Below are 69793 nucleotides of genomic sequence, written 5' to 3'. Positions count from 1 at the left end.
TAATAAAATTTTCTTTCAAATTAAATGCATACTGAACTTCAAGCCTTTTATTGCAGATAAGTTGAAAACACAAGCCATGCATGCCGCTTGATGTTGCTTGTTAAATTTGGAGCCAATATCCTTCAATGGCATTCTTAAGGTTGTACTATTCAGTAGGATTATCAGTTATGATTACAAAATGATGCAATTGGGAAGTGATGGCTCGAATGTGACGGGACAAATGGAAAGTGTTGACAGACAAGAGCATAACATAAAGTTCGCCATGTCTCCCGCCCTTTCATGCATCCTAGGATTTCCAAAAATTCTGTCACCTTTTCGTCACCATCACTAGAGCCATCATCCCATCCTCATCCCACCGCCGAATGCCATCCTTGTCATAGGGGACGAAAGGGCGTATCCACAATTGAGTATTTTAACTATTTACTTTTGAAAAGTTTTAAACATTTTTCTCTTTCTCTTGATCTCCCTCTCTGTGTCTGTCTCCCTCTCTCTCTCAGACTCCCTCTCTATGTATGTCTCCCTCTCTCTCTTGGACTACCTCTCTCTGTTTTCCTCTCTCTTATTCTCCCTCACTCTTCTTGGATTATGGCGCCTTGGTTGAATGATAGAAACCTGTTTTTATGCAACAGAAGCATTGATCGTTTCAAAAAGAATCCCTAAAATCAATACATCGTATGTACCTTGTGGGGAACTTGTTCCACCCTTGACTTTCTCACTTTGAGATTGCTCTAAAGTCGTTCATGTGCATTGCCCCTAGAAGTATCCACACACTCAAGTTGTTCTTTGATATCCACTTCTTCTTCTCCAACTCTTCTTGAAAGCCTTGTAGAGCTTCTCACCATGAAGACTTTATTCTTAGATGAGTGGAGAAAAAATTAAATGGAATAAGGGAGCCCAGCTCTGGCTAGCCAAGGTGCGTAAAATGCTTGCACCTTCCCTTATTTATATTTTCACTTCATATTTTTCTCAAAAAACCCATTAAGTAAAATATAGTCACCAATACCACTATGAACTTATGCGTGTTACCCTCTAGGCCCATGCATCATTCTAGTTAATAACTTAAGTGGCCAAATGATAATTATTAGCCAACCTTATTAATTAGCTTTATCAACTTAAATAATTTTTATGATCGATCTAATCTAATTTATAGGTTAAGTTTTCAAGTCATGAGGTGTCATGCTACACATTGTGCTCAAGAAGATATTGAGTATTGTTCAAACTCTCTCATAAAACCTTTATCATCATCAATTACCGTATATTTTGAAAAAAAAAATCATCAATTACCGTATATCTGTAATACTTCATCTGCATAAGACTCCCAAACGACCAAGGGTATGGTTGATTGTTAAACCCAAATCAGTCATTTGATTAGTATTGATTCATGATGGGCATAATTGTGGAACACATTCTCCAATATTTTCACTACCCTGGCTAGGGATTTAGCTGCATCGTCTTTCTTATGTAATTCTTCTCTTATACCAAGGGCGGATGATCTCGTCCTGACCACTCAATCATCTATGTGGGCTTGTTCCTATATCTGAGCTATGACTCTTATTTGATCCTACTTGTGGTTGTTAGTGTGGCGACACAAAGGACAGATAATGGATGCTCTTTGGAGAAAGATTTCACTAAATAGATCTGAAAAATCCCTAAATGGTATTATACCTAAATGTCAATCAGGTTGACTCATGTATTGGTTGTACAAGTGATTCGTTGAGTTGACACACCTCGTGGACAATTAGATGTTCATCTCAAATATCCATCCAATATGAATATTTAGAATGCATTTTTCAAGACTACCGATCATTGTATTATGATCTCATCATAATTCACTTGGTCATTGAAAATATTAATGGACTTCATTATAAACATTAGACATAAATAATAATCAAATATTCCTATTTGATTAAATAATCATTGTGGTGTGACTGGCTTGATGGCCACATAATATCCATCATCTCTCATACTCCCTCTCTCTACTTGTCCCCGTCTCTCTCAAACTCCTCTCTATCTTTCTCCTCTCCCTCTCTTGTACTCCCGCTCTCTCTCTTTATTGGTCTGCCCACACACACACACCCTCTCTCTCCCCATTCTCTTGTTCAAGACACACTATCCAGGCATGGTTTTTTACTGAAAAATGATTCAAACTCAAATATTAGTTGCGTCAAAATGAAGGCTTTGAACTTAGAGCCTATCTGAGTCAACTCAAAGAGGAAATTCAACCAATAGGAATCCGCTTAATGGGAAACAAACTAAGGACATGAACACCATTTCAAGAATACAAAAACTAGATATGAAAATGAATAGACCATTCATGATCCACTGAATAGATCATCAAATAGGAAACTAGCACATACCCCACTTTAAAAAAGCTACAAGCATAAATAAAGCGAATTCAAACATACAAATAGACGTCATAATGGCCAACTTCTTGTTACCGTCTCAACGGCCTCCGATTGGCCACCTTCTTGTTATGGCCTCAATGGCCTCTGAATCACAGAATGATCACTGTCCTGTTACGCCATCCGCAGGGTCTATAAATAATTCAAACTGTACACGTCTTAGATCTCTGAATAACTTTATTTTCTGTTCTATGCTCTTGCCTATCAATCCTATCTATCTTCTTGTTCTTTTTTCACCTCTCTCTATCCCTCTCCCTCCCTCAGATTCTCTCTCTATGTCCTCTCTCTCTCTCTCAGATTCTCTCTCTCTCTTTCAGTATCTCCCCCCCTCAAACTCCCTCTCCCCTTCCGCTTTTGGTCTCACTCTCTCTCTCTCTCAGATTCTCTCTCTCTCTTTCAGTCTCTCCCCCCCTCAAACTCCCTCTCCCCTTCCCTCTTTTGGTCTCACTCTCTCTCTCTCTCCCTCTCTCAAACTTCCTATCTCTCTCTATCTCCTCTCTCTCCCCTCTCCCAATCTCAAACTTCCTATCTACTCTCTCTCCTCTCCCATTCTCAAACTTCCTATCTCTCTCCTCCCTCTCTCTCTCCCTAATTCTCTCTCTCTCAGATTCCCTCTCTCTCTCACTTCTCTCTCTCTCTCAGTCTCCTCCCCTCTCTTTGAATCTGCCTCCCTCTTTTTGTTTCCTTCTCTCTCGCTCTCTCTTTTAAATTCTCTCTCTATCTCTTTCTCAAATTCCCTCTCTCTCACTTCTTCTCACTATCTTGGTCTCTCCCTCTCTCAGAATCCCTCTCCCTCTTTCTGTCACCTTCTCTCTCCCTCTTTCTGTCACCTTCTCTCTCCCTCTCTCTCTCTTGGTCTCCAACCCCCTCCCACTCCCTCTCTCTCTCTCTCTCTCTTTCTAGGACTCCCTCTTCCTCTTTCGGTCTCTCTCTCCCCCTCTATCTCACCCTCTCCCTTTCACTCTCTCTTGGCCTCCCTCCTCTTGCTCAGACATGCTCTTCCTTTTTCAATGTCCCTCTCTCTCTCTCTCTTGGCCAATTCCTCTCCGATAAACCATAATTTGGGTTTAAAAAGTCATTTTAAGGCTCTGATTTATGCAACAATATTTATAATTTTTTATTATTTAGAATAAGGTAAGTAAGGGTTGAATCTACAAGGAGCAGTTAATGAGAGAGAAATTGTATTTGATATATACTTTTCAAATAATTATTTTAGGTGATTTATTTTTATGTGTTTTTAAGAAGCTTCTAAATAGGAAAATCAATGAAATAAATGAGAACTAGTCAAAATTATTTTAAATAAGTTAAATACATATTTATTTTATTTTAGATAATTTCTAATAGTAAATTTTGATTTTTAGAGAATTTTTTGGGCAATACTTAAGATTTAAAGTTGAAGAAAACCTTCGGCCATAATTTGTGGGACGCAAGCACTCCGTTGGGCAGGTAGACTGAAAACTTTGTAATTTTTGCTAAAAGAGGCAATTTTGAAAGCTGTTTGATGCGTTGGAAATCTTGAAGTCTATTATATCTACTGAAATGTATACCTAGACAAAAGGTGATAAAATTAAAATAAACAATTTAGGAGATCACTAGAAACCTTGTTGTCAATTCTCTCAATGGCCAAGTGGTGCTATTTCTCCAAGAATCGTGATCTCCCTTGAAATCTCTCTCCTACACTCTTATAGAACAAGAAATGGTCAAAGAAATATGATGCACTAGGCCTCCAACAACAAACTGGAAGCATAAATCCAAAATGAGATACAAAGAGAGGGGAGAAGATAATAAATACAAGTGTCCTAACTTTCCAGTCATTATATTTAATTCCAAGGACTTGGATGGCTAGGATTTCTTGATTTCCTGACTGGACCTCTCAAATTCGAATTATGGGTTAGTTCCACAATTCTTGACTTTAGTAGACTCGGTTCTTAAGGAGGTTTGATTGGGCTTCAAGAGTGGGCTTCTTGTGTATTGGGCCTCTTCTCATTATCTTTGAGATGAATTGGGTTTCTCATTTACTCCCATTTATTACCCAAATTCACCATTGTATTTACTTAAGTCATGCCTTGTCAAATAAAACTCCAAGAAGATGTGACAAATCCACTTAACTCTAAGTAATCAAGCGGGCTTAGTCTAAAAAATCAATAAAAAATATATAAATAGATTTAGAAAAAATCAATCATAAAATTCTCATTTTATCCTTAAATGGTGAATAATGCAAGTGCAAATCTAAAATATGTGGTAAAAAAGAAGTACAAAAGCACACTTTACTGATCTTATTTGATGTTATTAATAAACATATAGGTTAATTAATCAAATATCTATTTTCCCATATTGATGGGTTAAGTTTCCAGATTGTGGCACCTCATGTTATAGAAGATATAGAGTACTCATTGAACTCTCTTATGGAAGAATGTATATCATTGATTATCGTACATGTATAATTCTTCGTCCATGCTAGATTCTTGTACAACCTAAGGTATGGTTAATCACCAAACCCTAATGCACCATTCAGTTTGTACTGATGTGTATCAAGGATAATTGGAGAAGGCATTATCCAATATCCTCACTACTATGGCCAAGGATTTACCTACATCATCTTCCTTGAGTCAATCTTATCCTATACTGAGGGCAGATGATCCCATCTTGACCACTCAATTGACTTCATGTACTTACTACATATGGCCTAAGACTTATATAAATCCTATGATTAGAAAGTTATAAATCATACTCAAAACATAACTTTCCATCCACGATATTTCCTTGGTGTCCCATGTTAATGGATAATTTATATAACCCTCACACAAATCAACGTGATTGATGTTCAAGGATTCATAGTTATCAATTTAGTTAACTCTTTCTCCAAAGAGGACCTACCATTTGTCATACATATCCTTAGTATCTCCACACTAATGACCACACGATCAATCATACTTAATATGTAACTAGGATCAGATAGTGTTTTTCTATCCAGATAGTTTGATGTCGATCTTAGTTATCTATCAAATAAGAATATTTAGCATGCGTTTAAAAACTAGTGATTTTTATGATCTCATGATAATTCACTAAGTCATTGCATGTATTCACAAACTTCGTTATAAAAATCATACGAGAATAATAATAAATCTAAAAATTTTCAATGGACTTAAGTAAACATGGTGTGATTGGCTTGATGGCCACATAATATCCAAATCTAGAATATGAAGTAGTGCGCTAGAAAAGAGGGTCCATAATTGAGAGAAAGTACCTGATTTTCTCTACTATAGCTTCCCAAAAGATTCACTAGCTTGCTCTAAGTCAAACATAATCAAAATATCATAATTCTTGGGGCTCAAAGGATGACTATGAATGGGAATCCAAAGATGATCTTTAGTACTTAAATAGCAAGTGTAATGGACATACCTAGGAAACATGCTTCAAGTTGCACAGTTACCCACCATGGAGAGGAAACCAACAGTAGAAGGGGGACCAGAATAAATTTGATGTTTTAGGCATCGATGACTTGGGTTTATCTGTTGGAGGCTAAATCTGAGTTACAATGATAGTGAAATTTTTTTCGTGATATGAAAAAAAAATAGTTTTAGAACTTTGTGAAGAGACTTTGGTCTGAAAAGCTAATTTAATTATAAAGCAACTCAAGCTACTTTGAACAAAAGGGAATCCTCCTTAAATTGTCAAGTGCGATCACACCTCGATAGAATGGGTTTTTAGACCAATGAATTAAGTACGTGATGGTGACGCCTAGAAACTTAGTTTCAGTTTCATCTTCTAAATCATATGAGATTTCTAGGAATTTGGGATTTGAGATTTCTCTACATAAACTCTCCAAACATTTTTCTCACATAAAGTTGAGGATTTATCTCATCCCCAAGAATTTTAGATGTGTCAGAAATGAAAGGTCGATAAAACACATTTTTGCGGGCTACTCATCTAGTCAAAAGTGATGCAAATGTTACCCTCCTGCATTGGGACGATTCTATATCTCTGCTAGCATTGTGTTTGATGAGGCAAAAGCATTTCACAAAGGTAGAAATTCCCATAAACCAGGCAAGCCACATGCCAGTTTGAAGATTCCATGTGATAATTATTGTGTCTTACAGTACCCTGTCAATGAGCAGTCAAAAATTGCAAAGAGATCCCCAAAATCAGACTTCCCTAACTTCGACTAGATTGAGAGGTGCCTAGAGGAAGTGGTGCTAGCTCCACTTCTCAAACCAGTCACCCAGGTGAAGTGGCCCAAAATGTGATTATTGATGATTATGTAGAACCAGAACTAGAAAGCAAGAAGATATGGATTCATAGTCATATTGGCCCATTGCATTATCCAAATGTGTCTAAAATTTCATATCTTATGAAAGACTAAGGTTCCTATCATTTTTTATTGGCTAATGTGTGGAAAGTTGAAATTCCACAATATGTAGAACAAGCTTTGGCCAATAAACCCATGGAATCAAGCAATTATGAGGAATTGAAGACCCTTGAGAAGAACAAGACATGGAAGTTAGCATCACTCCCTCTAGGTGAAAATGTGTTAGGGTGTAAATGAGTATACACTCCTAGGTATATAGCTCATGGAAGTTTGGAAAGACTCAAAGTCAGATTGGTAGCCAAGGTTTTCAACCTTTCTCGTAGCATAAACTACTCTGAGACTTTTGAACACAATGTCCAAATTGGTAGTTAGGTATTTGATGTCGAACGTCGTCAACAACTTTGTCCTATGGATAATTCACTAAAGAAACGTAACTACGTGATGCGATGAAACCCTAGATGAGTGTACCTGCAGATCCAACTTGCGGAGGATAGCTGACTTCCGAGCTATGGGGTGGGTAACCAAATGACAATGACGGTGACCTTCTGACCCTCGTCGGAATGACGACGGCGACTACGACACCGAATGGAACAATTTTGTTGGGGCTCGCACGTAATGGGCGGGCTCAACCCGTACCTAGGAATTTGCTCAAATCGTAGTTTTCTCAATAATTTTTCTCTCACCTTTCTAACCTGAGCACGGTGGAGTGCAGCTGAAGATATACTGACCAGTATGGACTGTACCGATTCATTGGCGTGAACCAGTACGGGCTGGTCTACAGAGGCGTGCCAGAGGCAGGCACAGTGTAGCTCGACAGGCAACGATGGCGAGGTGCAGGAGCGTAATACCGGAGATTTGGAGGTGAGGAGTAATGAAGAACAGTAGAAGGATCCTGGATGCCGTGGTTTCACAGGCACAATTGATGCGCGGGCCTGCCGTCAATTGGCAACAGGGCGCAAGGTCGCCGGGTTGCAACAATGGAAATGAGCGTCTCACGTCGATGTCGACTCGTGACACGGGCTTATTGAAATACCGTGAGAGCACAAACGTCGCGCTTGTTGACGGCAACGGAAAGCTCGACGGGCACAACAGACGACCCAACAACTCTAGCACGATCGCCTAGCGGTACGAGCGGTGTGGAGGATCGATAGTGACTGACTGATCCTTGTACAGGGGCAGCCAAGAAAATGACAACGGCACAACGCGATAAGCCCATTGAAAGACTATTGTAGGTGCAGAAGGAAAAGTGTAGACAGATTTGTGTTGCGTTCAACGGCGATCCCACGCGTTTGGTATGGGATGGCAGGTGGGTGCAATGCTTGTAAACGCGCACCCAAGGTGATCAAAGTGATCCGTAGGGTTCCAGTTGGCGAGGGCACAACCGTCGCGGTCAGCAACCCTTGGTGCGACCAACAACCTTGGGGAAGGTCGTCGGATTGTAGCCTATGCTGCCTCTGAACCCGCACGGTAGCGGTGGAGCACAACATATTTATGATACACGCTGTCAGTCAACACGTTGAGGGAAACATGAACACTCCATGATGTCGTGGAACAGAGTGCCTTGGCAGTTTGCAAACGAGGGATCTGTTGGACGCGGAGTGCGAGGACGGCCCCCGACAGACTATTCGTTGGGTGATGATGACGCGAAGTGAATCAGATCATACAGCAGTGCCTAGCAGTGTATTCCGATTTGGCAGCGGGGCGGAGAAACAACTCGCCCGTGTGGGCGACTTTGATGATAGCGCCGCGGTTGCATTCGAAGTGAAAATGCCGCAACGGCACAAGGAGTCATGTATGATGGTTTGTGTGTCTCCTCTTCCTTTCCTCTTTCTTTCTCCTCTTCTCGTTCTTCTTCCTTCTCCTTCCTTCCTCTTCTTCTCTCAAGCTGAGACCTAGATGAGTGGTAACTGCCAACAATACAAATCCAGATCTAACTTGAACGTGGTCCCATCATGGCCTTACATAGGGCCATGATAGGCCCCTTGCAATGAGTCCAACCTGAGGAGCCCAATAAGAGACCCCCCCCCCCATTTACAACATAAATAAGGAAATTAAGAGATTAAACTATGTGAAAATAAAATGATACGGACGGATACAAAAACACAATGATACGGATGCGTCACGACAAGTAAGGTGCACTCATCGTGACGATCACAAAACAGAAATTAAACAAACAAAAATAGATGACTAAAATGCGAATACATGCTCTACCTAGGGTACTTAAACACAAGCATCTTCACGGATGCTTTGGCGTGCCAATCGGACTGGACATGGACCGGCGGTGATGCTGATGACGATGATGCTAGCTCCAATGATGATTCATTGGTGTCGTCTGGACGTGCTCCATCAGTATTGACTGCTTTTTAACCACATATGAATAGGGGGTACTCAAATAATATGATTTAAAAAGAAATTTCTCCATAGAACATGATGAAAAGGTTTACATATCTATACCTCTCAGATACAAGTAATAAAGGTTTTGTATGCAAACGAAAAAATTCGCTTGACATTTTGAAGGAATCCTCTCAGATGTGGTTTGGCTGATTTAACAAGACAATGAAGCAATAGGATTATACATAATGTTATACAAACTCACCCTCTTCATCAAGCACCAAAACTCCAAATTGACTTCCCTGACTATATATGTTGATGATATCATTATCACTGGTGATGATGATAAGGAATTGAAGTGTCTTATTCTAGAGGAAGGATATTTATATCTCAAATTTAATATACCCTTGAGTTACTTCAAGAAACTGATCAGTTTGCATGTAAACCTACAAGCACTCTTATGGATCCTAACGAGAATTGGGTTTAGGAGAAACCAAACCCATTATAAGTCAAGACCTTTACTAGAGATTAATTGGCAAGTTGATTTACCTGTTACTGGATTTGTAATAAGTGGGTTAAGACAATATATGCATGTTACTTGGTAGATACTGTTGGGTTTGTGCCTTGGTTCAACCATGGAAAACATGATTCCATGATGTGAAAGAATGAACTCAATTATTAATCAATATATAAAACAATGCATCAAATGTACCTTTTCAAGAACTTGTTCCACCCTTGACCAACTCTTGTTGAGATTGTTCTGAAGTTGTTCACATGTCCGACCTCTAAAAGTATCATGCAATCACTTGGCGCTTGGATCTCCACCTCTCCTTGAAAATCTTGAATATCTTCTCACCATGAAGACACTCTCCTTGGTTGAGTGGAGAAGAGATCAGCGTGAAGAAAGGGGGGCTCTTAATTGTGGCCTGGATGCTTGAAATGAGTGCCCCTTCCCTCGTTATGTTTTAATTAAATTTTTCTCAAAAGCCCATAAAGTAAAATATATTATCCAATGCCCTATGATGTTATTCGTCTGACCCTCTAGGCCCATGTATTATTTTATTTAAAAACTTTAGTGGCTCAATAACAATTATTGGCCAACCTTATTCATTAACTATATCAACTTATAAATTAATTAACTAAGGACCAATTAACCCAATTGATAGGCAAAGTTGCCAGCCCTTGAGGTGCCAAGCTACACCTCATGCTCTAGAAGATACTGAGTATTTTTTGAAATCTCTCATGGAACCTTTAGCGTCATCAGTTATCATTTATGTATAATCCATCATTCGCGCGAGACTCTCGAATGACTTTGGGTATGGTTGATCTGCAAACCCTAATATGTCATTTAATTAGTACTGATGTGTAATGGTGATCATTGGAGAACTCCTCCAGTATCCTCACTACCATGGCCAGGGATTTACTACATCGTCTTCCTTGAATCAATCTTCTCTTATACAAAACGGGATCAAAATGATCACATTTTATCCACTCAATCATCTCTATGAGCTTCTTACTACATCTGAGCTATGACTTGTTTCAATCCCATGATTAGAGGTTTGTAAGTCATAGTCAAAATGTATTTCTTCATCCATGAGATGTCCTTGGTGTCTCAAGTCAATGGATCACTTATACAACTGTGACATGAATCAACCTGATTGACATATAGGTATAATACCATTCAGAGATTCATACAGATCAATTCAGTGAACTCTTTCTCCAAATATCACCCACTACATGTCCTTAGTGTCACCACACTAATAGCCACATTATCAACTATACTTATCATATTAGTGGGATTAGTTAGTGATATTCTATCGAGATAATTCGATGTCCATCTCAACTATCCATTGCATAGGAATATTTAGAATACATGTTTAAATACTAGTGATCACTGTGTTATGATCTCACCATAATTCACTAGGTCATTGCACGTATTCATGGACTTCATTATAATCATCACACTAGAACAATAATGCATGCAATATTTTATTCAATGAACTTAAATAAACATGGTGGTGTGATTGGATTCATGACCACATAAAATTCATCAAATACATCTCAGTGCTTCCCATTGAGTCTTTTCATACATGAAATGAACCCATGTACAAGGATCACACTTCAGGAGGAACTCATATAGATGTGTGCAACTCTACACCGTTGTTGACTAAGTAGGCTCAACAATAGATCAAAGGTTGACATCAGACAATTGATCATTTGTATGTGGTAGTTTTTTAATTGTAGGAGAAAGAAAAAACAAGTTGTAAGAGTAAAAGATCAAGTGATGAAGATGCATTTAGGGCATTTTGAATGCACGTGGTCAAAAGTTTGAATCTGACGATCCAATCGAAGTGTGTTATGACAAGTCAGCAACAACAATGGCACATAATCTAGTTCAGAAACACTAGACAAAACATGTGGAGATTAATTACCACGCATTAAAGAGAAAATTGAAAGTGCCCTTGTTGATCTTGCCTTCGTTGAATCATCTGGTCAGATGGTTGATATCTTCAACAAAAGACTCCCTCCATCAATCTTACACAAGTTAATCATCAAGATTTTCATGTACAGCATACATACCCAGCTTGACGAGGGGTGTTGAATGCAAGCACCGTTCCCTTTTTATATGTGTTAACTTCATTACTTTGGCCCATTAGCGAATTACTCCTAATGGACCCTTCACCTATAATTGGTAACTAAGCCAGTGGCCTCTGGTTAGAAATTTGTTGTTCTTATTATCCAAATCGTAGCCTCTCATTTTTTAATATAGAAGAACATTGGCCCTGCATTGCTTCACGCTTATCAATAAATATGTGTCCTAAACATTCGTATTCATAGTATTTTCAAGATAGGTATCAAATATCCTGATATAATAGTGTTTTCTACCCTTTTTCATATGACATGGATCATTGATCCCATAAATATTAATGTGGAGAAACTAAGGAGAAATAATGTTGCTCTAAAGGGAGAGTTTAGTGAATTTATTTGTGTGACTATTTATATGGTATTTTACTTAAATATCTACCACTTTTATTGAAATCATGATTGTCAACATGGATATGACGTACTAGAGACATTGTGGACAGGTACTTCTGTTCTTACGATGACCTACAAATTTCCAATGACAGTATTCCAAATAATCTTCGTTCAAATTTGATAAGCCTAAAAATGCACGTAAAGATGTCATTGATTTTGGATTTACACTTATACAATAAAATTTATAATTTCCCTTAATCACTAAATATAGAATATAGAGCAAGTAAGGGGTCGAACCACAAGGAGGCAACAAATGAGAATTTTTATCCAATTTCAATGAATTAATTCAAAGATGATTTAATTTTGCAATGAATAAATCTTAATTATCCTTAATAATATTCTTTAATTAATCAAAATTAAGTAAGACTTAATTTTGATTTTTAATATTTCGGTCAGAAAATTCAATATATGAATATCTTAATTTTAAGCTCAGATCAATTCAGGTTATTAATTTCCCAATTATTAAAAAATTTTAAAAAAAATTTTATGAATTAAAATTGGGAATTAAATAATCAAGAAAGGGATTTTTAAATTGGACTTTAAGATAGATGAATTTTTGAATCAAATTTTATTTTTACGTTTTTTTTATATCGAATTAAATTCCTAAACAATAAAAATTGAAATATAGAGAGAGAAACTAGACAAATTAACCGAGAGAGAGAAAGTGAAGAGAGTGGGGAAAATATGAAATTCGACCCTAAATTAAAAATCTAATGATGCAGAAATGTTCTAAATTGATTTAGAATTAAGGATCAAAAACCAGATCTTGAATCAGAATCAAAACGAAGTGCTAATTTCATTCAAAAAAAACTTCTAGGGCATGTACATTTCGCCCATGCTTTGGCGTTTTAGAATCGTTCAAGAAGATGATTGAAATACAAATCAAAAACTTACAATTTTGAGTGCAGAAGCAAGATCTGTCGACTTCAAGAACCCCTCATGTGTCCTTCCTGGCCAATTGCTTGGGGAGAGCCTCCAAAAGTGAATTTTGCCTATTTCTAGACTCTATTTCAAGATCCAACCGTCTAGATTGTAGAGGGAGAAAGGAAGAACCTACCCTTAAAATTTTAGCCCAATCGGACATGTAGATCTCAAGTTATCAAGGTTTTAGTACGGGTAAATCTAGACCGTTGGATCATTTTATTTTCTAAAAAAACCAATTTTTCTGATTGGCTGAGCATTCTTTCTCGTTTTCCACCTTATCGGATCACGTGTCGACACTTCGTTGTCCGCGTCGGCCGCCCGCAGTGATTGGAGAACAATCATTCTCTTTAAATGGCCAGGAAAAAGCCACGTTACCCTGAAATAAATAAATAAAAACAAAAGACTCTCTCTCTCTCTTTTTATATATTTTAAATCGTACAGCCGCATTATTTGACCCACGTGCGCCGTTGATAGCCATAATTTTTTACTGGTTTTTCAATAAAAAGAAGGGCGGTGAGCTTACCGTTTTAAAAAAATATATATTGATTTACGGCATCGATTTCCGCATGTACGCGGAAAATCAACGCCGTGAAGTGTTGATTCCAAAAATGTCGGATGCCGCGTGCGTTAAATGCATGCGGCAACGCGACGCCGCATGCACACTTGCGCACGTGCATGTCAGTGGGGGTATAAAATAATAGTCTCTCTCTTATTATTTAATAATAATTATCCACTCATTCGCCCGAATTTCGAGCGAATGACGTGGATGCCCTTTAATATATAAAAATATATTATAAAATTCCAAATAAATTAAATATGTATTATTTAAATATATAAAAATCATTTATTAGCTATATCATGGTCAAAAAATTATATAAAAATATGGAAAATTTCCATAAAAATCATGAAAACACTTACCAACCTTAAGCCAAGTATTTAAAGCCCTGCAAAAAATATGTCTTCGCTGAAATGAGGTTAAATTCCATGGAAAAATGATAAAAATTCAGAAATAATAGAAAATGAAAGTGTAAGTTATTTATCTTTATTTTAATATGATAACATGCGAATATAGTCATTAAAACACATAAATATAATGTAAAATTCATTAATTAATCATGTTAATTTGCAAGTTATCAAAATTCAAAACAAGTGCACAAAGGTGCTTTTATGGTCTAAATGGGTTAGTTGACCTAAATATGAGAGTAGTATGACTCAAGGAGAATGATGCAATGAATTCATTGAACAAGGCAATCAAAACTCTTTTCGATAAAAGAGTTCTGTAGTCATTTTTTAATGCATCAATCAGCTAGAATCACCAATTATGGTTTAATGTTCCCCATAAGCCAAGTCCTTCTTGATAGAAATATATGTGGCCGGCAAGCCAATCAAACATTCCGCATCTCGTTCCATATTCATTAATAGAACATATTCATTATAGTGCATGTGTGATGCTCATAATGAAGTCCATGAATACATGATCGGACTTAGTGAATTATGATGAGATCGTAATACGGAGATCACTAATCTTTAAGCATGTGTCCTAAACATTCCTATTCAAAGGATACGCGAGAAGGACATTAAAGTATCTGGATAGAATAGCACTATCTAGCCTCACTCATATGATGAGTATGGCCGGTCCCGTAGCCATTAGTGTGGCGACACTAAGGATAGATAGTGGGTGCTCTTTAGTGGAAAGAGTTCACTGAATTGATCCGTACGAATCCCTGAATGGTATTATACCGAACTGTCAATCAGGTTGATCCACGTCACGGTCGTGTAAGTGGTCCTTAGACCTGAGACACCAAAGACGTCTTGTGGACGGACGGTTGTACTTTGGCTATGGCCAACGAGTCTCTAATCATGGGATTCTCAACGGTCTTAGTTCGGGTACATCAAGAAGTACACGAAGACGATTTAGTGGTCAAGATGGGATCGTCCACCCTCAGTATAAGAGGTGACAGCTCAAGGAAGATGATGCGATGAAGTCCTTGGCCAAGGCAGTGAAATATCGGAGAAGAGTTCTCCAATGATTTCCGAATGCATCAGTACTAACTCGGATGATCGATTAGGGTTTGACAGTTGACTATACCCTAAGTCTTCCAAGGGGCGTCAAGTGGATGAGGGATTATACATACACGGTAACTGATGATGAACAGGTTCCATGAGTGAGTTGATACACACTCCTTTGTATCTTCTAGGACACGAGGTGTAGCTTGGCACCCCACGTGTCGGAGTCTCAACCTATCGATTTGGTTAAATCAATCTGACATTAATTAATCAATATGATGATACAGTTAATTAATTTGGAAGGCCAATAAAGGTTATTGGGCCGTTGGAGTCATTAACTAGACTGATACATGGGCCTAGAGGGTCACACGCAAATGGTCTTTTGGACGTTGGAAGATATATTTAAGTTTTGGGGGTTTTTATGAAAAATACCCACTTAGTATAAATAGGGGAAGGCCCTGAACGAAATTCACCCAGGTCAGAATTGTTCAGGGGTCTTTCCCCTTCTTCTCCACTCTCCCCACACCCCCTCTCCATCCCCGATATGATCAGGACGAAGTAACGACGCCGACGGAGATAGAACGGGGCTCATCTACGAGAAAGAGGAGATCCGACGCGTCGAGGACCGCGTGGATACATCTAGAGGCTGCACACTTGAGCAGTTCGACTCGTCTCACTTAGGGATCAAAGAAATCACGAATGAGATTCTTGCAAAGGTATTTCGTTTTAATGGTTTTTGTCGATGCCGTTTGATTCACAAAAGACTTCCGCTGCGCATCGTTTTTGATTTGTTCATCCAGATTTAGGCCACTAGAACCCAACACTTCTAAGAGTGACACGTAGACGAGGCATACATGTGCATGAAAATTGATGTTATATATGTTCCATGAAAGAGCTGATGAACTCTTTTGTATGTTTTGGAATACATATTGCAACTTGTCACCTCATGTGTTAGCATATTGACATATTGATTTGATTAAATAAATATATTTAATTAGTCTACTTGTTGAGTATATTGATAATCTCAAATTTGAGGGTTTTAATTCGTCATTGGTAATTGAGATTATTCAATAAAAATATATTTAACATCACTTATTTAAGAATATTTAGTTAGTGATGAGTACGGATCGTCTCCGCATGGAACGATGATTTAGGATTAATTTCCTCACTATATTGATTATCGGTACAAGAAGAGATAAATACAAGAATAGAATAGGCAAGATAGTGATATCGAGGAAATATAAGTAGAATTTTGAGAAGTGTTACGAGTATAAGGTAGAGGACGTGAAAGACACAATAGTGATCGATTGAGCAAATGTTATAATGGGAAAGATAGAGATGAGATAATGGTGACATAAGTAAGTAAAATAATAAATGAGAAGACAATGATAAACCCTAATTACCTAACTATAATGTCGGAAAAGAAACAACGTAAGGCAAAGACGCTTACCTTAGATCCTTACGTTCTGCTAGGATCACGGCAATTTGCAAGTGCTTGTAAGCTCCCCCTCTTCTCCAATGTTTTTCCCCACACACCCAAGACACTAAGAACAAACTTGATGGATCTCAAAACTCATTATCTTTCAATCAGCCCAGACAAGTAGGAAGAAAGTTCAGAATGCATTTCAAAGTGATCCAGGCCTCTATTTATAGATCAGAGGGTATGGATGGAAAGAGGTCAGGCGAGCCTTAATTGAAAAAAAATCACCTTTTCTTGATTGGTACATGTCGCCCTCGCGTTAGTGAAATCCAAAAATTGATGTATTAGTCATAAATGCAATCATGGTATCGTGAATCACAAACCCATGATTGCTCTGCTAAATGATTGGCTGATGCCAGTCATTAACTAGGTTAATGATTGACTGTCGCCAATCATCACCGATAGGTGTGATTTTTTGCTGTTCGACAAATCAAACAGCAACATGTGGTGGCACGAGATAATATAGAGGCTAAAAATTCTTCTAAATTTCATATAAAATAAAATAAAAGCCCAAAAAATAAAATAAATATATATTTTGACTTAGAAAAATTATATCTTACCAAATTTAATGTCTAACAATCCACAAAATCATATTATATCTCAAAAAAAATTATTCTTTTAGAATCTATTATCATAAAAATCCCCAAAACTACATTAAAATGCATAAAATTCAGAAAATCATTCTAAAATTAGATTTTATCACATTAAGCTTGATCATATGCAAATATAAGTAATTTAATGCAAATAAACATGCAAATATTATTAGATTAAGGTACTAAAAATGCATGTTATCATATGAAGATGTTAATTACACTGCTTCATGAGCCTAGAGTATCACACACCAATTTTATTAGACATTAGAGGATATACTTAAGCCATTGAGATTTTATGAAAATTCAGGTTCAATATAAAATAAAAAAGTGATCCAATAGAATTTTTTTCTAATAAGACTCTCCTTGGATGCTTCTCCTCCCTCTCCCCTTGATTAATCGGCCCTCCTACTGTAAATGTAATTTCTCATATTATCTTAATTTTGAAATGTATTCTCATTTGATGAACTAAATGGGCCATTTCATTTGAACAACACTTGTTCATACAATTTGAACATAATTAGTTAACATGACCATCAATTCTGATAGAAAAAATGTTTAAAACATTCTCAATTTTAATGAGTTTAATCCTTCTCTCTAGAATGTTGTTTATACAGTGCTGAAGCCAAATTTAAAGAAATGAATAAAAAATGTAAAGAGAGAGATATATATAAGAAAAAAGGGATTACAGTGAAGTGCCAGCAGCTATGCCAGGCACAACAGCACTCAAGCTAATTTCATGACGTCGAATGCTAAGTGCTCAAAGCCTGTTTGCATATGGCAAAGGGCAGCACTCAAGGAGCGTCACCCAGCGCTAACATCACAAAGAACCCCTAGTAGGCCCTCGTTGAGGGCCCAAGAACATCCAGAGGAAAGGCCCACTACACAGAGCTTGGCCCAAACATGCACATAGAAGGGGGAAACGGTAAATTAATTCACATTTGAATCTCACATAGGATTTCTATAGCCCTGATGTTTCAGATATTCTTCAATTTGGAATATTTGTCAAACATATTCTTTCAGCCTCACACCAGGTTGACAAGAGAATAAATTGATCTCGACCCAACGGGCAGCAATATTAAGAAAATAATAAAGTAAATATGACTAGGCCGAATATTAAGTTTGATTTTAATTGTGACTGCCAATCTTGGTAAGGAGATAGAACAATAAACATTATATCGACTTTTTATTTTATCTTTTTTCTTTTGCGGGTTTATGATTCGTCAACATATGTTGAAGAGGCCATTGAGTCATGCAAATGGCAAGCCAGAGGATGAGTTCCTGACTGGGCAGCTGACTAATCAGTTCACATAATATCACCTTTTTATTTTAGTTTCTTTCCTTTCGCAGATTTTTTCTTTGTCACCACATACTACTGAGGACAACGAGCCTACATGAATGGCAAGCCTAAGCATGAGTACCTGACGGGGCAGCTGACTAGCTAGTCCACATTACATCGGCTTTTTCTTTTATCTTATTTTGTTTCGCAAGTTTCCAATTTGTCAACATATGCTTGCGAGGATAACGAGGACACATGAATGGCAAGCCAGAGTATGAGATCCTAATGGGGTAGCTGACTAGGCATGTGACGAGGCTGTGTACATGGCCCTCAAGTGTGTTGGGGTTTAGTGAGGTCCATGGCTACAATTTAATCGCAGCCGTTGGATCCTCTTTTAAGGAGATCAGATGGTTAGGGGTAGATCCATCAATCTACACCCCTAATCATCAATTATGTCATCTAGATGGTGTTTCCTAGCCATGGGGGACCACCAAAGGTAACCCAACGGACTTGGCAAGGCCCCACCGCAAGACTACCCGAACCATGGCCAGTGGAGCTCATATGGGAGTCTTTAAAAAGTAGTCTACAACCCCTAATTTTCACATCTCCCAATCAATATCCAGAGCAGTGGCAGGAGCACATCAGCATCTTGTCCAGCCAAATCAGAGGCCTTGACATCTCTTGGAAGGCTTGGCATGCTCATGAAGGTGCTGAAGGGGGTATAGAACACTCATGATTTGTACCAACATGGAGAAAGATGAGCAGAGACACATACAGAAGTTAACGAGCGGAGATCTACACTCCTACCATTGCTCTTCTGAATCAGGACAATCCAGTGGTCTTATGAAATTCATTTGGTATATATGTAATGTACAAGTTTGATTCCTTACATAGATAAAAACAACACTGCAATCCAGTTTTTAATATTGTTTGATAGCTTGGCCTTATTGAGGCATCTTGATAAATTTATCCCATTTTCCTTTTGATTTTATTTACAAAAAAATACTAAATATATCAAGTATATAAACTGAACTCTATTAATCTTTTTTTATTATTGGAAAAAACAGGGTGTCGGGTACTGCCAACCCAAGATTAACATTTTAATTATTTTTTATTTATTGATGTATTTTAGATGATATAAATACTTATTAACATTTTAATCATCTACCCCCTTCTACCATCTAATAATATAAATACTTACCTCCCTTGTTACTCTTATTAATCCATATATCTTATCTTATCCTCCTCCTCTCTATTTATATAATTAAAATATTTCCTAAAAATTAAAATATATTATATCTTATCTCCCAAATTATTACACTCCTATCTATAACTATAATGATATCACACAATTAATGTGTAAATAATTGAATACTATCCTTCTCCTTGTCATTAATATTCTCATTCCCTTTCTTCTTCATTATTGTTCTTTCAGCTAACTAAAATAAAAGTCCATATTTACTACCTACTTAAATTAATATCTCTTTACTTCCTATATCTATACTTCACATCTCACTCATAACCTACTACTAATTAAAATTATTAATCCAACAAAATATATTACTTACTAATCATAGTATGATTACCAAGCTCTCTTCACCTTATTACTCTTATATCTTAATTAAACTAAAAAAATAACTCGTCCACTTCCTATCTTATTACCCCTCTTTAACAAGTGTTATAAATACATTTGGATACCCTTCTTCCTTAAAATCTATAATGTCTATAAAGTAATGATTCTAAAAAAAAATTAATATCTTATATTTTAAATACCTTACATCTACATACCTTATTTCTTTCTAGCTCTTACTACTTATTTAGGCAAACTAATTACTTATCCTCCACCCTTTCACTATCTTCACTATTATTTCTATATCACTTATTTTATTCTATTATATAATTAAATGCTCTTATTATCTATTTTATCATCGATTCTAACTCAAACATTTCAACTATTTTTAAAGGCCAGTCTTGTGGAGACGATCTCACACCTACTATAGATATTTGAAAGAATTTATGTAGTTAAAGTAACAACAATATCAAAATTAACAAAGTAATTTGCCTTCATAACAAGTGTGTAAGTGGTCCTTAAACTTGAGACACAAAAGATGTATTGTGGATAGGCGGTCGTGTTTTAACTATGACCTACGAGTATCTAATCAAAGGACTCCATGTTGTCATAGTTTTATGCAATGACAAGTCCACAAATGTGATTGTGTGGTCACGATGGGATCATCAGCCCTTGACATTATAGGAGATTGATTCAAGGAAGATGATGAAGTTAAATATGTGGTTGAGGTAGTGTAAATATTGAAGGTGTTCTCTGATGATTTCGTGATGCATTAGTACTAACATGAATAAACTATTAGTGTTTGATGATTAATTGTACTCCAAGTCATTTGAGAGTCGTTCGTACATGAGAGATCACATTCCTTTGTATATTTATGACAGTAAAGGTTCCATGAGATAATTGACATATTCATTTGTATAGTATAGGGCATGAGGTATAGCCTAGCACCCTAGGGGCCAACAACTTAACCAATCAATGGGTTAAATTGATGGTTGATTAATGAATTTTAATTGGATATAGATAATTAATAAAGTCATCCCTTTAAAGATTATTGGGCCACTAAAATTATTTATTAAATTGATCATGGGCCTAGAGGATTACAAACAAAAGGTTTATGGACGTTGGGTTATATAATCAGTTTGGAGACTTCTATTAATTGTTCCCGAGGGCAAAGACTTTTGCGAAAAATTCCAAGAGACTTTTATAATGTTTCTAGGGAATTTTCTGAAAAATTCCATGAATAATATAAATAGAGGGGGCACCCTCATTTTATACCCTTGTGAATCAGTTTTAGTGTGCTCCCTCTATCTTCTCTTCCTCTTTCCTGAGTGATGCTTCTGGTGGAAACTAGACAGAGAGAAAAGCATATTTCCAAAAGTAGAGTTTGCATAAAGAAGAGGAGATCGATGACTCTGAAGTTTGTGTGGATATGTTTAGAGTGTCTATCTGAGTGGCTTGAGCACTTACTCGAGGAACCAAGAAATCATAGATCTCCTCTAGGGCACGCGCGTAATTGTGTTTGGCAAGACCGACCATGGGCACGCGCATGTTGCGGGAGCGGAGCAGCAAAATTGACATTCCAGCCAATGGTCAATATAGACAACCTGGGGTTTAGGCACAGTGCCTTACCACCACTATTGATGTAGCGACCAAGTACAAGATCACCAAGGCTGTATTAGCACGCAGCCACACATGCCCAACTCTATAAATTATCTTGGCAATCCCACCATTTCTCCTCAATTCTAAAGATTATTTTGCAACTGCGAAGGCTGCTTGACTTGGGAATCAAGATCGGCTCGCTGTTAAATTGTGAATTTAGCCTCTAAAAGTTTAGACACATAACAAAAACCTAGCTTTGATGCCATGTAAGCCAAGAAACAACATACTTGGTTGAGGATGCATGGGATCACATGGTCTTATGTAGATAAAGGGCAGAGAGATATAGAGACAGAGCCCAAGATGGGACTAATGGGTTATTCTAACATGTCACTCATAAAATTGGCATCAAACCAAGACTTGACCTTAACATGATTTTTCATTAGTGGAGATCATGTTGATACTTTTGAGTGAATATTTAAATTGATGAAATCAATATGTAGTATATTTAACATTAATGACAAATGTGTATTTGTGTGAAACCTAGAGTCATCATTTATCATTTTGGTAATATCAGTACAATTGGCCAATTGAGACACTAAAATGGGAGATTAACTGGAGAACTAGAAGTTTTAACTAGCTCAATCGATATTCAGTCACTGTATTTTATCATTGATGTTGATAATTTAGAAACTATCATAGTAGATGTTAGAGAGGAACTATGGATTGGAAAGTTCTATTGACATTTTTTTTACTCAGAAGAATTTTTACTAGCTTCAAAGGCTCTTTTGTGGTTGACACAAGGAGTCTTGGGAAGTGACTCGTAAAGAGTCATAACTCAACTTAGGAGTCAACGAGTTAACTTATGTTAAGTGTACTATCTAACAGTTTACTACTTTTTACAGGAAAGGAGGCACGCCGAGATAGGAAGGCATACTCGAGGAGGCCTGGTGGTGTTGAGGAGGGAAAGACATAAAGACAAATCTGATTCAAATAGAGTTGGGAGTACAAAGGGATATATTAAAGTCTACACAAGGGAGTCAATGTTACCTTCAAGAATATAGGAGACGCATCCAAGAGTAGTCTTTGAGACATGGGTTTCCACTAAATATTTTAACATGTGAACCTTTAAGTCTGGAAGAATTTTTTAGCACTTGCTGAATGTCTCTGTCTCCTAGGCAACTACATTCACCAGACTTTGGGTCCCAAGATCCACCGAATAAATATCTTGCCGAAAGAGATAAAGGGATGTGCATGTGTGTATTCAAGAGAATAAACGATGATTATAAATATCCCACCTCTTAGTACATATCACCCCCTAGTTCCAACAAAAGGATACAGCAATGCACTTTTATTTGATTATCATTATTTATTTGATTATCATTATTTATGATCACATCTTTTCCATATGTTGGTACTGTAAAACTTTCTATAATTTTATAATGACTAGAGTTTTCTCTATAGATTTGTAGCCAACAGAATTTGCCTCAGGCAGATTTTCGACAAATTGTACATCAAAGTCTTACTTTATAGATTTTCTATTAGTTTTTCTCATGCAGGTTAACTTGGAAGATGCAATGTATATTATTTTAAAATGTATAAAAGCAAAAAATATCAATTCAAATAAAGGTCTGCACAAAATTTTAAGAATAAAATCGAATTATTTGTGTTATATCCCTGTACATTACTGTGGATTTCTTCTGAGGTTATCTATGATTTATTTTTATCATCAACTAGAAAAGACCTTCATGTCTTTCTGCAATGATTCATCATCCCTATATAAATCAAGGCGGCCAACTTTTTCCCTATTAATTTTTTATCTCTCTTATGCTCTTTATTTTGCTTTGTTTAAAAGAACAGCAGACCTTGGGGTGTCATATGATCTGCCGTCATGTCAATATCTGATAGTTCAGTGAGGAACAAGGACATCATTGTGTAAAACTCCATTTTGCCTTTTACATGTGGCTGCAGTGCAAAATAGGCTTCATCATCTTAATCCATAAACTTCTATTAAATTGTAGGTTTGAACCATAGTCAAATTTATGTCTGAAAGACCGTTATGCCCTAATAAATTTTACTCTGATTTTTTTCACACATTAGAGACTATGCGGCCAAAAAATTTACATCACTGCGTTCATTTAACTTTCATCAAATAAAGTTTACAGCTATCCTTAAACACCTTATAACTTGGGTGAATCGACCAAATAAATCCTTAAATTCAGCATTTAAAATTCAAAGGAAATATAGTGCAAAGTGGAAAGGATTCTCTTCATTCCATCGAACGGAATAAAAATTCTGTCATATTTCTCCTAACAAATATATATTGATCTAACTCAATTTCAAGAAACACTTACATATGAGTTAACCAGGGCATTTGACTAGTCAAATAATAATTCTCAACAAATGATTCATGATGTCCTAGAATATTGTAAACAACTAAATATGTGTTAACTGCAATAAAAAATAAACTAACTCAGGTTTGAGCAGTCTATTTACGACCTGAGCAATAAAGCCACAAGTATAAACATTAGTCAAAACACCAATCTAGGCATTCCAGTTGGCAAATATTCATAACATCTATAATCACTTGTCTTCCTTACATACCAAAGTGTTAACTGTCAAGTATTCAGCAGCCCTTTTACGATTCCTAAATGGGCAAGGAGTCTCCTGTTGCAGCTATCCTGCATCTGGACTCTGGAGGCAGGAGAATTATCTAAAACCAGAGAAAATGAAAGGAAATAATTAAGCGCTGACCTTCAATCGGCATTGTGGATCTGCTCATGATCGATAAAGTCAAGGGCCTCGTCCTTGGAGACCACATTGACGTGGCTGACCCGGTTCTTGTGCGTCACTCCATAGATCTTATCTGCCACCTTGACAAGCTCCGGCCGAAACGTGGTCGTGATGAACTGTGTGTTTGCCACATCCGCAAGCCGCCGGATCATATCTTCCCCCCAAGAGTGAAGGAAAAACCAATCAACACAACAAAAAAAGATGAGAGTGGAAGCATAAAAAAGGATACTGCCGACAGCTGTCCTGTATTGGGGGTCCAAAGCAGCGTCAATCTCATCAAAGAGATAGAAGGGCGCTGGGTCGCAGCGCTGGATGGCAAATATCAGTGTCAGGGCTACCACTGTCTTTTGCCCCCCCGACAGTTGCTTCATTGACTGGGTCTCTCCTTGACCCGTAAAGGACACCTGTTCACCACAAACATCAACCCAAGACCCGTGGATGTTGACCGCTCTACCTTTTCAACAGTTTACCTTGACTTTGACCCCGATGTACTTTTCAACCCTCCCTTCGGGATCCAGGTCGCGGGGGCCATCCTCATCGAGGTCATCGTCACCGTTGTCACCATCCTGTCAAAGAGGACACAAATAGGATAAGATCTTCATGTTTTCTTTTTTTTAACGCAATTTTGAAATAAATAAATAAAATGAAGTTGGACCTTCTTCTTCATCATGACCAAGTAGCCATGGCCACCTTGAACCAACTCTGAGAAGGCTTCTCGAAAGTGCCTCGCCACGCCTTTGAAAGTCCGTTCAATGGACTCGTCCTTGCGCTGATCTAGTACTGAGATAAGTTCCCGAATTTTCTGCAAGAAAATGAATTGCCATGAAATATAATCTTTTAGATAAAATAGATGTATATAAACAATAGGATATGAAACCTCATCGCCGGCATCTAGCTCGGCTTGCCTCTTCTGAAGCTCCTCGCGTTGCTCCGTAAAATTGATGTACTGGTCTAAAGCCTTCTTGTTTACATGGCTGAACTGCTTCAGATCTTCGTTGCATTTGTGAAACATTTTCTGAAGATCTTTTATATTCTTCCTCTTGTACCTGGAGAAGATATTTATAAGGGGAAACGAACTAGACTAATGAAATGATTTGAACATGATAGTTTAATCCAAGAGTGAAGGAGCATGACGGTAAATCTGAAACATGTTACGTTTCAAAGGCCTCCGATGGCAAAGAGCCGAGTTCTCTTATCTTCTTCATGTAGTCATCTTGCTTCGATAAGAGGAGGTTCCTCCTGTTTAAGAGCTGTTCCAGATCTTTTGCCTCATCTTGAAGCGTCCGCTCATAGTTGGCCTCGAGATTCTGTGCCATTTGGCAGAATTCGACTCATTTGGATAAAAGACGGGTCTAAGCTAAGCTAAAGTAGTCAGGGTAAAAATGGTACCTTCGCTGTCTCGATTGAATTTTTTATCTCCCTCTGCTTCCTTTTCAGATTTTCCAGATTCTCAAGATCCTCTGCAGAACATTATTATGAGTTTATCGTCCAAGTAATAATCACCTGAAATAAATTAATAAAGTTCACACAAGAGGGACAGACTTTTCAGTTGAAGAGTGAGGCTATCAACTGATTGCTTGGATGCCTTAAGCTCCTGTCTTTTCCTTTCTGTTTCCTTGGGCAAAGAGTCAGAATCAGCAGACAACTTAATGGCTTCGAGCTCTTCCTCCCGTCTCATGAGATTCGTGGATAAATTCGTTTCCAACTCCTCTTTTCGTGTTTCAATCTGTAAAAGAGACCAACTGATCTCAACCAAGAACTTGACTAGGCTTGTAATTTTCCGGCTCACCTCGACTCGGCTTGTTCTGCAAGCAATAAGCTTCTCTTTGAGCTCTGTGATTTCGGGATTTAAACGGGAAAGAAGATTTCTCTCCTCCGGAGTGAGTTGATCAACAAGTTCTGTTCCCATTTCTGCTTGCTTGATGGCAATGCCGGCTCGAAGCTGATCAATCTGGTTGCGAGCGTTTCCAAGCAATTTTTCCTACATGTACATTAAAAGAGTTGAATAGAAATTAGGCAGAGGCCGTAAAAACGCAAAGACCAAGGAAAAACATGATAAGCTGATAGCACAACCACCTTATTTTCTAGGGCTTTGGAGACTGAAAGTTTTTGCTTAGTAGCATTGGTGATGTCCTGCTTGAGCTGCTCCAGTTCAGATCTGACATGACCACCTTGAGCGTCCAGCTTCTGTTGTTCTGATACCAGACTTGTAATTCTCTGATCTATCTGTGCGAAAATGTCAAGGAAGTGACACAATGAAAAATGGATTATGCTGAAGTAACCCAGACAACCTCAAACTTAGAACTGGAATCTTAGATTCCTTTCTGTTTTCAAAACAAAGTACAAAATGCATGTGGGGTAATTAAGAGTAGGTCATTCAGGATTGTTTCAAGCATAAGTGCAAACAAATAACATCATTATAAGATGCAATAACAGAAGAAGAATCAAGTCAATGGAATAGGAAGGCATCACATTTCTGTATTGTCAAACTATAAAATAACAAAAGTCGAAAGGGACTGAAGTGGGAAAACGCAACTAAAAGTTGTTTTCAGGATATCTCGGAGGTCATCACCGATCTTCTCAAGTTCAGCTGTCTTTTTATGGATCAAAATCTTGTTTTCTCTAATAACTTTCACATATTTCAGCTTGGATCGCCTAAGATCATAGAATCCCCCTGTCATCCCACCTTTTTTGCTCACTTGGTCACCTGAAATATTATTTAAGTGAGCTGCTTCTTTGTAAAAGTAAGAAAGAGACGAAAGCCATACGAATTAAATGATCATGCCTTCTAAAGTAATACAATCCAGGTCATCACTTCGAGCAACCCTTGTAGCCACATCCAGATCACGGCAAATCACTGTTCTTCCAAAAACCTGATAGGAACAATGACCGAGTAAAATATAAAGTAGGCCTCCAGATAAAGTCAAGTAGCATCATGCAACACAACACCCAAGAGAAGTCACAAAAAAAGAGAAAATTGTTAACCAAATAGTCAGAAGGGAGACATTACCGAGATTTTATTAATAATAAAAACCGTTTTCTTCTGCAAATCTGAGGTAAAACGTTGAGATATTCACTCTGGCGAAAGAAAATATCAGTAATTGTCGAAGATATGCTGAAGACATAGGCCACTTGGGAAGCCCAGGATAAAGGGGCATTGTATCGGGCCATCTCTGGCCCAATATCGGGTTCCCAATCCAATCCATTTGCCCAATAACGGCTAGTAAAACTAGCCGTTGTATGACCATTGAACTAGCCGTTTTGAGACTTGTATAAAAAGCGATATACATCGCATGTGCAAACTTATGTTTTTGAAATAGATAACTCTCTCTTTTCTTCTTCTCTTCCACTTCCTGTTTCGATTCTATTGTTGTCATGGTATCAGAGCAGGTGTGACCTTCAACGCTCAACACCTCTTGACGACGAGGATCATCCTTCGGGAGGATCTTGTTTGTGAAGAAGTCTCGAGAATACTGGTGGAGGAGTTTTTGGTTCTGAGGCATTTCAAGTAAGCTCGTCTTCTTCTTCTTCATAGTCATCCTATTGGAAGACTAGTGGTGAAGACCCTGAACCAGTCTTTCAAGAGATTATGGCAGAAGTATCGACCAAACCTCAGACTCCAACAGGACTAGCTATACCTGCTGGAAACCAGCTAGTTGTTCCAGATCGGTGGTTGACTCATCTTCCTGTTCTCGCCAAATGCAATATCTTTAATGGAAGAAATCTTCTGCTCTGGGCAAGGACGATTCAAGCTGCATTGAAGCCGAGAAAGCTCATTTATCTTCTAACGGAAAGCTGCCCAAGTGAGTCACACCCAGATTATCAGAAGTTTGTCATGGAATAGGAGTTTGTGTTTGGTTGGCTACTTGATTCACTTTCGGCTGAGCAACTTACCACATATACCTCTTACGAAACCTCCAAAACGCTATGGGAGCCGTTCACCGAAATCATTCCAAGAAGAATGATAAAAGTAAGATCATCAATCTGATTATCCAGGCCTATACTCTCAGACAAGGGGATATGGATGTCCTCACTTATTCAAATAAGCTGCTGGAAATTCATAATGAATTAGACCACTGTCGACCTCCTTCCATCGATCCAGTAGCTCGAGCTCATGAAGCCACAAATCGACTGTGCCAATTCCTGCAAGGACTTAGACCAGAATTCGAGCTCATCAGAAGCCAACTTTACAACAGAGAAGATGAGCCCACATTTGATGAAGCTGTGTCTAAGGCAATGCAGGAGGAGAGCCGTCTGAACACGAATAAAGGGAGTATTGAAAGCACTGCATATGCCTCTAAAGGTCAGAATCACCAAACAGAGAAGACATCGTCTGCAATTACTGCAAAAAGAAGGGACATATGAAGGACAAGTGCTGGAAGCTGCATGGCAAGCCCCCACATATAGCTCGAGCCCACATGACACAACAAGGAGACGGCAGTAATGATCTACCTTCAGCACAAGATTTCCAGAAAATGATGCATGAACTACAAAGCCGAAAGACGTTTATCAACTCTGGGTCAATCATTGGGTCAACATCAATGGCAAACTCTGGTAAAGAAGATTTATTTCACAATATTGCTTTACTTACCCAGGATCCATCTAATGCATGGATCCTGGACTCAGGTGCAACCGACCATATGTCGTCTAAGAAAGACTTCTTCATGACATATGAAAAGATTCACCAGGGTAAGTGCGTTTAAACTGCTGACGGCACATTACTACCTGTAATGGGTGTGGGCAGTTTAAACATTGAACCTATTGGAGAATTAAAGAATGTTTTACATGTTCCAAAGCTATTTGTTAGTCTAATCTCAGCACAAAAAATTGCAAAGAGTAAAGAATATAATATATTGTTTGATAATCTTGATGCCTATTTATGTAACAAGGAGCTCGGGTGGAAGACTGGACTAGCTAAAGTACACCAGGGACTCTACTACCTACCCTGGCAGAACTCAAGACCACCACGAGGGGAGGCTTCAAGGGTAACCATAGTAAAGAGACCACCTGACGAAGTCATCTTGGAGACATCAAAGAATGGGTCATCCATCCTACCACCTACTCAAACACATGTATCCAAACATGTTTAAAGACGTGGTTGAAAAATTGCATTGCGAAGCATGTCATTTAGGGAAATTTAAGAGAGGGACATACCCCCCCAGTATTACTAGAATGGAAAAACCTTTCCAAATGATTCATTGTGATGTTGGGGCCCATCTCCTCAAACAGATATACTAGGATACCGATATTTCTTGGTATGTATAGACGACTATAGTAGGTTTAGTTGGGTCTTCTTGATGAAACACAAGCATGAAGTTACTAAGAACCTAAAAGGTTTATGTAACCTCATTAAGAGACAGTTCGGGGATCCAGTACAAGGATTACGAACCGACAACGCAAGAGATTTTATGAATCACGAACTCATGGATTTCTTTACAAATGAGGGCATTAGACATGAGACTTCATGCCCATACACTCCCAACAAAACGGCGTAGCAGAAAGGAAAATAGGAGACATTGTGGATAAAGGGAGAACATTATTGATACAAGGAAACGTTCCCACTAATCTATGGGGTTTTTCGGTTATGACTTCAGCACACCTGATCAATCGACTCCCTTCGATACGCCTTGGTCTTAAAAGTCCCCTAGAATTACTTGAGTCATATTACCCGAGTGTAAGATTGAAAACTGGGCTACCTCCCAAAATATTTGGGTGTGTTGGATATGTGTATAATAATGCACATAAGCAGAATAAGTGGTCAACAAAAGGATTAAAATGTGTATTTTTGGGTTATTCTGTTACACAAAAGGGATATAAATTTTATCATCCCATAACCCGGAAATACATGGTAACTAAGGATGCTGTATTTGATGAGAAATTGTTTTACTATAAACCTCAAGTGAATGAATCTCATCAAGACGTATCACGTGTACTCAATATTGAGCACTCAAAGGTGGACCAGCAATCACCAGAAAATAAAGGTGACCACTGTTTAGAAAAGCATAAAATATTTGATAATGTGGTTGAAATAAACTCTCAAGGCCCCCCACGTGAGCCTGAACAAGACCAGGAATCCGAAACACCAGATGTGAATGGCGAAAAGGGGGAGACGTCTCGGATTTCCCCATATCCCAAGTATTATCAAAGAAAACAAAAGGGTAAGAAAAAAGAACAAGAGTTATCACAAGGGGGAGAACTATCAAATGAAGGGGAACAGGCATATGCTGAAGATTCAGCAGATCAAAACAATGAAGCAATGCATTGGCAAATAGCCCTAATAAAGGGCACAAGGAAGCGTACAAAATAACCACTATACCCAATGGCAAACCATCTCAATTACCAGAAAGTCTCACATCAATACAAGATGTTTCTGACGCAAGTTCAAGCTATACCTATTCCCAAATGTCCCCAAGAAGCCTTGAAAAGTACACATTGGAGAGAAGCAATGGATGAAGAGATGAGAGCTTTACTACAGAACAACACATGGGAAATCGTCAATCGACCTAAGGATAAGCGAACTGTGGGATGTAAATGGGTATACGCCATAAAATGTAATCCAGATGGAAGCATAGATAGGTACAAAGCACGATTAGTAGCTCGGGGATACACTCAGACATATGGAATTGACTACCAAGAGACGTTTGCACCAGTTGTTAAACTCAATACCATTAGGATTTTAATATCCTTAGCTGTAAACCTGGATTGGCCACTAAATCAATATGACATTAAGAATGCATTTCTACATGGGGACTTAAAAGAAGAGATTTATATGGATATTCCACCAGGATATGAAGAACATCAAGATAAGGGAAAAGTGTGTAGACTTCGAAAGGCTCTATATGGACTAAAGCAATCCCCTAGAGCATGGTTTGGGAGATTTACTCAAACTATGAAACAATTAGGATACCGCCAGTGTAATGGGGAACACACTATGTTCCTAAAACACTACGAAAAGGATCTATTAACAACACTAATAGTATATGTAGACGATATTATAATCACTGGGAATAACCTAAAAGAAATACGAACTCTCGAAGAACATTTGGGTAAAAATTTCCAAATTGAACAACTAGGACCCTTAAAATATTTCCTGGGTATAGAATTTGCAAGGTCAAGTGAAGGTATCCTAATGACACAACAGAAGTACATACTTGATCTCCTAAATAAGACAAAACATATAAACTGCCACATAAATGAAACACCAATCGAAGTTACTCATAGATTAACTATAAATGAGAATGAACCTAAAGTAGACATCAACTCTTATCAGAGTCTAATAGGAAAACTCTTGTATTTATCACATACGCGACCTGATATATGTTATGCTGTGAATGTTTTAAGTCAATTTATGCACTCTCCTAGGAACTCGCATTTCCAAGCAGCTAACAGGATTCTCAGGTATCTAAAGGGCACACCAGGATTGGGCATCGCACACTGCAAAACAGGTAAGATCGACCTTATTGTATACACTGATTCTGACTTTGCTGGCTCTCGTCTTGACAACAGGTCAACCACGGGGTACTGCACAATGCTAGGAGGAAATCTAGTAACCTGGAGAAGCAAGAGGCAGAGTGTAGTATCAAAATCAAGCACTGAAGCTGAATTTCGTGCCATGTCCACGGGAATCGACGAGGCAATATGGATCAAGAATCTCCTAGAAGATTTGAAAATCAACTTCCTAAGACTAATTATCATCCGCTGCGACAATAAGTCTGCCATCAATATAGCTCATGATCCAGTTGACCATGATCGAATGAAGCATGTAAACATTGATAGATTCTATATCCAAGATCACTTAGAACAAGGGAACCTACAGACAGAATATGTGAGCTCCGATGAACAGTGTGCAGACATCTTCACCAAGGGGCTACCTATCAAGAAAACTCAATATTTAAGATCCAAGCTTGGAATGAAGAACATACATTCCTGCACTTGAGGGGGAGTGTCGAAGATATGCTGAAGACATAGGCCACTTGGGAAGCCCAGGATAAAGGGGCATTGTATCGGGCCATCTCTGGCCCAATATCGGGTTCCCAATCCAATCCATTTGCCCAATAACGGCTAGTAAAACTAGCCGTTATATGACCGTTGAACTAGCCGTTTTGAGACTTGTATAAAAAGCGATATACATCGCATGTACAAATTTATGTTTTTGAAATAGAAAACTCTCTCTTTTCTTCTTCTCTTCCACTTCCTGTCTCGATTCTATTGTTGTCAGTAGTGACCAAAACAGATGCCACTTTTTTCCCACTTTCCTTGTTATTACTTTATGCTATGAAGGGAGTCCTTTTATGCGGTAGAAGTTATTTTCCATTACATCAGATTAAATATAACATTTCACCGTAGAAATCCTCATAATCTCAGGAGAAGCACAGGAGAATATTATGAAACATAGATTTTTTTCAAAAGACGAGGAATATTACCTGGAATCGGTGATCAACCCAATACAATGAACCATAGAGGAAATAACCAAAGTGATATAAACATCTTTATCCAACGAAAATTGAAGACCATCGTTATAAGATACCATTATCGTTATGGATCACTATTAAAATTATTGTTGAACTTTTTTTCATGAAGCTTCTTAGGACGTAGACATTTCTTGATTATCAAAGACTGTAACAACATAATGATTGCATCTATACACGAAAGAGAGGAGTGCTGTCGACCTGCAGGCCACAGAAATCTAAAATAGAGACAAAAAACAGCAATGACTTGTATATCACTACACATCTTTCAGAACTCGAGGTGTAACTGACCTGAAAACCAAGATAAACAGCATCACACAAAATGGAAAATGGAAAGAGGAACGATGTTTAGAGCCTCCCCATGATAGGTTCATGACGAAAGGTTTCCAACAAACTACAGCGAAGAGTAAGAAAATGCATTTCCATTTTCTCATAAGAATAAATCGTTTATATTGAGAAAATATAGCTCATCGTAGGGATGCAGTATTTTTAGGGCGAATAAGGCTGAAATTTTCACAAAACCAAAGTATGCCACTATAATGATTGTTTTAATCATCCCTCATCTTGGTTGACCACAGATCATCAAGAACATGGAAGAAAAGAGAACCGAATGCCAAAATAAACTACAAAATTTGTCGATCGAATTAATGGCAGTCGACTGTTGCTTTGAAGTGAAATAGTCGTATATTCATCTTGACTCCAATTGCATCTAACATTGGAAATAGAAAGAGGGACAGAATCAGAAGCATTGCCAACCTGAGAAAACGCCGGTGCATGATCCTGAGAGAAATTCAGCTTCTTTAAAAGTGGAACCACATCAGAACTATGAGGATAATTCACTTGATGAGTTCGGACCCTATTCAACGGTATGAAAGTAATACGTCCACCTTTCTCAGAAGTAAGAAATCTAATGATCTTCGTAGAGATTCCATCATTCTCGACCACAACGTGAAATAAGCTGCCAAATGAATAAATATCATAAGACAAACATCACAAAGGACAGAAATTATAGAAACAGAACGTGGACAAATCGGAGGGCATGGTACTCAGTTCTCAAACCTGTTTCCAGCAGTAACTTCAACGGCAGTGAAAAATTTCTCGTCACAGTCCACTAACTCCAAAATTGGACCGAAAACACCTCTAATATTGTGATCTTTAATAATTCTGTTCACAGAGGAAAGCCCTCTCCTTATATCCTATGGAAAAAAAGGGAGGATATGAGACATCTAGAATAGCACAGGCACAGAAATTAGACACTTAGCTCCATCGATTTACTGCAATTCGGGAATGAGAAAATTGAAATAAGATGAAATAAGTATCATACTAGTTGTAGTATATTATATTATATAATACTTATTGTATTTTACTGCAATTTTCATCGCTCTATTGTATTATTTTCTATAATACTTATTTCAAATGAAATAAGTATTATAGAATATAAAATACAAGCAGTACTCTAACTACATTTCAGAATGTTTATTCTATTTTTTGTTTTTCGAATGTACAAAAGTTTTAATCTGGCTTAACTTTTTGCATGTTTTAAAAAGTACTATTCCGTTCTTCATTAAAACCTTGAAGTCACTCTCTTCTCAAAAAAATATATATATATAGATTTCTTCTGCACACCACTGAATGCTTCCCACGAGTGTTCAATTAAGTCGGCAGAAGAAATATTTCATTTTTATCGAATCGAAGAGAAATTTATGAATCGAAGAGAAACCTAAAGATCTTTGTAGAGTTCCCAATCTTTCATAAATGCAAATGTGAGGAACCAGATGCTTACTCCAGGGGTTGCGTGGTCCAGGCTTTTCTGTGCCTTTAATACCTCTGATCTAAGTCTGTCAATTTCAGCCGTGAGATCACCTTCTCTCTTCCACAGGGACCTACAAAAGCTCCCAAAAACTAAGCACAGGGCATACAGTCATAGACTAAATAATGAAAATTTTAACATACTTTCGAGTTTCCTGAAGATCATCCCTTTGCCTTTTCAAAACGCTGAAATCACCTTGATCCTTAGAGATGAGAGAGCTTTGCTTCTGCAGCTCAGCACCTCGTTCTTTGATGTGAAAGTCCATTTTGTTAATTTCATCCTTGAGAAGTTGAATCTCGTCCTGAAGCTTTTTTTCCTAAATAATTCAAAATTCATTCAAATTTAATCAAACCATGAAGGGCCAAAATTGCCAATAAGAATATAATAAAAAGTAACGATTTCATAGATCCAAAGTACAGGTAAAAATAGTAAAAAATTCTGATACAAAGAAGAGTACAAGAATCCCGACAAGATATTACAACCGTAAAATAAAAACCAACAACCAATTAGTGCGAACTGCATCTTCGTCTTAAAGAGGTACAATTTCACAATGGAAACTAATATATTTAAGTCCAAATACATGAAAATATTATCGTCGACCAGATTGACCAAGTTTAATGTGGACAGCGTAACTCCATGCACGTTCAACAGAAACTTGAGTCCCCAAAATCCGAATTATACTGGGATTTCCTCCAAGAAACCATAGATTTGTTTTCAGAAGAAAAATAATGGCAATCATGACTTTCACGACTGCAACAGTGCAAGCCCAGTTCATCCCAAACAAATCTAAGCACCAATCCCAGATATTCTAGCGGAAAACCAGCTTCTGCTGAGGCTTTATCATCGTCCTATCAGGGATAGCATACGGTATTGCACCAGATGACATAGACCTCATGCGAGAATTTCTTTTTGATGCAGAGCTGATACATAGCTATTCTTCTCCATGAGTTGCCCAGAAGGCCAATCAAGAGAAGACATGTGTACGTTAATACAGCCCTTGTGGCAACCTAAGTAAACAGACCAGGAAGGAGCAGGGATATTCAGTCTCTTTTCAAAAAGATGTTGCAGGAGCAACTTAGTCTCTGGATAGCAGGGTTGGGCTTGCTGTTCAGAGGGGGGATATCTGCCAGAGACCCTCAGCTACCCATTTCTGTCATCCTCTTATGGATTCTGTTGAAGAAGATAATATGGATAGAACTTTGTTGCTTAGAAAAGAAGGGATACATGCCCTTATATAGGGCTGAGAGAGAGTATTAGAGATTTATCAATGTGGGATTAAGAGAGGGAACCCTTAGTGGGCTAAGGTCTAGTGGACCTAGTAGGCCACACCACCTATTTCCCAACAGATTCTATTCCTCCGCCATCGAGTTCTTCAACTCCATTACACCACTTGGATTTCTGAACTACCGAGAGGGTTTTCTTGGTACGTATTTAACAAGATGTTTCATTAGGAAATACTTATCTACATTTGCTCGAATCAGGACCAAACTCACATAAACAAGACATAAGACCGAACTTTATTCTTTTAAAGGGTTGCCCACAAGACGGAAATTTTATTTCAGAGTGGCACACTGTCATCAGTACTGATAAAAAAACAGCAAGTCGTAAACCACAAAACAAGTCAAACACCTGCACAAGATTTGATGATAGAACTCGCTGGAGGTCATCAATCTCTTTTTGGAGCCATTTGTCTCTTTGAGCTTTACTAGAAAACTGGGTGGCACGCCCCTGTTTTTGATACAATATACTGAGCTGCTTCTCGCGATCCATGATGCTGATTTTTCAAAATGTGGCCATGAGCAAATCGTAATGACTGGAAACCTGTTCGAAAGATGAGAGCAACAAAGCCCTAGTTCTTTATGAAGCTACGAGTTACAGCAAGTACCTTTTAGAAATTTCTTCCTCCTCCATTACTTTGGCATTGTGGGAAGGCCTTATCATATTCAGTTCATCTCTAGATTCCTGAATTTCTTTCCTCAAGCTCTTTAACTGTTTTTCAGCCTCAGCCTGAAAATAAATTCACACTATGCGATCAGTATCAACACCGTTGTCATGATTAGGTCTAAAGCAAACTACCAATGATATAATATATCATGCCAAAAAACAAGAAAGCATCATACTTTGGAACGAATATCGACAGATCTCTTTTCCTCGAGATCCTTTAAATCTAGTTCTATCTGTGCATGCATTTCTAGAGCTTCAGTCCGCTGCTTTTCCAATGCTTCTTTCTCCTTATGCAAGTTCTGAACCTCTTTACTGAGAGCTTTGTTTTCTTTGTCCCAGGACTTTACGTCTTCATGAGCTTCAAGTACTTTATTGTACATGTGAGCAGATTTCTCTGACACTTTGTTTCGAGCCTCTTCTATCTATAAAATAATCCAAATTAGTGTTAATGTAAGGCATAAAATGATATTCTCTCGATAATATACATGGTTCGTAAAACATAAATGTACAGTATGACACATGAGTTGGCCCTTCAAATCATGAAATTTAATGAGAAGAATTTTTCGAAAAGGGGAAATAAATATATTACATAATCATTTTATTTGCAGCAAAGATAACACCGCATTACTTATGCATATATCAGCCGTAGAATCCACTGGAAATATTAAATATATATTTCATTGTGCTGAGAGGGCACCCTGAAGAATTTCCATGTTTTCACATTGGCGTTCTGTCACCAAACGTGGATTCAAGGTAGGTTAAATAATATCAGATAATTGCAGAACGGCATTTAAGCTAAACGAAGAGAAAATTTCGCTGAACATTCTGCACCATGTTCTGTGAAAGTAGAGATAATTGTGTTGTTCGATTTGGAGTCATAGAAGCTAACGCTATTCAGAATGGCACGGGGATAAACTGTTGAGGTTAAAGATGAGAAATACAGATTAAGAATAGAAATCGTGAAAGCATAAGGAAATCGAAATATAAAATGTTTATGCCATTGACAAACACTAAAACCACTTCCTTAAACCAATCAACGTTACTCCCAAAGTCCATCAACACATAAAACAGATTGTAAAGATCAATATGAAGAGGCAGAGGTCAACAGAATAATGCTTACAAATTAATTCATGTAAGAAACTTTTTAAAAGTTTGAAGTTTGAGACCTCTCCGAGCTTCAATCTCGCATCTTGAAGTTCTTTGTCATAAATTGTATACTCTAGCGATCGTCGTTGTTTATCCAACTGCTGATATTTTTTCAGTTCCTCTTTTTCCTCATCCAGCTCCCTCAGCCTTTCTTCCAGATACTGGACAACTTGAATTATCTGCTTCCTTTTGTTGCCTGATTAGCAAGTCAAAACTCTAATCAAAACGTTCATTCTGATAACACAATACATTCATCATTCTCTAATATAAGACTTGCCGGTTTCTTGCATAATTTTCAAGCTTTCTCTGCGTCTCTCTTCATAAACTCGAGTTCCGCCTATTTCTTTCAGCAGGTCCAGCCGCTCAGAGTCTTTCATCAGAGTCAAGGACGCAATCTACAACACATCAGCTACAGAGAATCAATTTACGGACATATGGCTTAAGACCAAAAAAATCATAGAAAGCCTATAAGCTGTAAGCCATTAGATAATTGAAGATAGAAAAACAAAGTTCAAAAAAATATGCAGTTAAATAAACGGATGAATAAAAGATACAACCAAAATACGAAAATTAAAATGATGCAATAAATAGTTTAAATACATCAGATGACCAAAAAAGAATACTTGACCTTTCCCTGTTGAACCACATAATATGGATTTGAACGAGAGAAACCAGCACTTTCTAGTAAGTTCATGACTTCCGTTTTCCTGGAAAGGAATTTGGTATCTTTAAAAATGGGTTGCAATCGCTCAAAAAGAAGCCGTATGATGAAGCAGAGGCATACGTAATATGCTTTCCGTCGAGGAAATATTCATCCTTTTTCAAACCAATTGTCCTGCGCAGCCGTACCTCCTCCTTGTCCACCTGAATCAAAAAAGAGAACAGCAATTTCCACAGCTTTGCCTATCATTCGTATCTAAGACATTTTTGAATTTCTAAGTCCTTAGGCGTCATGATGCGGATGGCTATTTAATATTTTTAAATTATCTGACATTTCGAAGTAGAGCGAAGAAAACACTCACGGGGATACGATTATCTGAGTTGTCAAAAACTATTTCGACAAATGCAGACACCACTTGATGGCCAGCACCTTCCTGGATTCATCAAAAGGAAAAACTTGTGAACAGTGGATAGTTGAAATGATAAAACGGAAAAAGTGCCGTTCTTAGAAACTGATAGATTTAATTTTTTTAATGACTTTGACCGAAAGAAGTATATCCTTCATATTCAAAGCACCATAATTCTGATGTCAAATGCCAAGTAGAAGACCGTACATGGAGAAGGGCGTGACGATCTTCACTGCGCAGGTTTTGGAACAGATCACTGAGGACGAATCTTATGGCTGTAGTTTTAAGTTTCGTCACACAAGTGTTTGTTAGTTTGATTTAACAGCATTTGAAATTAAAATTGCAAACCTCTGTAATTAAAACTGAAGAAGATAGCTCCAGAGGAAAGATGAGCTTGAAACTAATTATAACAATCCTTTCTTACCATGAAAGAAATTTGTCTTTCCCGATCCATTTGCTCCGACTGAGAACAAATCAGGGTATGAAAACAAGTCAGCACGGGGATAACATTCAAACTAATGACATGTTCAGAAGGACATGAAGGAAACAGTTACCAACACAGTTGATTTTAGGACTGAACGGCTCTGTGGAGACTTGCTCACGGTAACTCTTAAATCCTTCTATTATGACCTAAAAGTATGTAAGACATGAGTAAAAGACATCCACCTCCAAAATAAAACGAAAGTGTACTTCTAATTTCGTCCTTCACCTGCTTGATATACATGTCGAAATAGGAAATTAGCTACGCATCTAAGGATTATTCAGGTACATCGATGGTGGTCAGTAAGTAAGGAATTGCGAAGGACGACGAATTGTCGATAATGGCAGGAACCCTAGCAATCAGTCGATCGGAGTATTGCTGACCAAAGTTGGAAATTTATTAGATCCAGGCGTCAACAAACAATAACGAAAACAAATAACCGAGATTAGAACTGAAACCTTGGCCGATCGAATGCAATTTGGCCATTACAGATGACTGAAGAAGCTGCAGAGATCGTGGAAGGCGTTGAGTGACTGGGCATGGGCGGGAAAAGAAGCGAGGAGACGGAAAGCAAGCTCTGCACGCGCCAGTTTCTGACAGAAGGAAATATTAATTCAAATCCATACTCGCTTGTAAAAATACGGCATAATTTGTTGTCCTTAAAGAGTCCTCGAAGAAGATCGTACTGGGCCGGTGGTAGGCGGCCCATTCTCTCTTTGTTATGGATCATGTAATATAGTCCTGATGGTAGCAGCAAATAGTTCAGCCATTATTGGTTTTGACAGAAATGTTAGATTTGACAGTTTATGAATCATGGATAGAGTATTTGGGATTTTCAATGCAGATGGCCACTCGAGGAAGAAAAAATATTAGGCATGCTCAATTTTGTGTAAGGGTGAATTTTCTTGCGATGTGCAGTGTGGTGCAATTTTTTTGGTGTGGTTTGATGTGAGTATTTTAAAAAATAATTTTAAAAGTACTGTTGATAAACTGAGATTCTTGGGCAAAGTACTGTTGATAAGCTGTTGATGACACGGAATTATAGATGCTTCAAAATTATGAATCATTGACTCAAATCACTTTTCTATTTAGTGAAGAAACAAATGTTGATGTTCATTTAGAGGTTAGACAGAGATCAAGAATAGAGACCTAATGGAGCACTCAGGATCCCGAAGATATTAAAGAAATCATTTTCTATTAGATATACACTTCGGTAACTAGTAGGTTCTATGGCCTTGATTGAGATGAAATTTGAATGATTCATGTGGTGGAAGACTGTGAAAAAAAATTGACGGCATTCGAAACTGATGATCAAATCACTTGGGCACAAATATGATCTGGGATTTATTGATTCATTATTTGAGATGTGTTGATTTGTTAATTTTTCATCCCCGAGGGATGTCCACATGATCCCATGGCATGTTGAATCTCCTCCTTTATCCTGACAAGCATCGTTCGGACCACCTTCATTCTTATGCCATCCCAATCGCATCAGGAATAGAGAGAAGACAAGGGGAGAAGGGACAAGAAGGTAAAGGCCAAAAACAATTCTGGCATGGGTGAATTTTATTTAGAGCCTTCCACTGTTTATATTAAATAGGAATTTTTTATTTAAAAAACTCAAAATTTAAATGTATCTTGAGACTTCCAAAATACCATTTGCATGTGACCCTTTAGGCCCATATATCAGTCTTGTCAATGGATCCGGTGGCTTAATTAATGTTATTGGCCTTTAAAAAATAAATAAATATATCATCATAAAGATTACTTAATGACATATTTATTTAACTTAATCAATTGCTTGAGTCTCAAGATACAAATGGACTATATTGACTTGTTTGTCGAAACTTTCTAACATCGTTTATTGTGTACATAGTCCCTTACACTTCACACTTGTAAAATTATTTAAGTTATGATAAAGTATTATACAATAACCAGTCATCTAAGTTATTACATGTGCATCTTAAAATTATCAGAGAACTCTTATATGATCTTCTTCTATCTTGGCCAAGGACTTCATTACATTATCTTACTTTAGTTGTTTTGTCTTATACCGAGGGTGGGTGATCCCCTCTTGACCACAAAGTTATGTTTGTAAATTCATCGATGCACCCAAGTTAAGACTGTTTTGAATTCCATGATTACGAACTGGTAGGTCATAGTCAAAGTACAAATGTTCACCCACAAGACGTTGTTGTTGTGTAAGATCTAAGGACCACTAACAAAGTAGAGACATGAATCTACTTGACTAATAGTTTGGTGTAATACCATATAGGGATTTGTATGCATCAATTAGTGTCTCCATACTAATGGCTATGGGATCTGTGATATTCATTATATGAGCGAGACTATATTATGTTATTTCATCTAGATACTTAACTTTCCATCTCAAGCATCATTTCAATAGGACTATTTAAAAAAAAATTATTGGTCAATTTATGGAGATCATCAAATACCCATCTTGAAAATAAATTATCTATATGTTAAGATGTTTATCACAAGGGCTATAGCTTAGTTGGTAGAGTAACTCATTTACACGTGCGCCAATGTTTTTTCAACGGATTCAATCAAGTAATCAAATAATTGATATTATTGATAAATTATCAATGTTTTTTAAAGGCGCTTATACTCGTTATGCCTAACATTGAATAGAATCGGTATTCACCTTATCAATTATTAAAACAATGATTAGGGATTTGGACTCATTGTTTGAATGTTCAAGCGGATCGAGCATTCAAACGATCAAATCTGAACGTCGTTCAGACCCAAGTGAAAATTTGATTTGGACTCGACCGACATATATGGTTAAGATTGTATTTTTTGATGTGACCCCAATGCCCAATGTTTGGATCAAACAATTTGATCTGGTTTGGTTCGAACCATCTGGTTTGAATCAAATCAGATAGAAAGTTCGAATAAAACTATAAATACGATCATATACTCAAAAATCTCTTCTCCCCCACCCACCATTTTGATTTATGCACTCTTCCTCTCTTCATTCTTCCATATGTATTATTCATTTTGAGTAATCTGGGGAGGTGTGCTTGGTTAAAAGGTATGCTCAATTTCAAATGAATAATGTTTTGCTCTTTCGCCAATGGTTTTACTTTGAAAATATACATCTCTCATACTTTGAATATATATGAGAGAGTCCATCACACTGTCAAATATGTTTATTGCACACGTATTGAACATTGTCTCTCTTTAAATGCACATTGCAAATAAAGCTTCATTTGGGCCTTATTCCTATACCTTGACCTCTCGTTCCATAATTGCTTTTTGTGGAGCTTGTTTGTAATTCTGTGAAGACTCTCTCATATAAGAATTCATTATTGAACATATCCATGGACATTATGACCCACAATTGTAAATAGTAATGAATGTGAATTGGATAGTTGAAATCTGAATGAAATATTGAATGAGGAAATTTCTTGAAGGACATGGTGCTCTTACACTCATATATTTACTCCATATGAATATGGATTTATATGTGATTTTTTGTTTAATTGATAAAAATTATTATACTATGTTAAATTGTCATTGTCATTTACACATCACAAGCAAGCACAATGACGACTATGAGTTGCAACCATCATAAAACAACCATTTGAGAATATATGAACATTTTTGTCATTGGTTTACCCTCTCACTTTTTTTGGCTATTTTATCAACCAAATAATCTTGAAGGATGAATGGATCAATGGTGGGTGAAGGACGGATGAATGGATGGATGGATCATCGATCAACTAATGCACATACATGGCGGTGAATTATTCTTTCAGATCTCATGTCATTTCATCGAATAAAGATATCAGATTGATCCACAACAAATATTTTCTCTTTAGGATCAATATGAACAAAGTTCTCTTTAGATACTGTTTCCTTCAGGAAGCTGGGATCCTCAGTTTTATTGCTAGCATGGAAAAAAATTCATCTATGCAGTGAGATTCTGCATCTAATCAATTTTATTCAGTAAAAGATAAGTATTCAGACACAATCATTTATTTATTATCATGCATCAACATGTTTTATGTGATATTTTATCATAATTGATAATGGTTACTGTACTATGTTAGTTTGCCATTGCCAATTTATGACATCACTGACAATCGCCATGATGATCGTGAACATTTTGATAATATATGAACATTTTGACATTGATTATCCTCTCACCGTACGTGGATACTGTACCAATCGATTCATCTTCATGGATGAATGGACCGATGGTGGGTGGACAATGGATGGATGGATGGATAGATCATTCATTGACTTATGCATGAATGGATGATGTATGGATGATGGATGGAGGATATATGGATCATTGATAACAAAATGGATGGTCCTATGGATCAATTGCAAACTGATTAGTGCCTTAATGGATGGTGAATGGATGATAGATGGATCATTGATCAAAAAATGGATGGCCGGATGATGGATTGTAAACTGAATAGTGGCTTAATGGATGGTAGACGGAGAATATATGGATCATTGATCAACAAATGGATGGTTGTATGGATCAATTGTAAAATCATTCTTGGCTTAATGGATGGTGGTATTAGGTTCTAGAGGCCTTGACGTGGATGAATAAATAAAAATGATTCGCATCAAAAGACTTGAACGAATCGAACGGCGTCAACAAAAAATATTAAACGAAGTACCTTTACACGGATCGGATCCGTGAATTCTTGGATCCCGGAGCAAGACGAGTTTAGCTGCTCAAGTGTGTAGTTTCTAGATGTATCCACGCGATCCTCGAGACCTCAAATCTCCTCCTTCTCATTGACGAGCCATGTTCTTTCTCCGTCATTATCGTTACATCATTCTGATTGCATCGGGGATGGAGAGAGGTTATGGGGAGAAGGGAGAAGAACGGGAAAGGCCCCTGAACAATTCTGGCCTAGGTGAATTTCGTTCACGGTCTTCCCCTATTTATACTAAGTGGGTATTTTTCATAAAACCCCCAAAACTTAAGTATATCTTCCGACGTCCAAAGACCATTTGTGTGTGACCCTCTAGGCCAATGTATCAGTCTCGTTAACGACTCCAGCGACCCAATAACCTTTATTAGCCTTCCAAATTAATTAACAATATCATCATATAGATTAATTAATGTCGAATCGATTTAACCCAATCGATAGGTCGAGTCTCCAACACGTGGGGGGCCAAGCTACACCTCATGTTCTAGAAGATACAAAGGAGTGTGTATCGAATCATTCATGGAACTTGTTTGTCATCAGTTACTGTGTATATATAATCCTTCATCCACTTGATGCTCCTCGGACAACTTAGAGTATGGTCGACTGTCAAACCCTGGTCGATCATCCGAGTTCGTACTGATGCATTCAAAAATCATCGGAGAACTCTTCTCCGATAATTCACTGCTTTGGCCAAGGACTTCATTGCATCATCTTCCTTGAGCTGTCACCTCTTATACTAAGGGTGGAGGATCCCATCTTGACCACTCAATCGTCTTCCTGAACTTCTTGATGTACCCGAACTAAGACCGTTTAGAATCCCATCATTAGAGACTCGTTGGCCATAGCCAAAGTACAACCGTCCGTCCACAAGACGTCTTTGGTTTCTCACGTCTAAGGACCACTTACACGACCGTGATGTGAATCAACCTGATTGACAGTTTGGTATAATATCATTGAGGGATTTGTACGGATCAATTCAATGAACTCTTTCCACTAAAGAACACCCACTATATATCCTTAATGTCTCCACACTAATGGCTACGAGAACGTCCATACTCATCATATGAGTGAGGCTAGATAGTGTTATTATATCCAGATACTTTGATGTCCTTCTCGCGTATCCTATGAATAATAATGTTTAGAACACATGATTAAAGACTAGTGATCTCCGTATTACGATCTCATCATAATTCACCAAGTTCGATTATGTGTTCACGGACTTCATTATAAGCATCGCACGTGCACTATAATGAATATGTTCTATTAATGAACATGGAACGAGATGTGGAATGTGTGATTGGCTTGCATGCCACATATATTTCCATCAAGTGGATGAATATTAGATGGGTTAATAGATGGATTCCTCATAGATGGAGTAATGGATGGATCTTAGATGGATTAGTGGATGGATGAACATGGAATGTATGGACGGTAGATGTTGGATGGAGGGTTATGGATGGGTGGACTATTGGCCTCTCAGGTACTATAGTCTCCAAAATCATATGTTTTCCCTTCACTAAACCAATCTATCACTAGAATTTACGTGGATTTTTTAAAAACCCACACGTCTCCATAGTCATTAGCATCAGTGTATGATAACATTGATGTTTCTACAACATATCAATGAAATATTATAGAACATCCTTATTTTGTGCTTAGTAGAAACAATGAATTCTATCGATGCCTTTCAAGAGACATGTGGACACATGTCTTGGCTATCCATCTACTAGATATGATGGGATATCTGGAAGCTCACCCTTTCTGGTTTGCATTGAGGGGGTGAACATACATGTGATCAAAGCAATACTAAATCACTAGGCGAAGGTCCATGATACAAGGTAATTTATCTAACATCAATGGGTCAACTACATCAAGAAAGCATAATGTATCAAGGTCCAAGATATTCCAAGTACATAAGGAGGAAAGGACCTTGACAATATGTATGCAAGGTATGTACGAAGGTCATCCCTAGAGCAAGTCCATCATCAATAAGAACGAGAAGAGAAACATAATTTTTTTCTGCAACATCTCAAAACGTTTCACCGTGCTTTACAAGATGAGCTGAAAAGGTAACCAAAAAAAGAAATCAGTCTCCGACCTACTACATGATGGGCCACATGCTAGCAAGGACCCCAGTTGGACTGATATTACCCCTAAAACTACTAAAATAGATCCCGTATGGTTCATATGCGTTGATTATCTCCCATAGAGTATAGTGGACTGCAAGGGTTTTTGTTAGACGATCTCAGCCATGTGAACAGTTTGACATGCATATCCCAAGTTGTAGAGTAGTTGCATTATTTGGAGCATCATAGAGTGAAATGAAGATGCAGCATGTCCATGAACTTGACAACATTGGCCATATCTCTCCAAATGCCATCGCGTGGACAATAAAGGATGATATTGAACTAGTAGGCATCACTACGTATTGGATTGCCACTAACTGGGTGTTGGAGAACTGACAGAGGCAAATTTCATAATAAATTTTAATTGTTGTTGTGAATTTGATTTGCCTACAATCAAATAAATTTGATAAAATATATAAACTCACTCAAATGTATAGCGTGAGTAAGGTTGCCTCCACAGGGACTGGCCTTTAGGTGTGTATTCGATAATGGAGTTGTTAGTTATTAAGATATAATAATAATAATACTAAAAGTAGTGAATATAAGAAGAGATAACTAATTCGTAAGTAGAGGGAATATTAGTTTAATAAGATAACTAGATAAGAGAGAATATCATATTATATATATATATATATATATATATATATATTTTAAAGATACTAGAAATAATATAGAAACGAGAGATGTTAGGTATTGTAGTTAAGGATTATGGTAATGTAGTTAGTGACAAAGTAGCAAGGTACTTAATAAGAGTAATTCTTTTATATAATATTACTGAGTAAGTATCTAGATAGATACAAAGATATTAATAGAGGAAAGAGGGAATACTAGTATTAACTTATAATTAGTATATTAATATAAGGTTGCCTGGAGTGGCATAATATCCCTTATATAGGTTTACTATTTAATATGGAATTACGATAGGTATTTTTAGATCTTTTATATGTATTTATATGTTATAGTAAGAAATTGGGCGTAGAATGTTCGACCAAATGCCCGAAAGGGGGTCGAATAACAGATATATACATTAATATATTTTTATATGCTTTTTTATATACTTTATATAAAAAAGATGAGGGGTATTTATGTCGAACGCCCATGAGGTGCTCGACAGAATGCCCTATAGAAGTCGGGCAAGAGTGATGTATTTATATTTTTTATACTTTTTTATAAGGTTGAGAGGGGTAGAACTTATATAAATTGAGATATATTCATCGAACACGTGAGGTGTTCGATGAAATTTCCAAGAGAAATCACGGTGACTAATTTTGATCGAAATAGATTCGACCAAGGATTAAACTAACTTGAGACAAAATTAAACTATAAAACTCTTGAACTTCAACAAAGATGAGCTCAGATTACTCGATTCTGCCCTAAATCGAAGAATGGGGGTGGAGGCGCCGATCGCCGCTACCTAGCCTTGGTATGCGTTTTCCCCCTCTCTTCTCTCCCTTGCTGGCACATAATCATGCGCTCCTAGCTCTTCCTTGAAGCCTCCCTGAGTCTTCCACAGCCACCGGTGCTGTCACGACGCCGCCGTCTGCCACCGAGTCTGAGAGAGATCCCCACCGCCGATATGGCTTTATGGTCGAAAGATGGTTGAAAATGGGGCCTTAGGGCCCCCCTTAATGTCTTGGGAAGGGCCTCCCAGGCCGTCCCATGGAGTGGGAGGGCCTTGGGGGTCCTCCAAAGCCGTTGGATGGCTTGGCGATCCCCTTCGCCAGCCAACATCGCCGCCCGCCTGTTGGCGTCGACAGCCAGGGGCAGAGTTGGATTGAACTGCCCGTGGCCTTTTGATGGGGCTCATCTAGGTCCAACGGTTGTAATTAAATCACTGTCGTGGACCCGTATTAAATGGTGTACCCCGCTCCTGGTCCGTTAGCCGCCGACATCAGCATCTACTCATCCCTGCCTTCTTCTGATTCATCCTGAAACGATCCCACAATCCGCATCATCACTGGTAGCCAATAGGAAGCCTATAAGAAAGAAAGAAAGAAAATATATTAAATGTGACGAATAAGATCCCGCTGTTCGATCTTTTTTAAGAACATTAAATGGATGAGATCATATTTGTTTTTTTTTAAACAGCCCGAAAAGACACGGGCGTCGGACCGGGTTGGCTTGAATCCCGGTCTATATTTCTCTCTTGTGTTATTTAGATTGCGGCCCGTTGGGCCGCGATCTGTTTGTTGCTCATCAGTGGCCTGGCCCACTGCGACAATAGAAGGCATAGTGGGATTCTAAATCCCATGTTGATAATTTCTAAAGAATCTGGTGCTATATAAATGTCGACAACTCCTTGTTATTGAACTAAAATGCCATACAACTTGAGTGTGTGACCTCGTCTACTCTGTGGGCCTCTCTGTGGGCACATATTCCTTGTGTTCTCTGTGGCTGGTTGGGCTTGCCTGCCGGACGCCGCCCCTTGCTGGCTGCGGGCTGGCTTGAGCGCCTTGCGCTTGGCTACATGTGGTCGGCTATGGTGCTGATGCACCTAGTCGGCCCCTTAATTGGCCCAATAAACATTTTTATATATTTCTATATATATATATATCTTCTTCTTCATTTCATTTCCTCTATTTCTTTCTCTCTATTTCTTTCTTCAACTTAGACTTCTTCCCCACAAAAAAATATAAACTGAAATACTGGATAGAGCATTAAACATTACAATGTCTTAAACATATTTTTACTAAGAAATTATTGTGTATGTAAAACATGTATAACAATGACCTTAAAATGCATTTTTTATCACTTACTCTATTTAGTGCATGAAATGCAAAATTCTTATAAAATTGAAGATAATACACATGAAATGATCCCAAAAAGACTTTAAAATGCGTATGATTACATAACACATTTTGGGTCTATCTGGAACTGGGTATTGTACATTCAGAAACTAGCCAATGGACATCATGGGGAGAAAATGTGCAAGGTCATCATGTTAGTGCTCGTATGATTCAAGCGCACAATGAAGGTATATCTTGGTATATATTCAGGCTAAAGGTATATATTCAGGCTCACAAGGTAGTGCGTTGCCCATTGGTGACATTGGGGATGTCTTCTCACTAGGTCACATCATGTTGTCTCGGTAGATGACATCAACAACATCATTTTGGTTAGTGGCGTCATCCATTGGTTACATTAGTGACATAGTTGATAGGTGAAGGATGAACTCTTATTGAGTCACGTCATCCAACTATGATGTTGGTCACATCATCTAGGTATGTGATGTCAATGACATTATCTTGGTCAGTGACATCATCATTCGATGATGACAGCAACATTGTGGATAAGTGACATTGATGATGTCCTTTCGTTGGGTCAAATCACCTGCCGGTGATGTTGGTTACATTATCTTGGTCGCCAATATCAATGATGCCATCTTGATCTGTGATGTCCATCCATTGGTGACATCAGGGATGTGCCATTATCAGGTGACATTGATGTAGTATCGGCTGGGCTTATCGGGTTTCCGTCAGTGCAGTACGATTCCATTTTAAAATATAAATATCAATTATAAAAATTGATACCTAAACGTAATTTCACATATATAATGATGGGTGATTTATAATACTCTCTTCGAAACTCAAACGTTACTCTTTCAAAATATAATCGCTGTTCTCGCAATTTTTTATATTTCAAACTTTATTTGATTTCTTTCGAACAGTTTGAATAATTTTCATATAGGATCTATCAAAAATCTGGATCAGAAATCGGATCGACCAAAAGTCTTGTTTGATCGAAAGATTCGATCTTTTTGGATTGGATCTCATTCTGATTGATTGAATCATTTGATCAATATCAGATCGATTTGATCCGAACCCAGATGCCTAGATTAGTCTACCATGTAGTATCAAGTTTTTGCTCTTTCTTTTTCTACCCTAATCCTTGAGCTCTCTGGAGGGGAGCTCGGTTTCTGCCTTACAAATGATCTCTCCGGTGAGAAGCTCGTTTCCCCTGTGATAGTCATCAATTGATGGGTGATTAATGACCTTATTCATGGAACTCGCATCTGGAATCTTTAAAAGGAGAAAGTCTGAGGGTAATCCTGGTTAAATATTTCAAGAAAGTCTGAGTTAAATCGTAGAAATATTACTTCTGGAAGGAAAGCCAAAATGGCTGAGCTGAGCTGAAGTATTTTGTACGAAAACTTTGAAAAAACAACGAACGAACTTACCCTAAAAAAGCTGACCAAATAAAAGCGGAAATGTCATTTCCGTCTGAATTGTAAGCACTTTGGGATTGAATGTCACAAAGTCAACGGCGTCATGCTCCAAACTAACGATCAGAGATCAATACTTTACATCCAATAGAATCCCAAATATACATTTATTTATCTGTATAATGTTGTCATGCTATAATTTTTTTAATGGTTTGAAAGGGTCACTATGTCTTAGCATTCCAATAAGATAAACTAATAAATCTCAAATGTTAATTTAGAAGCAAGAATGATTATGTTCTGACAATATCTGTCACATACTCACCTTAAACTCTAAGTTGATTCACTTTGGGGAAAACATTATGAGATCAAAGGATTTGACGTATATATATTTGGAAAGGTTCTTCTCTAAAAGAAAAAACATACGACCATCTTTTCGCAGTCACGTTTTCCTAACACCAGCAGAAGTAACATTCTGCTAACACCATAAATCTAGTTTTTTATTGTTTGACCCCTGAGCTTACTCATAAACGATGAACAAGAAGCTTCATATCCGGGTCTCAATCGCCGACTTGCTTCCAAACCAGAAATCACAACCGTAATCTGAGCTGGTGACGTGAGAATATCAGGGACAAGTTTGGCAACTATGATGAATACGAACTCTACCCATCCGTCCAAGATGCGATATCGAACTGAAAATGGCATAAAAAATAACAACAAAATCTGCGGACCTTAAATCAGACGATCTCTGGAGCAGAGCCTCAGTTGCTGTGGAGCTGTCCACAAGCGCCACGCAGTAAATCACCCAGAAATTTAAGCCTCCACTTGGTGCAGTCAAAACAGAGTTTCAGTCCAACTTGTTCGTAGCATTTGAAAGAGAAAGGTCCGCCAATGCTCTGTTGGTTGACAGGGAGCACCCGGCAAGTGGGTCGGTTGCCACTGTGATAAAATATATAATCTACAACAATGGCCAGATAACAAAGACAAATAACGTAGCGAGGGTGTCGTCTTCCCAGATGAACAGTCCAACTTCTTCGTTATTTTCTCCAGCTACGCCATCTCCCTAGCCTCATCTTCTCTGTCCCATGTTCCAAGTCCCAACAGCGCAGGCAATAAGATAGAGCCACAGAGGAGCCAGATTCTCTCTCGCATCGATGAATAGAGCCTATGTAACTTCGATCAAGGAGTCACGTTCATGCCTGTTGGATAATGTGACAAGAGAGGGAAGGAAACGGCCACCCGGGTCCAGCATTTGCTGTATTTCCTCTCTGGCGGTCGTCGTCTTCCAAACCGTAACATAATATGAAAGAATCTTGCTTTGATATAAGCTCACACCTTTGTTTTGCACCAAATATCCTCTCCCTCTATCTCTCTCTCTGTCTATCTCTCCATCCATCCATCCATCAATCCATGTATGTATGCAATGCGCGTGATGGTATCAATGTAAAGTATGATTCTCCTTATCCATCTATATTATCTAAGTTTCTCAGTGCATACTGAGAGACTCGATAATATTTTTTGTATCTATCTCTTTTTTATGTATTTTATCAATATCTCTCTGTACCCATCTCGGTTGTTAGCTTTCTACATCTCTCGGTGTGGATCTATGCATGTATTATCCATCTGTATAGTCATATACGATTATATCTTTATCTATCTCTCTGTATCCATCAATGGATTTACGCATATATCTATTGATCTCTAAACCAGTATTTACTCACATATATATGTATTGATCTCTAAACCTATATGAAAACGTCCTCTCTCTCTGTATATATCTCCATCTATCCGTCCATGCATCCGTGTATGTAACGTGTGTGAGGGTATCAATGTAAACTATGTCTCACCTTAACCATCCTTGTATGTATCTATGTCGATATCAATATTATCTTCTACTCTCTGTATGCGTATTTGTACTTATGTATATATCTCTCTATATATTTATCAATATCTCTGTATCCATTTAGGTATTTAGCTTTCTACATATCTCTGTAGGCATGTATGCATGTACGTATCCATCTCTATATTTAATACATTCATGTATCAATCTGTAGATCTCTAAACGTATATTTACCCATATCTGTCTATCTATTGATCTCTAAACATAATTTTTTTCCATATCTATCTAATTGCATCATTTATTTTCAATTATTCTCTCTGTATATATTTTACTCTGTCTATCAATAACTCGAGTACGTCTATAAATTTATCCCTCTCTACCTTATTACATATCTAGCAATCGACAATCATTCAATCTATCTGAACAATTGTCTGCATACTTGTCAATTTATCTTTTGTCTTCAAACCTATAACCTATCAAATAACTCTTTCTCTGCATCAACATCTACAAGTGTACAAATCATTATATTCATCTTTATCCATATGTCAAGACACTCCATTTATCAATCCGCGTCCAGTCCGCGTTCAGCGCGCGTGCTGTCTCGGAGAGCACCACGTGGCGGATGCTCGTGACGACACAAAATCACGGCCCATCTGCGGGCCCACGGGGCCCAATCACGGTCCGGTATGAGCCGTACGATGGAGAAAGTATCACGTGAATCTCCACAGTGCGGGCCCCACCTAATTTTGAATTCTGCGGGACCACCTTCAAGTAAACGCACTGTTCCGTGCAAATCAAACAAGATGAGGTCTGCGTGTGGACCTCTTCGCCGTTGACACGTAAAGACTGGTCAGTTTCCCCGAACCGCTGGCTCGGCAGGGATGAGACCAGGGGCTCGGATCCAACGGTCAGGATTGCATCCAGCTTCCCGCTGGCCGGTCGCGTCGGACCCCACGCGGCCCGAAGATTCGACCGTTGCATTATTAAAGGATTTAATAAATAATTTAAGGCGGAAGACAGACTGCGAACAGATGTAAATTAGCACGGGCTTCGAGAAATAAGAGCATCTCTTCTCTCTCTCTCTCTTCTTTCTCTCTGGTCGTCTCCTTCCTGAGCGTCGCTCCGCTGCCGATTGTTGTTCCTCGATTCGCTCTGCGGCATTCGTTTTCTTCCCGATCGATCTGACGATCTCTGCGTTGGTTAATGCCCTAACCGATGGAAGAAGGATGCGATGGAAGCATGATTGAAGGCGCTGTTCGATGGATCTGGGGTGCAATGTAGCGAATTGTGCGAGGAATTTGGGAGGATGGTGGATGATACGAGGGGTGATGGTTCGTCGTCGTGATTAAAGGTTGGATTGGTGTCCCCGGCGTTGATCGCCGGGGGTTGGGCGTGGAAGCAGCGTCTTTGTGGAAGAAGATGGCTGCAGGGAAGGGGAATCTGGAAAAGTTGGGGCGCGCGTTTCGAATAGTTTTCTTCATGATTGCATTGGTGGCGTCGCTGCTGTTGTTGTCTGCGCCGGTTCTCGTCGCCGTTGGGGATACGGTTGGGTCGCTGGTGTTGGCTTCCAAGTTCGCTTGCGACAGCTGTGACGGCGTTCGGAGGCACTTGAGCGGATACTCCTTCAGGACCTCGCTCGTGGATATATCTCTCGTTTCTGTTATCAGATCTCTCGTCATAACGTGTGAGGAATCTTTTCCCGTGTTTTGAACTGATATAAATGTGATTCTTCGTCGAACTGCGTTATTTTCTCCTTTCCGTAGAACGCACGCTATTTTGTGATTTTCAAAGGTTTGATGGGGCCTGCGGATGATCTGAAACCGGTAACCGGGTTGGTGGTTTATTCTCCCATTCTTGAAGATAATTTCTGATGTTCAGAAGACTAAGAACGTCGTATTAGTTTAGTTTTTAATTTGTTTCCATTCCCACCCGCTATTGTAATTTAATCAAACGAACAACTAGGAATATTAGCTTTTCATTCTCTCTTTCCTTCCATTTTGTGTAGAATGAGTACCGAAAATGAAAGGAAGCTGGAATATAATTCTTAATTTACTTTGACTAAAGAGGGTAGAAATACAGGACTTGTGATTTACAGCGCACGCTTAATTCCATCCGGACTTCACAAATTTTCCTGTTAATTTGTCTGATCAATTCTTTAAAAAAAATAAATTCTGATCAATCTTTTCTCAGATGTTCTTGTATCAAATAAGTTATTTGTAGCAAACCTTATCACGCTACACGTTCGTATTTTGTAATCACTTGATCGGAATGATCAGAAATCTCTTTATATTAGATTTGATTCGCTTCCAATTATTTTCCATTTGAGAGTTATAAGGGGCAGCGTCCATGATATTTCTTCCTATCACAGGACATCGTCACTATTAGCTAATCATCATTTAATTTCGCTCCAGATATGTGTCTCACAAAACTAAGAGTGTGTACTCATTTCGGCAATATTTAATTTTTATTTATTGGTTGCATATTCGAGTGTAGGTGTCTACTCTGTGTGCGATGGGCCCGGCCTTTCTCATGGTCCTTATCTTGCAATAACGACATTCTGCTCTGTCGCTTCCATAGTTTTCTTGTCTGCAAAGGCTTGTGTCTTCTCTCCTCTCCTCGACGTAGACAGTGAAAGCGCAACTACAGTGGGATGGCAGAGGACTTATTCAGAAAAACCATGGTGTTTGCCGGTCATGTTCATCTTCTCGGCAGTCTTTGCGCTGGGCCATGTCACGATCGCCTACCGCACCAGCCACCGAGCCCGGAGAAAACTCCTACTCCACAGAATTGACCCAGAAGCCGTGAGTTCCCTCATTACCTGCACAAACCCAAATTTTTACTAAATAACCCTCTTATTATTTTTCTAATTTCTTTGTAGGCTCTGATCTACAAGAGCGTTTTCCCTGGGTACTGCAAGATTCCTCGATCTCCCACCCCGTCCAAGGGAGATGGCGAAGCAAAAAGAAAGGGTAATGTAGTCTGGGATGAATCCAACATCACCATCAGTTTACTGGCAGATGCAGATAGCTTGTTCCTCGTGGGTGAAGGTCTCACATTGCATTACAAAGTCTGTAGCGTTGAATCACCTCTGTCTCATTCTTCATCTTCTTCCTCCCAATTTTCCGAGTGTAGCCCCACTTGTAGCCCTCGTCGAGCTTCTCCTGGAAGACATAGACTTGATAGGCCTACAACCCTTCTTCCATCAAAGATTCAACATCATCATCATCTCATGAGGAGCCTTAGCAACCAATTCCACCATTCTTCCCTTTATGCCCCTCTATTGCACGGCTCGGCCAACCCCGATGAGATCACCCCGCCGAGCTTGGATAACCGTGTCTATGATGCCCATCTGTCTTATCCTCCGAGTCTAGAAGCGGAGGCTGACAATGGAGGAAAGCTTGGGGTTGTGTTGGTGCATGGATTTGGAGGGGGAGTGTTTTCTTGGAGGCATGTGATGGGCCCACTGTCCAGGCAAATAGGCTGTACTGTGGTGGCTTTTGACCGTCCTGGCTGGGGGTTGACTTCTCGACCACGGAGAAAAGAGTGGGAGGAGAGGCAACTTCCCAACCCCTACAGAATGGAATCTCAGGTAATTCAAATACTGTTGTTTTCAGAGAAAATTGACCTTTTTTCTGATGTTCTTTGTGAGGTTTGTGCAGGTGGACCTTCTCATCTCTTTCTGTGCCTCCTTGGGCCTCTCCTCAGTCGTCCTCGTCGGTCATGATGATGGCGGCGTGCTTGTTCTAAAAGCTGCAGAGAAACTCCGGACGGCTGTTTCTTCCAACGTAAGTCAACGGGTTGAGGAAATGGTCAATGATCAAAGGTCAACGGTCAAAATATCAAACCCTCATAAAATTTCAAAAAATGTCAACTCTCATGATGTCAGCTCTCGCAGGTCAAAGTCAAAGCTGTGGTGCTGCTCAGCGTCAGCCTTTCAAGACAGGTGGTTCCCGCTTTTGCGCGCATTCTCTTGCATACTTCGCTGGGCAAGAAGCGCATGGTGCGACCCCTTCTCCGTACTGAGATCACCGAAGTCATCAACCGCCGCGCGTGGTATGACATCTCTAAGCTCACCCCGGAGGTCCTCAGCCTTTACAAGGTAACATGGACTCCCACCGCTACATCTTGACATGGGCATTTATGCACTTGTATGGAGTAGGATGCTCCTAACTGATATCCAATAGCCTTAAAAAGCAGGAACTTTACCGATATTGGATATAGTTTATGAGGTGGATAACATATATAGGATGTATCTGAATGATACTGGGATAACGATATGGAAACTGAGTGGATAGCGGAGAACGTCCGCCTCTCTCCCATGGTCTTCCTCTCTCTATCCTCCTCACTCTCTCTCTCTCTACTTATGAAGTATATTAAGATTCATGAGACGGGAATTAAACCCCATTCCCAATTTAGGAGAGTTAAAAGTTTCAATATCCCGCATTGGTTAGAGAGTAAAAACTTCCGGAAGAAACCCTTTTCAATATTTATTTCATGGATCCAATATCTGAATGGTAGCACCCTGGTGTGCTGTAGGCACCTCTCTGCGTGGAGGGCTGGGATGAGGCACTGCACGAGATCGGACGGCTGTCCTTCGCCACCGTTCTTCCGCTGGGAAATGAGGTGGCGCTGCAGAAGTCAGCGGAGGGCCTGCCGGTGCTCATAGTCACGGGCGCAGAGGACCAGCTTGTGCCAGTCAAGTCCGCCCAGGCAATGGCTTCAGGCTTTGCCAACTCGGTACGCATCACCTATGCTCATGTCCTCGGCTACTCTCGTGGTCTGATCACTGCGGCCGGGCCGGTTTTTTTGGTTGCAGAGGCTGGTGGCGATCTCCGGGTGCGGTCACCTCCCCCACGAGGAGTGCCCGAAGGCTCTTCTCGCTGCACTCTCCCCGTTCATCACCAGAGTGGTCGCTTCACCACCAGAGGCGTTCCCAGCATGAAGAGGAGAGAAAGAGAGAGATAGAGACAGAGAGGCGATTCGTTGCATGGATTAGAATTCGGGCGCTGTCCGTCCACGGGCTAAGTGGACATTGACGCCCTGGAAAATGTACAGGCCCATTAAGATTGTTCTTGTTTTTTTCCGGCAGCCCATTAAGGAATTGGGTAAAGCCCATTTCTATACATTAGCCCATTGGGCCGCCTCCAAGCGCTAGTAAGATATATATAATCTGTGGATATAGTGCAGGGATGCAGACAAACGGTTTTTTCGTCCCAGGATGAAAAAATCATCCCGTCCGTGAGATTGGACAAAAACCGCGATGGAAATCCGTCCCGGGACGAACGGACGGGATGATTTTCCTATCATTGGACGAAAAAACGGTCCTGTCTGGAGGTCTTGGACGACGCACGGTAATGGATGGTAGAAAATCTGTTGGATTCGCTTCGCTTACTCAATTCCTTGACATTTTGCATCAAAGTCCCTGCTTTTTTCATCGTACATATTTCCCTCCGTTTTCTCTCTCCTCCATATTTCCCTAAGAAAAGTATATTAACAATTGTGATTTTTTCTCGTCCAAGACGAGGGACGGGACGGGTTTTCTCCAGACGGGACGAAACTGGCTAAGTCGGGACGCTGACTATTTTTGTCTACAATGGACGAATACCTGGACGGGACGGTTCGGGCGAAGTTGAAATACCCTGGCCGTCGGACGGGACGATATTCGTATCGTTCCGTTCATCGTCCACGTCCCGGACGATCGGGGACTTTATCTGTGGAGAGTAGAGTGGCGGGAATGTTGTGGCTGAGGGAGAAGAAGCTCGACACTGCGCTTCCATGGCGACGGCTTGGATATCTGGCGGCGTTCTTCGACCGCTCGCCGCCGCCTCCGACGCCGCCTCATCAGAGAAACGGAGCAGTTTGAGGGTCAGATTTCCCTGCGCTCGTCGTAGGAACAGTTCGAAGGTCTGCGCTGTGAGGAGCGATGTTGGAGAACCGATTCAGAAACGCGAGGATTCCGAGAAGGTGGATGTGGATGAATTCGTGCGGTTTCTGTACGACGATCTTCCTCATCTTTTCGATGATCAAGGAATCGATCCCTCTAGGTACGACGACAAGGTCGAATTCCGGGATCCGATTACCCGCCATGATTCAATCCAGGGTTATCTCTTCAATATTAACTTCCTTCGGCTGCTATTCCAGCCGGATTTTAAACTTCATGGCGTGAAACAGGTGGCGTGAATTTTGCATCTATGATTGCGCTAAATCCTAGATTTACCCTGATTGATTTGATTTAGACAGGACCTCTCGAAGTCACGACGAGATGGACTATGCGAATGAATTTCGCCCTTCTCCCATGGAAACCCGAATTGGTATTCACGGGACTTTCAATCATGTCAATCAACCCTGAAACGCGTAAATTCTCCAGCCATGTTGTAAGTCCCTTGCTTCAACTCCGATGAGAGTGTTTCTCCGTGAAGTTTTGTGAACTCTTTGCAAAATTTCTTTTGTGTTTCAGGATATTTGGGACTCCATTCAAAACAACGATTATTTTTCTTTTGAGGGTCTCTTAGATTTCTTCAAGCAGGTGAAAATCTTCACTCCGTTTGCCCGCTAAAATTTTAACTTGCTGCACGTAGATTGTGTTTTAATTTTTTGGACCCCTTAGCTGCGGTACTACAAGACTCCGGAATTGCAAACTCCCCGGTACGAAATTCTGAAAAGAACGAAAGATTACGAGGTACCCATAACTTGATCCTCTAGAATTTCGGTTGACCTCTCACAACTCTAATGCCCTCATGTGGAGCTTCAATAATATACCCTTCAATTCACCATAATTTCTGGTTTACGCTATTGTGAAATTAATAGATTAGAAGGTATGAACCGTTCCTGGTAGTGGAGTCGAAGTCTGATCGGCTTTCTGGTTCAGGCGGCTTCAATGACGTCACTGGGTTAGTAGTTCCCTACGTTTAATTCTACTCTCTGTCTCCCCCGTTCACTCCTGGGGAAACAAGACTCCAACTTCTCGGAATCTCGTTTATATTTCTACTTTTTCTTAGCTACATTTTTGGGAAGAATACGTCATCTGAGAAGATTCCGATGACGACGCCGGTGTTCACACAGACGAGGGGTGACGGTCTGTCTGATGTGTCCATCCAGATAGTGTTGCCATTGGACAGGGAACTCGATAGGTATCGTTTTCTTCCTCAAGCCCAGCTACTCCAAAATTTGCTATCATCAAAGTGATATCTTACCTCTCACTCTCTCTCTCTCATTCTTCCTCTCTCTCTCTCTCTCTTTCATTCTTTCTCTTCTCTCTCTTTTATTTTATTTCCTCTCTCTCTCTCTCTTTCATTCTTTCTCTCCTCTCTCTTTTATTTTATTTCCTCTCTCTCTCTCTCTTTCATTCTCTCTCCTTCACTCTTTTCATTTTTTCTCTCTCCTTCACTGTTTTCGTTTTTTCTTTCTCCTTCTCTCACTTTCATTTTTTCTTTCTCCCCTCTCACTTTCATTTTTTCTCTCTCCTCTCTCTTTCATTTTTTCTTTCTCTCCTTCTCTCTCTTTCATTTTTTCTCTCTTTTTCCTCTCTCTCTCTCCCTCTTTTTCCTCTCTCTCTCTCTATCTCTCTCTCTCCACTTTCTTTCCTTCTCTTCTCCCTCTCTCCACTTTCTTTCCTTCTCTCTCTTTCATTTTTTCTCTCTTTTTCCTCTCTCTCTCTCCCTCTTTTTCCTCTCTCTCTCTCTCTCTCTATCTCTCTCTCCACTTTCTTTCCTTCTCTTCTCTCTCTCTCTCCACTTTCTTTCCTTCTCTTTCTCTCTCTCTCTCTCTCTTGCTCACAGGCTGCCAAGTCCTAATGTGCCGTCGATCACCATAAGGAAGGTGGACCAAGGGGTCTTGGCGGTCTCTAAATTCAGCGGTAAGGCCACAGATGAGATAGTGGCACGAGAAGAGAAGGAACTACGTGCTGCCCTCCTCCGTGATGGCCTCATCCCTCAAAAGGCCTGCCTCTTTGCCCGCTACAATGATCCTGGCCGGACTTGGAGCTTTATACTGGTATACCCCATGCTATTCCTATTTCATTCTTCCCTGCATCATCTATGTTTTACTATGCTTTCTCACCCTTGGTGTGGTACTTGAAGCGGAACGAGGTGCTTATACAACTTGAAGGGTTCACCTTGGAGTGAGCAGTGGCTGGACACAAAATCTTCTGTTATTACTTCACCTTGGAATAAGAAAGAGGTGGCACATTGCACCATGAAAGTACCCGCTGGTCTCATGGTCACAGATAGAAGAGTAATTCTTGAGCTTTATCTTTGGATATTTGAGGCATTATGGTCACTGACGATTTCTAAGGAGTAACTGCTCTATTGGGGCCTTAGTGGCTTAGAACTCATAGAGTTTTAGGGAGAAGAGGATCCCAGGCCTTAGAAGAGATTGTATTTCCCATTCCTAAAGGAGTAGTCCATAATTCCTATTATTAAAGCTTTACCCGCTACGTAGAATTTCTTTTGATTGTGGTACCAGCTAAAATGATATATGTTTTGGCAAGTTTAGCAATTCTACCACTCTTCTCTTAGCAGTATATGGTTCTTGATAAACAGCACCAATATTCCTATGAGGTACTTGACTTCAAAATGTCTATACTATATTTTGTTTGGGTATCATTGGTAGTGAGGGGATAAGCTAGGTGGGTATGCAGGGATGTGAGTCACGAGAGCTGTTAAATTCTTAGGTCCTGGATAGTGTTCACATGTCTGGATGTTGTTATTGAATGCCACTATGGGGACAGATGCAGAACTGGATATCAGAAGGGAAAATCCAATATCAACCTTGACCAATATCTGGATATCAGATGATGATATGATTTAGAATAAAATACTAAGAGGGAAGGTGAATGATATGTTCTCTTAATGTTTAGAAAATTTTTATGTTACATTCCTTGTTTAGTCTCTCAGCTCACGTCTCTGAGACAAATGATTTTTACCCTGCTTGGGGGACACAGGATTGACCCGATGTGTCCCTGAATGAAGATGTGAAGAGTCAATTCAACTCAAATGGTAAGAAAATTTCTGCTCAATCATCCACTTTGCAGAACTAATTTGCAGCCTTACAAGTACACTTGCCTTCTAGCTTCCTCCTTCGAAACTCTGGTCTAGTGTATGATGACTCCCATAAATCTCAAGCCACCTACATGAACACACCACCATACTCTGAACTCGTTCTTCAATGTGGATTTACGTCGTTGTCTGCATCACTAGCTTTCCTTGATGTAAACTTATGTTGACCTGGATGCTCCTTTCTAAAAATGTAGGCATAACTTCTACTAAATTGAACTGTTGGTCAACTTACAATATTTCTTCCAATACTTGTTAATCCAACTATCTGATAAAATAGGTGAATATCACATGTATAAATATCTAAGATGAAAATATTTCTGATCAGATATTTCGAGAGGCAGACAACTAAGCATAAGTTGCAGATCATAGACTTCAATAAAGAAAACTAAATATTAATAATGATATCAGAAATCGCAGGAGATTAGTATTCAGATATTGAATCAAATATTTGAGGATTAGATCTCACAAAAGCAGTTATGGAGTCAAGTAAACCAGAGAGGATCCATAGTGCAGTTTAAATAGCAATGAGCAGATTCAAAATTCTAATTCGCAATTTTGATTAATGATCACAAATTAATTTTTAATTATGTAAAAATGAGAGAATTTTGACCCATTGAAAGAAGGTAGCAGATTTGAAACTTTCATTTGAGTTTAATCTGTTTCTAAGACGAAGTGATGAAAAATCAAATTTGATCAATTGGTGATGCAGATCTAACAATATAAGTCAATCTCAATGTGGAAGGATTGTCAAGCGTTTGAAAGGCAAGATTTGTTTCAGAACTATTTCAAATGTTGAAATTTGGATGTCTTCACAAAGAAACAAAATAGGAAACAGAAGGATAATTTCATGGAGTTTTTGTTTTCTCAATCAAGTATCAGAAAGAGTGTCAGAGCAAGAATCAATGGATAATTCCTAAGTTGTATTTGAAGATTTGCTGTCCCGCTACATCCCGTGTCTTTTGAATAGAGAATTGTCAACACAAACGTTCTATTAACACCTTAATGGGCTAATTCTTGGCCCATTTATGACCAACAAATGAATCTTTTTATTAAATAAATGATGGATGTCTCTTCTATTATAGCCACATTTTTAAGCTAACCACAATTTAGAAATCATTAAATAATCTGTTACAACACATCAGATATTGGTTGACACAATAGTGACATTGTTATTCACCTTCATTTAAGGGGTTGGATGATGATATTTAGTATTGGTCACGGATACCAATTATTCTGATAGCTGATTTAATCTTTTAAAATAGTAAGAATATGTAAAAAATTTAATGTCTAAATAACTTTTATTGGCTGACCATATTAATTAACTATGTAAACATACAAATAAATTCATTAATAATCTAATTAACCCAATCGATAAGTTAAGTTGCTATCCCTTGTAATGAAAACCTAAATTGTGTTCTCCAAAAGATACAAAGAACTATGTCAATTCTCTCATAGAAAATTTTGATGGAACTATGTGTCTGGCAAGCCAATCACATGTTCCACATCCAATTCATTGTTGATTAATGATGTCCATGAATACATGATCCAACTGACTGAATCATGATAAGATAATTGTACTGAGATTTCTAGTCAAAAGTATGTGTTCTAAATATTCCTATTCGAACGATATTCGAGAATGACATAGAAGTATCCAGATATAATATCACCATCTAGTCTCAACTATATGATGAGTATGTCCTATCCTATATCCATTAGTGTGGAGACACAAAGGATAGATAGTGGTACTCTTTAGTAGAAATAGTTCATTGAATGGTCCTATGCCATAGTGTCAATCAAGTTGATTCATATCACATTTTTGTAAGTGGTCCTTGGAGTTGAGAAACTAAAGACTTCTTGTGGACAGACAAATGTAACTTGATTAAAACCTATGAGTTCCTAATCATGGAATTCTAAACAGTCTTAGTTTTGGTGCATCAAGAAGTTCACAAAGATGATTGACTATTCAATATGGGATTATTAGTTTTCAATGTAAGAGAGGACAATTCAGGGAAGGTGATACAATAAAGTCCTCAGACAATGAAACAGAACATTGGAGGAGTCCTCCGATGATTTCCGAACACATCATTACTAAATTGGATGGCAGATTAGAATTTGATAGTTGACCCTACCCTAAGTTATCCTGAGTGTCAAGTGGATAAGGGACGATACATGCACAATAACTGATGACTAGAAGGTTCCATGAGTGAGTCAAAAAATTCTTTTGTATCTTATAGAGAACAATGCATAGCTTTCCACCACACGAGATGAAAACTCAACCTATCAATTGGGTTAAATAGATATATAATATGTCATTAATTAATCCATTTGATGACAAATATAATTAATTTGGAAAACCAATAAAGGTTGTAGGGCCATGATGAGAAAAACTTATGAGGTTGTTTTAGCACATGATTCATAAAAAAAATCTAAACTCAATCAGGTGTGTACACAAGAGTATGACCATGAGTATCGGTTGAATCCACCTACAGAAAGGGTTGACCTTTTTGGAAAAAATAGTTGACTCAGTCAAACTAATTTGAATTAGATGAAAAATGAGGTGAGCATTAAGATAATATTGATCCAATTAAACTTAAGAGGCATTCTTATCCAACTAAGTCAAAATGTATCAAAATTGGATTAAAATTCTGATTTAAAATCAATGATCAAGTCAACTCATAGGATTGCGTAAACAAGTCAAGCCATTAACTTTTAAGGGAGAATTATTTTATTTTTATATTTTCAAAAAGATGATAATGTAAAGATTATCAGAAATAGCTTTTTATAATTTTTACGGTATGAAAATAAGAAGAAAAATCAATGGATAGTCTAAGCATTCAATTTGACCAACCCAATGATTTAGGAAAATTGAGGGTCAAAATGGTAATATAACTTTATGAAAAATTATATATTCAAAAACTAGAGAGATATTTTTTGGACAAGATAAAATTAATATCAATTTTTCAAAGTCAAGGCTTTGAAAATGACACAATTATTGACATCAGGCCAAAGTCAAGAAATAGACAAAGAAATTGATATCAGAAGTGGATGAATGATTTATGGATAGAAAGCTAATGAAAATAGTATTACAAAAATATAAAATTCATGCACTATTCAAAACAGTTGTATTATTATATATGAATGCAACATGGACTCGAAGACACATGTATTTCCACCAAATGCATGATATTTGGTTGAATGAGAGTGAGAAAAACATGTCTGAATTTACCACACAATGTTTGCGATGAACTTGAGGATAAACAATGAGGATTCAGTCAAAATCGCTATTTTTTTCTAATCTATTTGTAATTTTAGCTCATTATAAATCAGAATAAATATAGAGTACACCTTTACAACCCTAAAACCCTAAAAATAAGGCCTGAAATAAAATTTAAAGCTCATTAATCACCTGATTTTTCAGTTTTGGAGTATTCCAAAGTGTTGGTGACAATTCTCTCTCTTCTTTTGATGGTTTGACAATATTCTTGCACCAATATGAGAGTGACCAAGTCAACAATGCAAATCACTCTATTCTTGACCGAAGAAACATGATTACATGCTTGATTGATCAATGATTCTGAGGTATCTATCTTGTGAAGAGAGAAAAAAACTTAAACAAACATTTATAATTATGAGAGATCTTAGCTGTCCATTGTTTTTAATAAACTTGGACTATCAAGATATGGCATGTGGCATCATGTAAGACGCTAATAATATCAAATATAGGGTTTTATTTTTTGTTGGTATTTGAGATTATTCAATAAAAATATAACCCTGTACTCGGTAACTTTAGCTAGTGATAAGTATGGATCGTCTCCGCAGAGAATGATGATTAATGATTTAATATTCTTAATATGGCGATTGTTGATATATGAAGAGATAACTACTGAATAGGAAATCAAGCGATGAGAAAATATGAGGCGAGATTGTGAAATTAAGTCGAGGAGAGTAATTAGTAGAAAGTGATTATTCAGGTTTGAGAAGAGCGAGTGTATGCGAGAGTGTAATAACGATGATGTGGAAACTGACAGGAATGGGGTAGAGAAAGAGTCAAATATGATATTAAGGAGTAAGTTAATGATACAATGATGATGTGAAGGCGGTAAGACATGATTTGGAGAATGTATGGAGGTGACGGAATGGCGAGATGTGTACTGAAAGCGAACTAAACTACCAATAGTGTCAAAAAAGAACAATGTAAGGAGAAGATGCTTACCATATATCCTTATGTTCTACCACGATCACGGCAATTTTAAAGTGCAGGTATGCTCCCCCTCTTCTCTGTTGCTTCTTTCCACACACCCAGGGCACCAAGAAAACACTTGATGGATCTAAAAAACTCACAATCTTTCAATCAGCCCACATGTGTAGGAAGCAAGTTTAAGGATGTTTTTGATAGTGATACACATATCTATTTATAAATCAGAGGTATGGATGGGCAGTGGAGGGGAGGATAATGCATCCCTAAAATTTAAACTCAATCTAAACTCTAGATCATCAGATATTGTGCTTTGAATTTGGAGCAATCCTAGCCATCCATCGGCGTTGACGCTTTCCCTTTTTCTGTTTTCAGTTAAGCCATCCACTTTCTAGAAATTAATCATGGGCATGATCGCCTCGTCTTCGCCTCATCTTCACCATGTTTTTATTTTAATTCATTGAATAAAATATTAGTTCATTATTATTGTAGTGTGTTTTTTAAAATAAAGTCCATGAATATGTGCAATGACCTAGTGAATTGTGATGAGACTATAATACAGTGATTGTAATTCTTTAAACATTCATTCTAAATATTCCTATTTGATGGATTATCGAGACAAACATCAAATTATCGGGATAGAATAACACTATATGATCCTACTTATATGGTAAGTTATGGTTGATCCTATGGCTATGAGTTCGATGACAATAATCACAGATAGTTGGTGCTCTTTGGAGAAAGAAATCACTGAATTGATCCGAAGAATCCCTGAATAGTATTATACCTAAATGCCAATCAAGTTGATTCATGTCATGGTTGTATAAGTGATCCATTGACATTATACACCAAGGACATCTTGTTCATGGAAAACTATATTTTGACTATGTCTTATGAGTCTCTAACCATGGGATTCAAATGATACATGGTTTGGATGTGGGAAGAAACCCATGAAAATGATTGAGTGGTCAAGACGGGATCATCTGCCCTTGGTATAAGAGAAGATTGAGTCAAGGAAGACGATATAGCAAATCCCTGCCCAAGGTAGTGAGGATATTGGAGAAGGCGCTCTCTAATGACCCCAATGACTTATCATTACTAATTTAATGACTGACAAGGCTTTGTAGATCGACCATACCCCAAGTTATTGAGAGTCTCACAGAGGTGATGGATTATACATATACAGTAACTGATAATTGTAAAGATTCCATGGGAGAGTTCGAACACTACACAGTATCTTATAGAGCATGAGGTGTAGCTTGGCACCCCACAGGCTGGAAACTTTAAAGTGCCTCTAATTCAGCACTTGGTCACAAGCCTACAGATTTCTTAGCAGACCACATAGCAATGCCCACTAAAGGGGCAAGGCAAAGAACTATTTCTTTATCCATTGAGGTCTGGCCGTTGTATTATGATCTTTGGCATAGAAAAGGGGCATGACATGAGCACTATATTTTTTTGAATATAATACAAGGGTGAGGGTATTAGTTATATAGAGATAGTGCCTTATATTTCTTCCGTATGGTATTAGAATATTCCATAAAATAGTCAAAAATATTTTATAAATTTTTTAAAAAATTTGGTGAAATAGGAAAATTACCTTCCCCAACATCTTAGATTTATTTTATTATTGAAAATATATGAATATCCTAAAAATAAGAATGAAACTCAAAGTTTAATTATTAAATACTTGGTCCTTATCGATTCAACCCTTACTCTATGCTCCTACGTGAAATTATAAATATTGACGTATAAATTAGAAGCCTTAAATGACAAAATTAAACCCAATTTATGATTTTTAAACTGTACCCCAAGTCTTTCTAGGAGTGTCGTAAGAGTGATGATTATACCTACATGTTATCTGATTATAGAAAGGTTCCAAATTAGCGTTGATGAACCCCTTGTAAATTGTAACACACAGTGCAGCTTACCACCTCATGTATTGGCCCCTCAACTATGAATTCAGTTAGAACTGATTGAAGATTAACTTATATTTTGGATATAATGAATGAGTAAATTAATTAAATTACCTAATAAAGAGTATCTGGGCTTATGGGGTTATTAACTGGACTGATAGATGGGCCTAGAGGGTCATACATAAGATTAATCAAGTATCTTAAGATGTATTTCAAATGGAAGGGTTTTAACAAAAGCATTAGATTGAACTATAAAAGGAAAGACACAATACACAAAATATTCCTATCCCACTCTTTCTTTGGGCGTCCCTCCATTTCTCTCTCGAAGCAACCAGAACAACAAGAAGATCATCCCACATTAATGGCAAAACTTATTAAGCAGAATACTTGGAGATTTGATGATCCAATGACCATAAGGTCAGACACGTGCAGCTCGTGATGACTCCTTTGAGGAAACAAAAGAATAGCTGATAAAACTTTGTCCATGGTGATTTGGTTGTCAATGATTTCTGTTTAATTATTTAAGGTTGATTAATATTGGTTTTAACTATTTGCTGTGTGAATAATATTTAGAGTGTCGATCATGGCCATGAATCCCAACATTTTATAAAATCACTAAAACATCTGAGGATAAAAGTTTCATCATTTGAGGAGCAATAGGTTCTACACTTGGTGTACAAGTCTCTATGTGGATGCTCTTGATTTATGATGCATGCCATGAAAAAGGTAAATGGTAAATGATATAAAGCCATTTTATATTTAAACGGATATGATGAAAGGTAACATAGAGAAGTTAGCGCAAGAATATGAAGCCTTGGAAAATCTGTAAGGATTAAAAAGTACAGAATTTGAGATATATGCAATGAAGATGAAGGATAAAAATATCACAAAGTATTTTAGAAAAAAATAAGAACTTCTAAACATCAAGAAAATACTACTAGCACAACAAGTTTCATAAAGGATGCCCGCATCCATCCTATTCTCACATACTTATGCATTGTAACATCTTATGGATTCCAAGGTCTATCATTGACCATGTAACATGATATATCATGAACCCCCATACGTCTAGGCGAAGACATGAAACACGCCACTCAATATGAAAGTGATGTGTTTTGGGTCTAATTTGATGTTGTTTGGTTAGTGTTAGTGCACAAGCTGTGGGGCATAGTAGAGTGTCAGCTTACCATATTTCAGTTGATAATGATTGAATTCACAGAGTTCACAATTTCTTAGGATATCTTCCATTCATCAGGGACGATTAGTGTTTGGCCTCTAATAACTACCAAGAAATATGATATTAGGGAAAAAAAATGGCATCAAATCAAGATATATGATAAAGAGATGGATACTGGTGCTTTAGCAGGTATTGGATATTGCCATCATGTAGATGATGATGGACGCTTGTACTGGATCTCTGATATCAGATTTTGATATCTGGAGATTGGAAAAGAGCCAATGTTTGACGCAATTTATATCTGGAGATTGGACAACATTAAAAAGTATTTAAGTTATCTTTTTTAAAATATTGACTATTCATGGCATGTTGGAAAATATCTGATAATTGGAAAATATTAAAAATGGTGTAAATAATTTTAAATTATATATAGCTAAAATCATGAAAGAGGTTTTTTAGATTTTTTAATGTGACAAAATAATGGATATCCTATTGTTTTGAAAAGAGTGTACAATATATATTTAATTAATTTTTATTAAACCCGCATAATATGTTGAGCTGGTAAAAATGTTATTTTTCCCAATTAAAGTCTATGTTATGTATACTTATTAAATAAGATCCAGGGATTAGTCAAAACTCTCAAATTATTTCTAGTTTTACATCATTTCCAAAAACATCATTAAATAAAAAGATATTCAAAACTTATATAAGAGTTGTTGTTAAAAAATTGATATGTAGTTGATTGATCTTGATAACATTATACTTACAAAGAAACTGTGATTAAAATAAAAATTATAATTGAAAAATTGGCAAAATGGCATGACGTCACATTTAAACTTTTTCCATGTTTGGACGCTGCATTTGTTGACAAGGTGGTTGACTAGGGAACATTAAGGGAGAAAATGTTACAAAACCTTGAGCACTGAAATTATCCTAGATTTCTTATTCATTACTGCTTTTATTGATTTGTAGAACCCAACTTAGTAAGATAATATTACTGAATCAAATAAACCGAATATTGCGGTTATCCTACTTCAAGCCGCTTTATGTAGATATTGACCACCGCCGAAATGTTAGGCAAATAGCTCGACACTCACCAAACATTGGCATAAATTCTTATGATGAGGCCTGATCTTCTAGTAGTTCATCAAGTCATCCGATATTACATTGCAAGACACAGCACACTTATCTACAGAATCATCTAATTACGAAACTGCTTTTGCTAGAAGCAAGTCATTCAATTTGTCATGGTGAGACAATTTGGTTATATTTTAATGCGAACCCCCTAATTTTAATATGAATACAGTTCCTTTTATTGTAGAGATAATCTTCTAAAAGAGTTCAGGATCTTCTATTCTATGGCACTCGCACAAAATAATGGTACAACTTGAAAT

General features: G+C 38.1%; 4 protein-coding genes across 9 annotated transcripts in view; 2 read left to right on the top strand and 2 right to left on the bottom strand.

Annotated features, from left to right (window-relative positions):
- Nucleotides 1–24051: 24051 nt before the first annotated feature.
- TTN7 (Structural maintenance of chromosomes (SMC) family protein) lies at nucleotides 24052–39861 on the bottom strand. Of its 3 annotated transcripts, none has more exons than XM_078576202.1 (29): nucleotides 39692–39861; nucleotides 39462–39611; nucleotides 39307–39382; nucleotides 39177–39215; nucleotides 38960–39027; nucleotides 38708–38779; nucleotides 38470–38549; nucleotides 38314–38392; nucleotides 37963–38080; nucleotides 37706–37881; nucleotides 36716–36961; nucleotides 36481–36602; nucleotides 36225–36369; nucleotides 34739–34911; nucleotides 34569–34668; nucleotides 33845–33981; nucleotides 33542–33743; nucleotides 27103–27190; nucleotides 26875–27024; nucleotides 26394–26545; nucleotides 26107–26298; nucleotides 25860–26043; nucleotides 25707–25777; nucleotides 25473–25624; nucleotides 25195–25363; nucleotides 24973–25119; nucleotides 24788–24883; nucleotides 24279–24721; nucleotides 24052–24218 (listed from the first exon to the last, which is right to left on the bottom strand). In XM_078576202.1, exons 2-28 carry the CDS (start codon nucleotides 39474–39476, stop codon nucleotides 24281–24283), a joined length of 3690 nt encoding a protein of 1229 aa, XP_078432328.1. In that variant the 5' UTR covers nucleotides 39477–39611; nucleotides 39692–39861; the 3' UTR covers nucleotides 24052–24218; nucleotides 24279–24280. The 3 variants fall into 3 exon arrangements, with proteins under 3 accessions (XP_078432328.1, XP_078432329.1, XP_078432327.1); XM_078576203.1 differs by having other exon boundaries at nucleotides 24052–24471; nucleotides 24547–24721; XM_078576201.1 differs by having other exon boundaries at nucleotides 24052–24721.
- A 13212-nt stretch (nucleotides 39862–53073) lies between these two features.
- Nucleotides 53074–57178, top strand: LOC144703905 (uncharacterized). Of its 2 annotated transcripts, none has more exons than XR_013581664.1 (7): nucleotides 53074–53739; nucleotides 54549–54856; nucleotides 54934–55644; nucleotides 55715–55878; nucleotides 55951–56154; nucleotides 56592–56792; nucleotides 56872–57178. XR_013581664.1 is itself a non-coding variant. In XM_078576199.1 (7 exons), exons 1-7 carry the CDS (start codon nucleotides 53475–53477, stop codon nucleotides 56995–56997), a joined length of 1941 nt encoding a protein of 646 aa, XP_078432325.1. In that variant the 5' UTR covers nucleotides 53075–53474; the 3' UTR covers nucleotides 56998–57178. The 2 variants fall into 2 exon arrangements, 1 of the variants encoding a protein (XP_078432325.1); XM_078576199.1 differs by having other exon boundaries at nucleotides 53075–53739; nucleotides 55715–55840.
- A 601-nt stretch (nucleotides 57179–57779) lies between these two features.
- On the top strand, nucleotides 57780–61347 carry HBP5 (SOUL heme-binding family protein). 3 transcript variants are annotated; one of them, XR_013581666.1, is made up of 10 exons: nucleotides 57780–58226; nucleotides 58292–58429; nucleotides 58513–58581; nucleotides 58663–58734; nucleotides 58863–58945; nucleotides 59054–59185; nucleotides 59834–60047; nucleotides 60134–60287; nucleotides 60997–61051; nucleotides 61125–61347. XR_013581666.1 is itself a non-coding variant. In XM_078576200.1 (8 exons), the coding sequence occupies exons 1-8, from the start codon at nucleotides 57831–57833 to the stop codon at nucleotides 60176–60178; spliced, it is 1149 nt and encodes a 382-aa protein (XP_078432326.1). In that variant the 5' UTR covers nucleotides 57780–57830; the 3' UTR covers nucleotides 60179–60383. The 3 variants fall into 3 exon arrangements, 1 of the variants encoding a protein (XP_078432326.1); XR_013581665.1 differs by having other exon boundaries at nucleotides 60997–61347; XM_078576200.1 differs by lacking the exons at nucleotides 60997–61051; nucleotides 61125–61347 and having other exon boundaries at nucleotides 60134–60383.
- An 8381-nt stretch (nucleotides 61348–69728) lies between these two features.
- LYSOPL2 (lysophospholipase 2) overlaps nucleotides 69729–69793 on the bottom strand; it is a 1419-nt gene continuing 1354 nt past the window's right edge. Inside the window, exon 2 of the mRNA XM_078576198.1 lies at nucleotides 69729–69793. This exon is cut by the window's right edge and continues 277 nt beyond it. The gene's annotated coding sequence lies outside the window, so the exon portion shown is untranslated.

The sequence above is a fragment of the Wolffia australiana genome, chromosome 5, assembly GCF_029677425.1.
Source record: "Wolffia australiana isolate 7733 chromosome 5, ASM2967742v1".
Taxonomy (NCBI): Eukaryota; Viridiplantae; Streptophyta; class Magnoliopsida; order Alismatales; family Araceae; genus Wolffia; species Wolffia australiana.
The sequence above is the reverse complement of the archived record's forward strand: the minus strand, read 5'-3'. Positions and strand labels throughout refer to the sequence as shown.

Excerpts from the sequence above, each read along its gene's own strand:
- HBP5 (XM_078576200.1), top strand. The coding sequence starts at position 57,831 with ATGGCGACGGCTTGGATATCTGGCGGCGTTCTTCGACCGCTCGCCGCC. Across the intron at positions 58,227-58,291 it reads AACTTCATGGCGTGAAACAG|ACAGGACCTCTCGAAGTCAC; the intron begins GTGGCGTGAATT and ends GATTTGATTTAG. Across the intron at positions 58,582-58,662 it reads TCTTAGATTTCTTCAAGCAG|CTGCGGTACTACAAGACTCC; the intron begins GTGAAAATCTTC and ends TGGACCCCTTAG.
- LOC144703905 (XM_078576199.1), top strand. The coding sequence starts at position 53,475 with ATGGCTGCAGGGAAGGGGAATCTGGAAAAGTTGGGGCGCGCGTTTCGA. Across the intron at positions 55,645-55,714 it reads CCTACAGAATGGAATCTCAG|GTGGACCTTCTCATCTCTTT; the intron begins GTAATTCAAATA and ends AGGTTTGTGCAG. Across the intron at positions 55,841-55,950 it reads GGACGGCTGTTTCTTCCAAC|GTCAAAGTCAAAGCTGTGGT; the intron begins GTAAGTCAACGG and ends CAGCTCTCGCAG.
- TTN7 (XM_078576201.1), bottom strand. Across the intron at positions 36,370-36,480 it reads GAGGAAGAAATTTCTAAAAG|CATCATGGATCGCGAGAAGC; the intron begins GTACTTGCTGTA and ends TTGAAAAATCAG. Across the intron at positions 24,722-24,787 it reads ACATCGGGGTCAAAGTCAAG|GTGTCCTTTACGGGTCAAGG; the intron begins GTAAACTGTTGA and ends TGTGGTGAACAG.